Source organism: Ovis canadensis, chromosome 1 (assembly GCF_042477335.2).
Source record: "Ovis canadensis isolate MfBH-ARS-UI-01 breed Bighorn chromosome 1, ARS-UI_OviCan_v2, whole genome shotgun sequence".
Classification (NCBI taxonomy): domain Eukaryota; kingdom Metazoa; phylum Chordata; class Mammalia; order Artiodactyla; family Bovidae; genus Ovis; species Ovis canadensis.
This window is the reverse complement of record NC_091245.1, coordinates 244,972,389-245,044,477: the sequence shown is the minus strand read 5'-3', so window position 1 is coordinate 245,044,477 and position 72,089 is coordinate 244,972,389. Positions and strand designations below refer to the sequence as shown.

The following is a 72,089-nucleotide window of genomic DNA, read 5'->3' as shown; positions in this document are numbered from 1 at the left end:
ACACAATATAGTACTACTTTCAGTGAATTGTTAAATATATACTACAGTATTATTTACTATAGACATTATATTTTACAGTAGACCTCTAGGACTTAATTCATCTTACATAACTGAAACTTGTACTCCTTGACTAATACCTCCCTATTTCCCCCTCTACGCCAGCACCTACTCTGCATTTATTGGTTTGACTATTTAGATTTCTCATGTAAGTGGTATCACCTAGTGTTTATCTATCTGTGTCTGGCTAATTTCACTTAGCATATGTCCTCTAGTTTCATCCATAGTGTTGCAAATGGCAAAACATCCTTCTTTTTTAAAGGTGAATAATATTCCATATATTTATATGTCACGTTTTCTCTGTCAGCTTGTTCATCAAGAAACATTAGGCTGAATCCATCTCTTGGCCATTGGGAGTAATGCTGCAATGAACATGGCGGTGCAGATATCTTTTAGAGATCCTTATTTCACTCCTTTTGGTATACACTTGGAAGTAGAATTGCTGGATCATATGACACTTCTATTTTTAATTTTTCTGAGGAGTCTTCATGTTTTTCATAGTGGTTGCATTAATTTACATTTCAACTGACAGTGTACAAGTGTTCCCTTTTCTTCACAACCTGCCAAACTTGTTCTCTTTTGTCTTTTTCATATTAGCCATTCTAACAGATGTAAGGTGAGATACCTCATTGCATTTCCCTGATGTTAGTAACACTGGGCATCTTTTTGTATGCCTGTTAATTGTATGCTTTCTTTGTAGAAATAGCTATTCATTTCCTGTGCCCATTTTAAAACTGGATTATTTTTAATTGAGTTATATAATTTAAAAATATATTTTGAATATTAATTAACCATTATGAGACATATATTTTGCAAATATTTTCTCTCATTCTGTAGGTTTCCATTTCATTTTGTTACTTCTTTGCTTTGCAGAAGTTTTTAGTGTGATACAAGTCCCACTTTTTTATTTTTCCTGCTGTTTCCTATACTTTTGGTGACATAGCCAAGAAATGAATTCCAAGACCAGCCTCAAGAAGCTTGCCTTTGTTTTTTTCTGTTAGTTTTCTGATTACAGATCTTTTGTTCAACTCTTTAGTCCATTTTATATTGATTTTTGTGAACAGTATCAGGGTCCATGTGGAGATCCAATTTTTATAGCATCATTTATTGAAGAGATTATACCTTCCCTTGATGCCAAAGTCCATGACCATGCCTAAAATATCTTAAGATCTTTTAAAGTCATAAATTAATGTTTATATTTTAACATTTTCCCACTTATGTTATCATGTATGCTATATTTGTTTATATTGTTTAAAATTCTAAAATGGTTGTATACATGTATGTATGTATAATTTATCTTCTGCTGAAGTTAAATTTTCTTTGAAAAAAATCAAAAGTGTTATTTGAGTATTGAAAATTCCTAGTCCCTGACATTTTTAAAGCCAAGTGAGGAAAATGATTTTTACTGATTTTTTAAAAAAATATTAAAAATCAATGCTTCCTTAAAAAAATCAAAGGTAATCTATATAATATTCTTTCCAGCAGGTTTCAAAAATATTGCTCTAGATAGATCATCTTAAGTCTGTAATTTTTAATAGACATAATATCTGATATCTTCTCACAGGTGTTCCTCAATAAATGCTGAACCATTTGTCTTTTCCCAAACAGCCATTTCATAACAAGAAATTTAACAGACAAGTTTTCTCTTTGAAACTCTGGAAAACTTAAGACTGTTCAAGGATATTTGAATACTGATTTTAGTCATCTCTACCATCTGAGACATGACCCTGTTAGTATTGAATTTGGTCCCTTAATTAGGGGAGCCTGATGTAGAATTTTTTATATATAAACAACCTAACTGATTAAAGTGAGTTGTTTCTCAATGGCAATGTAATCCCAATTGTAAAAGGGTTTGATATCTTCCTTAACTTTACCATGATCCTCTGTAAATGGACAGCCTTAGAAAGGAATGCTGGGAACCAGAACTGGGGAAAAGACATCAAATGACATGTGTCTGTATTACTTAGAAATGTCATTTTTTAAGCATTTTTTTTTAGCTTTTACATAGAGTATTCTTTTTTAATTTTTAGTATGAAATTAGTGTTTAAAATATGTGTGAATCTTTGTTTCACAAGATGAATACTGTATGTATGTATCAAAATAATATGTATTCTTTATCCATTGCATGCAAGAGAGCAGTTCTCAAAGTGTGGTGAAAATAGTTTCCTGTATCATTAAGATGTTACCTGCACTTTTCACTCTTTTTCATATGAATGCACAGTGAACATTTCCAGAAGCTTGTGATATGTGGTGTTGACATAACTAATCTGATAGCTATGGAATATTAGCTATATTCCATAGTTCTGATGGAATATAACTTGTGTTTTAACAATTTCTTAGTTTTAAATTCTAATACAGTAAGTATCAGGAGATAAAAACCTGCATAAATGAAAGCTCTTTGAGGTCTTCACTTAATCTGCAACTTACTATTAAATTTTTGGAGTCCTTAAATAGCAGATCTCTTGCCAACCCGGGCTTTATAGCTGTGTTAAGCACAGGGAGCAGTGTGCTCCCTGCATCTCATCTGGATTTAGAATTGTTAGATATTTTTTGAATTCTCTTATTCTTTTGTGTTATACTGCATATTGCGTATATATGTTTATACATGTATGAACATTATGAACTGTGCATCATGTGAGATACTTAATCAGGATTACAATTACAGCTATGTTAAATGTTTGATATTTGTGTGGAATTTAATAATCATTTTTGGTATGCAAATTGCATATGAAGAGAGAAGAGATATAGGGAACCTACTGGATTAATTTTACAATCTTTCAAATCTGTTTCCCAATAGGCAGTATTTCTGAAGAGCTCTTTGATGTAAATATCTATTAAAATTCATAGATGAAGATATCCTTTCTATAAGCCCCCAAATGGAAAAAAACACAGTACCATTGTGTTAGTAAAAATTAAATTGTAGATATATGATATTCAATCTTAGATATCAAACTAGATATCAAATTATATAAATTCAATTTCTCTTTTAAGATGAAACTTTAATTACTTCAGGATATACTTGAAATGTTAATAAAAAACACATATAGAGATAATATGCCACTTCATATTTTTCTACTAATGTTTTACTCTTGTCAGTTTCCAGATATGTAGTAGGTGATTGGATCTGGAACAATCAGAGCCCTCACAAACGTTAAGAGATTTAAAATGTCATAAATGGACAAATCTACATATTTTTATAAATAAAACAGCAATGAGCACTTATTATGTAGCAGGCTTTGGTTTGAGTACTATATTGTGAATTAAGTTTAATATATATATACTTATTTAATTCTCTAAGGTTAAACATATATGCTTATTTAATTTGCTATAATTAAGATTTAATTCTCTATACTTAAGCGTAAACTTTCCCCAAGTTTACAGATGATGGATATTTGTAGAGAGTTAAGAAATGTGACCACAGTTGATAGGATTGAAGTTAGTCACTCTATCTCCAGTGTCAGTATTTTAAACATTCTATGTTGCTTCTTCATTCAAATGGCATCAAATATATCTATTTATGAGACTTACCAGTTGAACTTTCCCCTTCTTTTATTAAGGACTGTAGTCATGATTGCACATATAAATTTTTGGATTTAACTGGGTTCAGGATGTGCTCCTTTGAAAGGCTCATTCTGAAACAAAATAGAAGTCCTTTTCCATCATGCCACTCAGAGAAAATGATTTCTACATGAGATAAATGTCCACCATCTCAGCACAGCTACTTTGCCCTTTCCTTTACTACATGGGGCATGTGACACAGGCAAAGGAAAGGAAAAGCTGAGAGCAGATCAGTCAGTGGATGCCTTAATCTTTGTTGTGATCCCAGCAACTAGATGACATCATTAGTGCTTCTCATTTTCTAAAAGAAAAATTTAAGTTGACAACCTTATGTGTATATAGGTATACACACACACATTCATACACACACATGTAAAATATATGTGAGGATATATGTATATTTGCAACTACATTCACTGAGCTAATTGTCCTATGGGCCATGACAAAATTTCAAAAAAAAACTTTCAAAATTTCCTTAGTGTTCACTACTAGTTGTTGTGTTGTTGTCATTTAGTTGCTAAGTCATGTCCAACTCTTTTACAACCCCTAGAATCCTCCAGATTGCCTCTTTATATTCAACTGAGTTCTGGAGAATTAGTTTGATATATATCCACAGTGTTTAATAGGTGCAGCTTTGTTAAATCACAATATCAGAATTTATTTTTTATTTTTTAATATAAATTTATTTATTTTAATTGAAGGCTAATTACTTTACAATATTGTATTGGTTTTGCCATACATTGACATGAATCCACCACGGGTGTACCTGCGTTCCCCATCCTGAACGCTCCTCCCACCTCCCTCCCCATACCATCCCTCTGGGTCATCCCAGTGCACCAGCCCTGAGCATCCTGTATCATGCATCGAACCTGGACTGGCGATTCGTTTCACATATGATAATATATATATCAGAATTTATAAGTATTCAGAAGCAGATGAAGACTGAGCTTGCTTGAAAGTACGCAGAATTTAGGGGCAGGGACACACAGGTTTCATACTTATGCTGACAATCTGTATATCAACATTTTTAACTTATAACAACTTAAAAACTGTGAATAAGTTAATTCATTTTGTTTCTTGTGTTTTAAACATGAGAAATTTAGCTATATCTTTAGAGGTTTAAAATTGTGTAAAGGTATTGTGACTTAATTGAGTTTTAAGGTTATCTAATCTTTTTTTCAAAGATGATTGCATTTTTGCAAAAGTGGAGAGTTAAGACTTTTGAATAAGTATATAAAACTTTCATTTCTGAAACTTCTCAAAGAAATAACCTCTTTTAACACATCGTTTGAAATAATGAATATGTATTAATGTTGACTTCAAGGTGACAAAATTCATAATCTATATGATTTTGATTGCTATTGAGAACAAATATATATTTATAGATACCTTGGATGCTCATATTGTATATGATTTCCATCAATTTATGGAATTTAATTTTTATAGATTTCTAGAAACTTATAGCCCACTGATATTAATATTTTCTTTGAGACTTTTAATTTTTAAGACATTTACCCCCAACAATATGAGGATTCTAAATTTTGAGCTGGTTAAAGTTTGAAAATATTTTCCTGATTTTTTTCTCTGGAACACCATCCTCAAATCATGATTTTGAAAGTAATCTCTTCTGGTTATTCTAATCTTTTTATATTTTTGTTTTTTGCATTTTATTTTTCATCTGATAATGGCTTTTATATATATCAGATAAACTGATCCTTTTTTCCCTAAATATTCTCAAATTATTCTAACACCATTTTAAAAATAGCTAATTCGTCTCCACTGCTTTAAGGTGCTGTTGGCTAAAAAAGATTCACAATGTGAGGGTTGCAAGTTGTTTTCTTTGGGGCAAAATGAGGACTGCAGCCCTGGAGATAGCACCTCAGATAGCTCTGAGAAACTGTTCCAAAGAGGTAGTGAATGTGATAGTCACTCATTCGTGTCTGACTCTTTGAGACCCCATGGACTATGCAGTCCATGGAATTCTCCAGGCCCAGAATACTGGAGTGGGTAGCTGTCCCTTCTCCAGGGGATCTTCCCAACCCAGGAATTGAACCCAGGCCTCCTGCATTGCAAGCAGATTCTCTACCAGCTGAGCCACTAGGGAAGCCCAAGAATACTGGAATGGGTAGCCTATCCCTTCTCCAGCAGATCTTCCCTACCCAGGAATTGAACCAGGTTCTCCTGCATTGCAGGTGGATTCTTTACCGGCTGAGCCACCAGGGAATCAAAGAGGTGGTGGTGGGGGACGGTCATATATGTGGTTTTGGTGAAGAGGAGTTCAGTGCAAACAAGCACTCATTTTGCAAAAGGTTTTCTGTTAGTCTCAAGGAGCTGATGTCACCATGAAGGGATTTAGTGCTTTTCTAGATACGAGGAGATACAAGGATTAAGATCATGAAATAAGTTCTTGAAAATATCTATTCAAAGACCATTCCACCAATTTCCCTGAAGTACAAAGTGCCTCATTCTCCACACTGAGCTCCATTCAGGGTGTGGTGAAGGGCAGCAGCTGCGGCAGCACTGAATTCAATTCCAACAGAGCCAGATGGCAAATGCCCTTAGCAAATGCCAATTTGTATTTGACAATGCCAGTTTTATTGTATGTGTAATTTCATATGTACATGGCTTCTCTAGTTTGAGCCATTGGTTTTTATTTACCATTTTCCTCAAGTACCATGTGCAGTAGTACTCTGTTTAAATGATTTAACTTTACAGTATATTTTGATATCTATAATAGTATTCCCTCACTATTCTTTCTTTTTTAAAATTAATTAATTTATTTTAATTGGAGGCTAATTACTTTGCCATATTGTAGTGGTTTTGGCCATACATTGACATGAATCAGCCATGGGTATACATGTGTTCCCCATCCTGAACCCCCCTCCCACCTCCCTCCCATCCCATCCCTCAGGGTCATCCCAGTGCTTCGGTCCTGAGCACCCTGTCTCATGCATCAAACGTGGGCTGGCGATCTATTTCACATATGGTAATATATGTGTTTCAATGCTATTCTCTCGAATCATCCCACCCTCACCTTCTCCCACAGAGTCCAAAAGTCTGTTCTTTACATTTGTGTATCTTTTGCTGTCTTGCCATGTCGGGTCATTATTACCATCTTTCTAAATTCCATATATATGCGTTATTATACTGTATTGGTGTTTTTCTTTCTGACTTACTTCACTCTGTGTAATAGGTTCCAGTTTCATCCACCTCATTAGAACTGGTTCAAATGCATTTTTAATAGAGTAATATTCCATTGTGTATATGTACCACAGCTTTCTTATCTATTCATCTGCCAATGGACATCTAGGTTGCTTCCATGTCCTAGCTATTATATTTTATATATGTATATGTATACAATTATATTCACACTGTATATATGAATATGTACTTCATATATATATACCTATATATAAACTTTAGAGTGTATTACCGGGGTCTGGCCCCTGCAGGATCCAGGGAAACTCGAAGGAGAAACAGTGTCAGTGATTGATTTAGAGAGAGAGAAGGAAAGAATGTTGTAGATAAGAAAATAGAGGAGAGAAAGAGGCTGATATTCTTTGGTTTACATAGAAAACCAATAAAAAGCTGAGACAAGGAGAGTGCCCTGTTCATGGAGGCCACAGGTGCCCTCCTGGTCTCCTGAGGGAGTGAAGATGCAGAACGTCTTCCCGTTCAGGTCTTAGAAACCCGGGCAGATAAGTGAACGCAGGGAGCCTCCATGCTCCAAGGGATCAGCCTGAAAAAGAGAGGGAGAGAGAGAGAGAGAGAGAGAGAGGGAGAATGATTGATGGGGGGTGACCAAGCTTCTTTGAGTGAGGCCCATTTGTTATTTTTTAAAAAGGATCTTTTATACCTTTACTTATACATAGAGGGAAATGAAAGATGCAAGGTCATACAGAGTCAGCCAAAACATTCCAGCAGTTTTGCCCTTATCAAAACCAGGATTTTTTTCTGCATACATTTCCCACAAATGATGTTTATGTACATTATCTTCTGGCCTTGGAGGCCTGTGAACATCTTATGACCTTCTTTTGATAAAGGCTGCTCAACCAGAAAACTTATTTTCCCTCAAAGTGTTTTTTCTTTATATTTCTAATCTACGTCAGCCTCAGAAAATGTTAAACAGAGTTACATTTCACAGAGTAAAGTTTCAGTGAGTTATAAGAAAGAACCAATTAGCTCAAAAGTATGATGTGGTTAATTTCAAGGCTACACTTGTTTTTCTTACATTCCAACTATGTTAACTAATGCACTCCCAGGTGCACAGTGGACAAGAGATATGGGAACTTAGCAACAAGCATTGGCTCAAAAGTGAAATCGTACACCAGCAGTATTCTAATAACTTTTAACTCTTTGAAAGGCTCTATGTTTTAGGCTTCCCGTGCCTCTCACAGTTGGGAGGCTGTGAATAATCACATGCGTAGCTGCAAGAGTCTGGATAGACCTGCCAAGCAAGCTAGAATGTTAACAGAGGGGGTTTGAGCTGAGACACTCCTTTTATATGCAGGAGACTGTAAACTGGAGCTCTAAGTTAACTTTTTCCAGAGAAAGGTGGTCAGGGATAGCCTCTGTTAATGTCACAAGAGTGAGTGATAAGTATAATGCAGTAAGACAGGCAGACTCTGTTTTTTGGGGGTAGATGCTCAAGAAAGTCCAAGGGGGACCCCTGAGTGTTGGGGGCCAGCTTGAGGAATCCCACCCGTGACAATGTCATGTGGAAGGAAGCCTGACAAAATGCAAGAACGTGATCAGACTTCAGGGGTTCCCCCTGGAATTTCCTGAGCATCCACCTCCCAAGACCAGAGTCTGCCTGCTTTACTGTGTTATGCTTTCCACCTACTCTTCTGTCATTAACAGGGGGCTGTCCCCCCACCACCTTTTTCTGGAAAAAAATTAGAGCTTTTAGATAATATATCTCCTGGGCATAATACGAGTGTTTCAATCCAAAAACCCCTCTGATGGCTTTCTAGCCTGCCTGCAGGACTCGTACAGCTGTACATGTGATTGTTTGAGGCCTCCTGACCGCAGGAGGCACAGGAAGCTGAAAATATCCTAGGAATGTAGGGACTTCCGAGGAGTCAAAATCATTACAATAGGACTGATTAAAGGTTTCATTTGTTGAGCCAATACTTGCTGCCAAATCTTCATATCCTTTATTTTTAGATATAGTTGGTATATAGAAAAACAAGTAGTAGACCTAGTATTAGCAACATTAGATCTTTGAGTTAAGTACCTTCTTTGTTATAACCCACTGCACCTTTGTTCTGTAGAGATGTAACTTTAGTCCTTTAAGGAGATGCAGATTAAAGAAAAACACTTCAGGGGAAACGAGATTAACATTCATTAAGAAAGAGAGCCAAAAAGTGTTAGCAAGCCTCTGGGCCAGAAGATAATGTAAATCACCTGAGACCTTTTTTTTTTTTTTAATTTTATTTTTTATTTTTATTTTTAAATTTTAAAATCTTTAATTCTTACATGCGTTCCCAAACATGAACCCCCCTCCCACCTCCCTCCCCATAACATCTCTCTGGGTCATCCCCATGCACCAGCCCCAAGCATGCTGTATCCTGCGTCAGACATAGACTGGCGATTCGATTCTTACATGATAGTATACATGTTAGAATGCCATTCTCCCAAATCATCCCCCCCTCCCCCCCCGAGTCCAAAAGTCCGTTATACACATCTGTGTCTTTTTTGCTGTCTTGCATACAGGGTCGTCATTGCCATCTTTCTGAATTCCATATATATGTGTTAGTATACTGCATTGGTGTTTTTCTTTCTGGCTTACTTCACTCTGTATAATCGGCTCCAGTTTCATCCATCTCTATACAAAAATATATACAGAAAGGGTCAGGACTGCTGCCCCTGTGTGACTCTGTATCTTCCATTATGTAAAATTTAGGGTATATAAACACCTTTTGAATAATAAAGTTGGAGGGGGTTTTTGCACAAACCTGGCCTCCCCGTGTCGATTCTTTCTCTTGCTCCCTCCCTCTCCTTTTCAGGCTGATCCCTTGGAATGTGGAGGCTCACCGAGTCTACTTACTTGCCTGGGCTTCTGAGACCCACGCGAGAGGGAGCCCAAGGCGGGGCACCCTCTGATATTCAAGTGGGTGCCTGTGGCCCAGCATAGACGGTGCAAGTTCCTTGTCTGGAACTTTATTGGTTTTCCACGTAAACCAAGTTAATCAGCCTCTTTTCTCCACTAAATTTTTCTACTACACTATTTCTTCCTAATCTAATCTTTTTTTTTTTTTTTAGTTTTTTATTTTTTAAATTTTAAAATCTTTAATTCTTACATGCATTCCCAAACATGAACCCCCCTCCCACCTCCCTCCCCATAACATCTCTCTGGGTCATCCCCATGCACCAGCCCCAAGCATGCTGCATCCTGCGTCAGACATAGACTGGCCATTCAATTCTTACATGATAGTAGACAGTATGGTACTGGCACAAAGACAGACATATAGATCAATGGAACAAAATAGAAAGCCCAGAGATAAATCCATACACATATGGACACCTTATCTTTGACAAAGGAGGCAAGAATATACAATGGAGGAAAGACAGTCTCTTTAACAAGTGGTGCTGGGAAAACTGGTCAACCACTTGTAAAAGAATGAAACTAGATCACTTTCTAACACCGCACACAAAAATAAACTCAAAATGGATTAAAGATCTAAATGTAAGATCAGAAACTATAAAACTCCTAGAGGAGAACATAGGCAAAACACTCTCAGACATAAATCACAGCAGGATCCTCTATGATCCACCTCCCAGAATTCTGGAAATAAAAGCAAAAATAAACAAATGGGATCTAATTAAAATTAAAAGCTTCTGCACAACAAAGGAAAATATAAGCAAGGTGAAAAGACAGCCTTCTGAATGGGAGAAAATAATAGCAAATGAAGCAACTGACAAACAACTAATCTCAAAAATATACAAGCAACTTATGCAGCTCAACTCCAGAAAAATAAACGACCCAATCAAAAAATGGGCCAAAGAGCTAAATAGACATTTCTCCAAAGAAGACATACGGATGGCTAACAAACACATGAAAAGATGCTCAACATCACTCATTATTAGAGAAATGCAAATCAAAACCACAGTGAGGTACCACTTCACACCAGTCAGAATGGTTGCGATCCAAAAATCTGCAAGCAATAAATGTTGGAGAGGGTGTGGAGAAAAGGGAACCCTCCTACACTGTTGGTGGGAATGCAAACTAGTACAGCCAGTATGGAGAACAGTGTGGAGATTCCTTAAAAAATTGCAAATAGAACTACCTTATGACCCAGCAATCCCACTTCTGGGCATACACACTGAGGAAACCAGAATGGAAAGAGACACATGTACCCCAATGTTCATCGCAACACTGTTTATAATAGCCAGGACATGGAAACAACCTAGATGTCCATCAGCAGATGAATGGATAAGAAAGCTGTGGTACATATACATAATGGAGTATTACTCAGCCGTAAAAAAGAATTCATTTGAATCAGTTCTGATGAGATGGATGAAACTGGAGCCGATTATACAGAGTGAAGTAAGACAGAAAGAAAAACACCAATACAGTATACTAACACATATATATGGAATTTAGGAAGATGGCAATGATGACCCTGTATGCAAGACAGGGAAAGAGACACAGATGTGTATAACGGACTTTTGGACTCAGAGGGAGAGGGAGAGGGTGGGATGATTTGGGAGAATGGCATTCTAATCTAATCTTATATTAATGAATAAATAAGTTTTTCCCCTCACCAACGCTGTCCCCACTTCGAATTCCCTGGATCCACTGGGGCTGGACCCCGGCACCTGACGCCTGATCCTGCCTTTGTTTATCAGGCCCTTCCTCATGACCTTTGCCACGGGCAGGGTTCCCCACGTAGGCTCCCGGCAGTGTATCAAATAAACAATACGTTATGTGGAGGGAGGGACTATGTTGTGACTTGTTTCAAAGCTGCCCTGCCAGACATGCACTCTGCTTTCCTTCACAACAGCTTTGTTAAGGGAGATGAGGGTGCTGCTACTCTGTTTAAGGCAGTGGTCCCTAACCTTTTAGGCACCAAGGACTGGTTTCATGGAAAACCATTTTTTTTTTTCACTGACTGAGAGTTGGGGGCTGGTTTTAGGATGATTAATGCACATTAAATTTATGTGTACTTTATATCTATTATTATTACATTGTGATATATAAAGAATTTACACAACTCACCATAATGCAGAATCAGTGGGAGCCCGGAGCTTGTTTTCCTGCAACTAGAATGTCCCATCTGGGGAGCAGTTATAAAAACAGCTGAAGGTTTGTTCACCTGCCAATCTATCGCTCACTTCCAGCTGCACTTCGAGGTTCCCAGGTTCCTAACAAGCCATAGACTGGTACTGGTCCATGATGGCAGGTGGGGGTGGGGGAGTTGAGGACCCCTGCTTTAAGGGATACACAGTCCTGGAAGTTGAGGCTTGTACTGCAACAAAAAAGGGTGGTAGATACTCCTTTCTGCTTACTAATGAAGAAATACACTCAGCAGCCAAAATGGGTGAGTGGAGCTGTGCCTTTGTTGCCTGCCATTAACAGTAGCTGCCACAGCCCATTCCTCATCAACAAAAATCTTCTTAGCACTTCCGATTCCACCGAGATATTGCAGCTCCAGAGGGCTTGGGCCACTACTTCCTCAACTTGACCAAGGAGAAGCTCAGGGCGCCCAGTATCTCCTGAAGACGCAAAACCAATGCAAAGGCCACAGCTACTTTTTAGGACAGGCAGAAGCCACCCCCATAATAAGTGAGGTAAAGCCCTGGACATGATGGAAGCCACAGTGGCCCTGGAAAAGAACTTGAACCAGGCAGTTTGGGATGTGCATGCCCTGGGTTCCTCCTGCATAGACCCTTATTTCTGTGACTTATTGGCAAGCCCTGTCCTAGATGAGCAGGTGAAGCTCACCAAGAAGATGGTGATCCCATGACTGCCCTGCCCAGGCTGGCAGCCCCAGTTGGGGCGGAGCGAGGATCTCTTCCAAAGGCTCACCCTCAAGTAAGGCTAGAGCCTCCAGAACCTAAGCAGCTTTGAGGGGCTGCTCTGCATGCCTTATAACCAGGGATTTCTGCCTGAAACTCTCTCTGCAGCCTCTAGGCAGCTTTTCTAACACCCAGGAGCCCTGCCTAAGCTGTGGACCAAAGGGAAGCAATGAAGCTTTTTGCAGAAAAAAGAAAAAGGTAAGAATAGGGCTCTCTACAATTGGCATGCTTCACAGGTGAGGCTCTTTGAAAGAGCTCCCGAGTATGGTTATTATAATATTCTTCTGTTTTGTGTTCTTTGTGGTTAGGATTAAACTACAGAGTTAATAACTTTGTGTTATGAAGGGTGTTGGGTGGACATAAGGACAGAGATTTATTTTGGGACATTAAAAAGTTTATTTGGCATTTCCAGCTTTCTTCCAAATTAAAGTGCAAATCATGTTCTGATTTATTCTTTCTCTCTCTCAGTCTCTGCCTAATCTCCTCAAGGTTTTGAGAGTTAGTGTTGTTTTTTGAAAGATGTTGTTTTCTCTCTATAAAAAGGAATTTATCCAAATTTTTAGCAAATATCATGTAGCAAATAAGAGTTTCTAGTGGAACAAAACAAAAAGCTAGGATTTTAACTTTACCCTCAAATTGATTTATCTTTAAAATAGATTCTGGAGAAAACTGGGAAACTGATAATGAAAGGTAATCATGATATAATTTCCCTTGTCTTTGTTGTTATGTGACAACATTTATATTATTTATCATCTGTATCACTAAGGCATTTACTCAGCGTGATTCTAAGCATCTCAAACCCCGTGCCCTGAGTACTTGTTCTCAGTAGGCTGCATCAGTCTCTCAGTCACAATGACAGCAATTCTCCAGTCTCTGTGTAACTTGGATCATTTGAACTCCTATAACAAGCATAATTTGTTTCATGGGCCCTGTGTTCATAGCCATTTCTAATTCACTTTATTGAATTAAAACTTGAAGTCTTCAGATACTCTCACAGTTTAGCTGTATCTGCATTATTGGAGCTGTGACTTCTCTTCACATTTTGCTTTAACTGTTGAATGCTCACATTTTATTTTCAAATTAATGATTCTCCAAAGTTCCAGCCCTGGTGGTTGAGGTTTATGAATGAAAAATATGGAAGAAGAAAATATTGTGAGAGTTTGCATTTTCCATATGTTGATGCCAGAGTGTCCTCTCTAACAAATCTGCTACACTTTTTCATCTTCTTCATGAATTTCTAATTTCTCCATTCCTGATTTTCTTCTACAACTCCTGTGGAGTTGTTCCTGCATTCTGGAGAATTCCTTGAAGGATTAGGGCATTGTTTCTTTCTGGTTGCCAGACACGCTAGCCACCCCCAAGACCCTGCAAACTAATACCCTTTAATACATTAATTTCATGCTTTAACTATCCAGAGTGGATTTTCTTTTTTTCTTATTTGCTATCAAGAATTCTACTACATCATTTAATATACAGTAGATATTGCTTAATTAGGTGAAAATTTAAACTAATTAGGTGAAAATTTAGGTGTTACACGTAGAGACTAAAATTGGGTTAAGTATGACATTTGTCAAATATAGGATGGAAAATAACTTATTTGAAATCTTTCATCCATAAGTGATTTATTTGTTTGAGACAGAATTTATGAAAAGTTAAGTTCAAATGAATAGTTTTAGTATAATGACTGAGCCTATGACATGGGCTTTACCTTTATTAAGAATTATTTGAGCTCACTTTCTTTCTGCTGTGTAGAATCCTGCTGTCTCTGATGTCATTTCTTTGTGTTGGGCTCAGTCATATTCAACTCTTTGCAACCCCAAGGACTATATCCCACCAGGCTCCTCTGTCCATAGAATTTTCTAGGCAAAAGTGCTGAAGTAGGTTGCCATTTCCTACTCAAGCGGATCTTCCTGACCCAGGGATCCACCCTGCATCTCTTGCATCTCCTGAATTGGCAGGCAGATTTTCTTTTTTTTTCTTTTTTCTTTTTCTTTTTTTTTTTTTTTTTTTTACCACTAGTGCCACCTAGGAAGCCCTACTTCTTCTAATAAAATTATTTTAATATAAAAATCGACTTGTTCTCTGCATAGTTCTTCTTACTAACCCAAATATATAAGCACACAAAGTAGAACAGCACATAGCCAGTCCTGTATAAGACTTTGTGGATTTTCTAGGTGAAAATAACACATCATTAGGTTAATTTATAGGCTTCCAAGGAGGCTCAGTTGTAAAGCATCTGCCTGCCAATGCGGGCTGGCAAAGTAATGCTCAAAATTCTCCAAGCCATGCTTCAGCAGTACGTGAAACATAAACTTCCACATGTTCAAACTGGTTTTAGAAAAGGCAGAGGAACCAGAGATCAAATTGCCAACATCCGCTGGATCATGAAAAAAGCAAGAGAGTTCCAGAAAAAACATTTATTTCTGCTTTATTGACTATGCCAAAGCCTTAGACTGTGTGGATCACAATAAACTGTGGAAAATTCTGAAACAGATGGGAATACCAGACCACCTGACCTGCCTCTTGAGAAACCTGTATGCAGGTCAGGAAGCAACAGGTAGAACTGGACATGGAACAACAGACTGGCTCCAAATAGGAAAAGGAGTACATCAAGGCTGTGTATTGTCACCATGCTTATTTAACTCATATGCAGTGTACATCATGAGAAATGCTTGGCTGGGTGAAGGGCAAGCTGGAATCAAGATTGCCAGGAGATATATCAATAACCTCAGATATGCAGATGACACCACCCTTATGGCAGAAAGTGAAGAGGAGCTAAAAAGCCTCTTAATGAAAGTGAAGGAGAAGAGTGAAAAAGTTGGCTTAAAGTTCAACATTCAGAAAACAAAGATCATGGCATCTGGTCCCATCACTTCATGGCAGATACAGTAGGGAAAGAGTAGCAGACTTTATTTTGGGGGGTTCCAAAATCACTGCAGATGGTGATTGCAGCCATGAAATTAAAAGACGCTTACTCCTTGGAAGGAAAGTTATGACCAACCTAGATAGCATATTCAAAAGCAGAGACATTACTTTGCCAGCAAAGATCTGTCTAGTCAAGGCTATGTTTTTTCCAGTGGTCATGTATGGATATGAGAGTTGGACTATAAAGAAAGCTGAGTGCTGAGGACTTCAAAGTCCTCAATCCCTTGGACTGCAAAGAGATCCAACCAGTCCAGCCTAAAGGAAATCAGTCCTGAATATTCATTGGTAGGACTGATACTGAAGCTGAAACTCCAATACTTTGGCCACCTGATGCGAAGAGCTGACTCATTTGAAAAGACCCTGATGCTGGGAAAGATTGAGGTCAGTAGGAGAAGGGGATGATAGAGGATGAGATGGTTGGATGGCATCACCGACTCAATGGACATGAGTTTGAGTAAACTCTGGGAGTTGGTGATGGACAAGGAGGCCTGGCGTGCAGCAGTTCATGGAGTTGCAAAGACTTGGACACGACTGAGCGACTGAACTGAACTGATATAATTTTTTTGGCATATATGTGTTCATAGTATTTTCTTATGAGTTCTAATTTTGTTTGAGATCTCTCTTGTGTTTTTTGGTAAGTCTAGACAAAGTTTTGTTTCCCTTGTATTTTGTTTCAAAAATCAGCTGTTCAATTGATCATTTTTATTTTATTTTTTTAGTCTCTATCATTTATTTCCACTCTGATTTTTTTTATTTTCTTCCTTTTACTAACTTTTTACTTAGTTTGTGCCACTTTTTCTAGTTTCTCGAGGTGTACAGTTGTGTTATTTATTCCAGATATTTCTCGTTTCTTAATGTAGGTTAAACTTTCCTTTTAGAGCTGCTTTTGCTGAACACAATAAGTTTCAGAATGCTGTCGTTCCTTTTTTATTTGTCTCAAGATATTCTTTGATTTCTCACTTGATTTCTTGTTTAACACGTTGGTTGTTTAGTAGCATGTTGTTTAATCTTCACATAGTTGTGAGTTTTCTTCTTGTAATTTATTTCTAGCTTCATAACACTGGAGAACATTGGTCTCTGGAGAGTCTTGCAATCAGCTTGTTTCTGTGTGTTAAAATAGAAGCCTGTTCCTTGGGATACAGCTATTAGCATATGAAAATAGGCCTCTTTTCTGAAAAGAGTGATTGTGTTTTTATTGCTGCTTCTGCTCCAAGGGTATAACCGCTGTGAGTACACACTAACTTTTTATCTTTCTCTGAGTTTGCAATAGCCTTGTGGATATTAGGAAAACTCAGCAGTGGCCACAGGACTGGAAAAGGTCAGTTTTCATTCTAATCCCAAAAAAGGCAATGCAAAAGAATGCTCAAACTACCGTACATTTGCACTCATCTCACATGCTAGTAAAGTAATGCTCAAAATTCTCTAAGCCAGGCTTCAGTAATATGTGAACCGTGAACTCCCTGATGTTCAAGCTGGTTTTAGAAAATGCAAAGGAACCAGAGATCAAATTGCCAACATCCTCTGAATCATGGAAAAAGCAAGAGAGTTCCAGAAAAACATCTATTTCTGCTTTATTGACTATGCCAAAGCCTTTCACTGTGTGGATCACAATAAACTGTGGAAAATTCTGAAACAGATGGGAATACCAGACCACCTAAACTGCCTCTTGAGAAACCTGTATGCAGGTCAGGAAGCAACAGGTAGAACTGGACATGGAACAACAGACTGGTTCCAAATAGGAAAAGGAGTACGTCAAGGCTGTGTATTGTCACCCTGCTTATTTAACTTCTATGCAGAGTACATCATGAGAAACTCTGGGCTGGAAGAAACACAAGCTGGAATCAAGATTGCCGGGAGAAATATCAATAACCTCAGATATGCAGATGACATCACCCTTATGGCAGAAAGTGAAGAGGAGCTAAAAAGCCTCTTGATGAAAGTGAAAGAGTAGAGCGAAAAAGTTGGCTTAAAGCTCAACATTCAGAAAATGAAGATCATGGCATCTGGTCCCATCATTTCATGGGAAATAGATGGGGAAACAGTGTCAGACTTTATTTTCTGGGGCTCCAAAATCACTGAAGATGGTGACTGCAGCCATGAAATTAAAAGACGCTTACTCCTTGGAAGAAAAGTTATGACCAACCTAGATAGCATATTCAAAAGCAGAGACATTACCTTGCCAACAAAGGTCCGTCTAGTCAAGGCTATGGTTTTACCTGTGGTCATGTATGGATGTGAGAGTTGGACTGTGAAGAAGGCTGAGCACCAAAGAATTGATGCTTTTGAACTGTGGTGTTGGAGAAGACTCTTGAGAGTCCCTTGGAATGCAAGGAGATTCAACCAGTCCTCTCTGAAGGTGATCAGTCCTGGGTGTTCTTTGGAAGGAATGATGCTAAAGCTGAAACTCCAGTACTTTGGCCACCTCATGTGAAGAGTTGACTCATTGGAAAATACTCTGATACTGGGAAGGATTGGGAGCAGGAGGAGAAGGGGACGACAGAGGATGAGATGGCTGGATGGCATCACGGACTAGATGGACGTGAGTCTGGGTGAACTCCAGGAGTTGCTGATGAATAGGGAGGCCTGGTGTGCTGTGATTCATGGGGTTTTTGCAAAGAGTTAGACACGACTATTCCAGCTAACATGTGTCTTTTAATTTTGTGGCTATAGTTGCTGTCTGCAGTGATTTGGGAGTCAAGGAAAATAAAATCTGTCACTGTTTTAATTGTTTCCTCATCTATTTGCCATGAACTTATGGGACCAAATACCATGCTCTTAGTTTTTTAATGTTGTGTTTTAAACCAGATTTTTCACTCTCCTCTTTCGCTTTCATCAAGAGGCTCTTTAGTTCCCCTTTGCTTTCTGCCATCAGGGTGGTCTCATCTGCTTATCTGAGGTTGTTGATGCTTCTCCTAGCAATCTTGATTCCAGCTGTGCTTCCTCCAGACCAGTGTTTCTCATGATGTACTCTGCATATAAGTTAAATAAAATATAGAGCCTTGACATACTCATTTACCAATTTGGAACCTGTCCATTTTTTCCATGTCCGGTTCTGTTGCTCTTTGATCTGTATAGAGGTATCTCAGGAACCAGGTCAGGTGGTCTGGTATTCTCATCTCTTTAAGAATTTTCCACAATTTGTTGTGATCCACAGTCAAAGGCTTTAGTGTAGTCAGTGAACCGGAAGTAGATATTTTTCTGGAATTCTCTTGCTTTTCTATGATCCAACAGATGTGGCAATTTGATCTCTGGTTCCTCTGCCTTTTCTAAATCCAGCTTGCACATATGGAAGTTCTCAGTTTACATACTATTGAAGCCTGTCTTGGAGGATTTTGAGCATTACCTAGCTAGCATGTGAAATGAGTACAATTGTGAGGTCATTTCAACATTCTTTGGCATTGTCTTTCTTTGGGAGTGGAATAAAAACTGACATATTCCAGTCCTGTGTCTAATCATATATCTATGTATTCTCTCTATTTTTATCTAAATTACAATCTAATTTTAAGAAAAGAGAATACTATGTGATTGTGAAACATAATTAGTTTATTAATCATCATTGAACATTTCACATATTTATTAATAGTTTTTTGTGTCAACTATGATGAAAAGACTTGTTGACATGAAGTAGAAAAAAAGTCATTTTCCTACTCACTTTCTATAACTTCAACGTATGGAGGTTGTACCTGGTCATGTACAAATTACACAATTGAAACTCTTGGTTTTCTATTGAGGCTCTCTGTGGAAGTTCTTTAAAATGCTCTAAAGAATTCTACAACTGTATAGGTGTTATTGTTGTTTAGTCACTAAGTTGTGTCTGACTCTTTGTGACCCCATAGACGGTAGCCCGCTAGGCTCCTCTGTCCATGGGATTTCCCAGGCAAGAATACTGGAGTGGGTTGCCATTTACTCCTCCAATTTTCTTCCCAACCCGGGGTTCAAACATGCATCTGCTGCATTGGTAGGGTCAGTCTTTACCACTGAGCCACCAGGGATAGATGATACCACTATTGTCATTATGATTTTGCAGTCAGTTGGTACTTTGGAAACATGAGTTAAAGATAGTAGGCTGAGGGTCTGCATAAGGGACATGAGTGGGCTTGTGATATAAAGGGCTTAGACTGCCAGGAAGTTTATGAAGAAAATCAAAGCCAAATTACTGAAATTTTGAATGCTAAATTTGGGATCTGGACTTAAAAATAAATCTTTGTCAGCACTGAATATGAAATTGTTTACAGTAATAGGTGAGCATTTATATGACTGGATATATTGGTAACAAAGAATACAGTGGCCCAGGGACATTTCTAGGAATTTTGACTTCATAGATTATAAATGAGGCCTCTGCATTGGTACTTTAAAACATCTGTCCACACTGAACACTCAGCCTGAATTGAAAATGACCGATAGAGGATACAGTTGGTTCTCTATATTTTACATTTTATTTCCCTTACTTTTGTTCTTCTTCCTGTCACCATTCTTTATAAAATATTAATTACAGTTTTTGAATTCCTGTCATTTTATCATCTTAAACCCTATTTTAAATGGTGGGATGTTCTTCTCCATGATCAGAACTGCTCACCCTTGCTTGATGACCTGGAATCAGCAATTCTGGAAGTGTTTGACTCCATGTATGTGCCGTGGCTTTGCCTATATATTATCTGTGAAGATGATCAAGGTGCAACATACGAATGACCACAGGGAAGAGATTTCTTGAATGGTTCTGAATAATTTTAGTTCTCTTAAGTGAGAAATAGCAAATCAGATTTGAGGATCTATTTTAAATTATATGCTTAATCTTTAGGGATGCCTATAATTTATTTGATAATGCACTGTTACTCAGTTTTCTTGAGAAAATAGGATTATGTACATTCACAGAATTGGTCGAAATTGTGAAATTGTATTTGGTCTGGTGATCAAAAATAGTAATTACTGAATGTTTATGTTGTGTATACTGCACCCCTAATAGTCTGTTTCTTGTTTAATTGGAAGAATAACATCAAATTTCACCCTCCTACATACAAAAGCAGCACATTTTCTTTTCCAGATCACAGGATGAAGAGAGGGAATGTTCAGTAGATATTTGTGCTTCTATAAATCTGGTGTAGCTTAGCAGAGCTGAAAATGTGAAGTGTTGCTGCCACCTGCAGCTTGAAAGACATTAAAGTGTGTATTGCTGCTACTGCTGCTGCTAAGTCGCTTTAGTAGTGTCGGACTCTGTGCGACCCCATAGACGGCAGCCCACTAGGCTCCTGTGTCCCTGGGATTCTCCAGGAAGAATACTGGAGTGGGTTGCCATTTCCTTTTCCAATGCATGAAAGTGAAAAGTGAAAGTGAAGTCGCTCAGTTGTGTCCGATTCTTAGTGACCCCATGGACTGCAGCCTACCAGGCTCCTCCATCCATGGGATTTTCCAGGCAAGAGTACTGGAGTGAGGTGCCATTGCCTTCTCCGAAAAGTGTGTATTACCTGTGTGTATATAATTGGATTTTGAAGAACTTGCTTACTTAAGTAAGAATTGTTTAATTTCTCCATTAGTCTTTCTATGTATTTTCAATGCTAGCTTTCACCATTACTTAAAAATGTAGTATATTTTACATTACAAAGTTGAATACAGTATAGGTGCCAGAATGATTCCTGAGATTTATTTATTATTTGATTATGCTAAAATTAATTTTTAAAAAGCAATTAAATGGCAGATTAAAATAGCCTTTATGACATATTGGGGCTTTATAATGCAAGAGATCTGGGTTTGATTTCTGGGTCAGGAAGACTCCCTAGAGAAGGAAATGGAAACCCACTCCAGTATTCTTGCCTGGAGAATTCCATAGAATGGGAGCCTGGCAGACTACAGTCCATGGGGTCACAAAGAATCGGACTCAAGTGAGTGACTTTCACTTCACTTCATTGTGATGTATTGATGCTAGGAAATATTTTCTGATTCTTATGTTTGACAAAGTTTGTTTTGAAAATTCCTCCATAGAACTTAAACATTTTTTCAAGAGATTTTTTTTTTCAGGTTTACCCGTTACCCCCTTAAGCTATCACTTAGAATAGTAACCAGAGGCATCCACAAAAACAACGTCAGAGATATGTTGTCAATGGATAAAAGATTTTAAGTTGTTGTTTATATGTTGTTTTCCAAATAGAGATAGTGTGTGTTGTTGATGAGAATATTATTTGTTCAGGTCCTAATGGGATGAGAATACTTCTGTCCTAGGTTTCTGAATCTTCATCCTGTGTATTTTAAAATTTCTCCTCTTGTCTTTTCTTGTCCATTCATATTCTCATCATAGAAGGTAGAGAGAAGGCTAAGAAATCTGTAAAATTTGGCCAGTTACTTAAATTTCCTGAGCATTGTTCTCTTCCTCTGTGCTTTTGAGTTTATAATAATCACTTTCTGCATTGCACTGAAATTAGGTGAGACTCATAAGTGACAAATCTAGCACAATGTGTGAAAGAAACATGCCTTTTAATATTAGCTTTTACATATTTATAAGACAAATTGTTTCATCATGTTTTGTGTTAGGCAAAATGCCATACTTTCATATTTGAAATCTCTTATTTCTATTGTAACTGAACTTTGAAACCAAATATTTATAATTAAATGGAAAATGAATTTTCAATTATTTTGATAATAATATATATTAGCAGATGGTCATAAAATAGTGGCTCAGTCAGCAAGACATAATCTGATTTTGCTCCTTTTCTTAATGAGATTTTAATTATTTTTTTCTCAAAAACAAGTCATGGATTCCTTAAGCTATTTAAATCTGTGACATCTATATTTAACACCTGGTAGCTGGATGAACTATCACACATGTCACCATGGACAATGTTCACTTGTTTTCATGGCAAAAGTATGAGAAATAGGCAAAATCCATTTGCATTTAGAAAATTTTTATTTAAAAAAAGAGCCTTTTTCTTTTTAAGTTAATCTGCAGATTCCAAAACAAAATCTTAGGATAAAGGACAGGATCATCACTTATATAAAGGAAAAATTGCTGAACTTGAGAACTCAAATTATTGTAAATAAGAATTTCTTCCCTCTAATTTTAATAATTCAAAATCATGACAGAACTGAAGAATATGAGTAAATTATGAAGTATTAAAATATTATGTTGTTTCCTAGGTTATTCTTATTCTGATTTAAAAAATACACCAAATCTAAAATAAAAATATATGAGCTTCTAATTAAGGTTCCAGTGAATCGGAATTTCAGTGAACTACTGCATGCTGTCTGGGCTACACTCTCATTCTTCAAATTATCTATCAAAATCTTGTAGGGAAATAGAGATGATTTGTCTGATGAGTTTTACTTTCTTTCCTGCAGGATATTATGAGTAGGGAAGAATATTCAAGGGTTCTATTTGTTTTGCTTTTCCTCATATCTGTTGGTTCACTCAGACTCAGTTTCTGAGTTCAATCTAGCATCTAGATAATTCTTCACAGCCCTTAGACGGTGCTTTAGTCAAGAATAGAGATAGAACATATATCTAGGAGAAGAAGCTATTCTTTAAATGATGAGCTAGTGCTACAGTTTGGAGGAGAGCTGAGTGGCGAAGTGTGGCCTGATCATCCAAGAAAGCTCTGAACTTACGAGGTGCATGCTGAACTGCTGGGTGCTTTTCAATTTTTACTCTCCGTGCTGAGAATGTCATTTCTCATTTCTGTGCCTCTGTGCTGTGTTCTTGGCTTGGAATGTTCTCCCAGCCAATACACTTCCTGGCTTTTAGCACACCTGCCTGGAGGACACACACTCATCTTAGGTGTTGTAATGTAGTCTCTAGGGGTTCTGACCTCCCACCCTAAATGTATTTAATTATTTGTATTTTTGCATTTTCAGGTATATTCTTTGAGCATAGTGCTTGTGAAACTGGAGGAGGAAATGGCTACCCACTCCAGTATTCTTGCCTGGAAAATTCCACAGACAGTGGAGCCCAGTGGGCTATAGTCTATGGGGTTGCAAGAGTCAGATGCAGCTGAGCACATGAAACTAAATTGTACCTGTTTTGATGAGTGGTATGGCCACAATAAAAACTGGGACTTTACACTTGAGTTCTTAGTATTCCTTACATCCCACATGCAACCAAATTCCAGGGTTTATCAATTTCTCTTCCATATCTTGCTTAACAAGACTCTGTGTGATCCACCCTTGGCCACTTTTCCTACTGCAGCTCAAATCCTCCCCTGCCCCTCACCACCTTTACTTTACTATACTTCAGCTGTTCTGACTTCCTATGTTTCTCAACTTGTCCAGCAGCCTCTTGACTCAGAACTCTTGCACTTGCTTTTCCATCTACCTGGAACTCTTTCCCCAAATATTCATATGAATTTCTTCCTTATTTCCTTTCCCTGTTCAAATGTAACAGTGGTTTCATTTCTATTTTTTTATCTTGAATTATTTTCATGGTTTTGGAAATATGAATTTTTCACCCTCTTAGGAAATAACTGATGTTCATTATAGCAAAAGATGATAATCAGAACTAGGGCAGGAATACCTCAAAGATATTTTGGATTCAGTCACAACCACTGCAATAAAGCAGTAAAGTGTGTCACACAAATTTTTTGTTTTCCCAGTTCATATAAAATACATGTTTATACTGTATTGCAGCCTAATAAATAAGCAACAGCATTATGTCTAATACAACAATGTATATACCTTGATATAAAAATGCATTATTGCTTAATAAAAAAGGCTAACCATCATGTGAGCCTTCAGTGAGCAGTAATCTTTTGCTGGTGGAGGGTCTTGCCTCAATGTCAAATGTTATGGATTGATCAGGGTGGTGGTTGCTGAAGGCTGGGGTGTCTGCGACAATTTCTTAAAATAAGGCAACAATGAAGTTTGCCACATCAATTGGCTTTTCCTATTACAAATGATTTCTTTGTAGCACACCATGTTATCTGATAACATTTTACCCAGAGTAGAACTGCTTTCAACATTGGAGTCAGTCTTCTCAAACTCTACTGCTGCTGCTCCTTTATCGACTAAGTTGGTGTAATATTCTAAACACCTTACTGTCATTTCAACAGTCTTCACAGCATCTTCACCAATAGTAGATTCCATCTCAAGAAGCCATTTTCTTTGCTCATCCATGAGAAGCATCATTATGCTTCTCATCTCTTAAAGTCTGATTATGATATTGGATCAGTGCAATCACGTCTCAAGCTCTATCTACTTCTATTTCTGGTTCTCTTGCTATTTCCACTACATCTGTAGTTAATCGTTCCACTGAAATCTTGAACCTCTCCAAGTCATCCATGAGGGTGGGAATCAACTTCATCTAAATTCCTATTAATGTTGATATTTTGACCACTGCCCATGAATCATAAATGTCCTTAATGACTTCTAGACTGGTAAATGCTTTGCAGAAGATTTTCAAATTACTTTGCCCAGATCCTTACACCTTCTGTGGCAACTGTAGCCTTCTAACATGTGTTTCTTAGAGAATAGAATTTGAAAACTAAAATGCCTCCTTGATCCATTGGCTGCAGGATGGATGTTGTGTGTTAGTAGGCCTGAACACATTAGTGTCATTGTTCATCTCCATCAGAGCTCTTGGGTGAGGTGGATTGTCAGTAAGCAATAAAATGTATTGAAAAGAATCTTTTTTCTTCTTTCTGAGTAGTAGGTCTCAACACCAAGCTTAAAATATTTAGTAAACCATGTTGTAAACAGATGTTCTGTCATCCAGGCTTTGTTGTTCCATTCACAGAGCACAGGGTGAGTTGATTTAGCGTAAGTCTTAAGAGACATAGAAATTTTCAGAACGTTAACTGAGCATTGGCTTCAAATTAAAGTCACCAGTTGCTTTAGTGTCTAACAAGAGTCAGCCTGTCCCTTGAAGCTTTGGGCCAGGCATTGACTCCTACTCTCTAACTGTGAAAGTCCTTGATGGCATCTTCTTCCAATAGAAGGCTGTTCATCCAATAGAAGGTTTTCATCAACACTGAAAACCTATTGTTTAGTGTACCACCTTCATTAATGCTTGTAGCTAGATTTTCTGGATAATTTGTTGCACCTTCTACATCAGCACTTGCTGCTTTACCTTGCGAAGGAAGACAGTTTCTTCCTTTAAATTTCATGAACCAGCTTCTGCTAGCTTCAGACTTTTCTTCTGCATCTCTCTCACGTCTGTAAGCCTTCATAGAATTAAAAAAGAGCTAAGGCCTTTGCTTTGGCCTAAAGGAATGTTATGGGTGGTTTACTCTTTTAGCCAGAGCACTAAAACTTTCTCCATTGATATGGCTGTTTTGCTTTCTTATCATTCATGTGTTTACTGGAGCAGCACTTTTAATTCCCTTGAAGAACTTTTCCTTTGCATTCACAGCTTTACTAACTGGTGTCAGCTGCCTAGCTTTCAACCTACCTTGGCTTTCCACATGCTTTCCTCATTAAGCTTAACCACTTCTAGCTTTTGATTTAAAGTGAGAGACGTACAACTCTTCCTTTCATCAAACACTGAGATACCACTGAAGGGTAATTAATTAGCATAATTTCAATATTGTTGTGTCTCATGGTAAAGGGACACCTGAAGACAGTGAGAGAGATGGGAGAACAGTTTGTTGGCAGGTCAGTCAGAACACAATAACCTTTATCAGTTAAATTTGTCATCTTGTATGGACCCTGTTTGTGGTGCCCCAAACAACTACCAGAGTAACATCAAAGATCACTAGTCACAGATCATCACAGCAAATATAATAATAATGAAAAAGTTTGTAATATTATGAGAATGAGCAAATGTTGACACAGAGACATCAACTGAGCCAATGCTATTGGAAAAATGACACTAAGAGACTTGCTCAACATGAGGTCACCACTAACCTTCAATTTGTAAAATATGCAATAAAGTGAAGTGCAATAAAATGAGGTATGCTTGCACTAAACTTGTTTAGTCAATCAGGGATTGTGAAAGTGCACACATTTCTGAAAAGACGTCAGCAACATCCCCTGCAATCAAATGTTAAAATCAGGCTGAAAATCATATAATCAGTGGCAGCTTCGATCCAGTGAACAGATTTCTGAGAGTCAGCCAGTCAGTAACAGTCTGACTCTGGTAAACATGTTTCCATAACTGAAGTCAACAATTCCAGCTTATAAACACCACACTTTCCCAAACCTATAAGCTTTCTTCTTTGCTTATGAACTATCTTATAAGCTCAGTCCTCCCTTGCCTATTGAACATGCAACACATTCAGCTGTGATTACATGATATTTTTGTTATCCACTGGTTTATTTTCTATCTGTATTACTATATAAGCTCTAAGAAGGCACAAACGTTGTTGCTTTGTTTGCTGCTGCAACTTATTGCTGACATAGGTGCCTAGCACACAGTATGAACTTCACAAATATTTGTTGACTACATCTTTACAGTTGACATGATGGCCACTTAGCATAATATTCCCACTGCCTAATATAGTACCTAGTACACAGAAGTAATCCCATAAAATATTATTTAGATGATTGAATGAATGAATTCATTGTCCATGTAAGTTTTAAAATATTGTTAGGGATATCTTTGAAGTAAACTAGAGGTTACTCAGATCTCTGTGGGTCCCTTTAGTTCTCATAAATTCATCTCTCTCTTCAAAAATATTCCAGATGAAAAGATGCTCACCTGCCTATTTGACATTGCCTTTTAGAAGACTTAGAGATATTAAAGGTTTAATGTGCTTAAAACTAAACCCATGTACTTCTTCTACCACCAAACCAATTCTTCTTCTAATGTTCTCTCTGTTACTATAAGCCAGAAATTCCCCTCTCTCCCTTGAACCTCTATTTTTCAATCCAGCATCAAGTAAGGGTGATTTTACTTTCCAGATATATCCTGAATCTGCTGACTTCTCTCCCTTTACATGAGCGCCACCTTAGTCCAAGCTACCATTAGCTGTCATCTGAACTACTTTAGTAACACTGATTGGTCCATGAGTGTCTTCTCCAGGCCTCTCACCATTCTAATCTTTCATCACTCTACTCTCTCCTTATAAACCCTCATCAGTTGCTTTGCTAATAGGACACAGTCTAAAATTTTCAACATATCCTCCGGACCCCATTTGTTCTCTGCTTTAACCACCTTTCTCTTCACTGTGTGAACTTTAGTCACTGGCTTTTTTCAAGTCATTTGATATTATCATGCCCTTCACCTCATCCATAAGAGAACTTTTGCAATTTTTGCAACATTCTTCCTCTTGTTCAGACTTATCCTTCACATATTAAATCCACCATCATTCCCTGACCAAGTCATTTACCTCTACCTTACTTAGAACCTTGTCTGTCTCCTATGAACTCTTCTCATGTTGGAAATCTAAGTTTTGTTTGTGTCATTGTTGGATTAATAGCCATATCTTTAAACTATAATCTTCCTAAGAAGGGGACTTTATTTTTGGCATATAGGAGGCAGTAAATAAGTCTTTATTAAATTAATGAAAGAACAGACGAATGAATCAGTGAATGAATCAATCAATGAATGGGGGCACTTTGAACTTGGTCAAGACTTTCCAAGTATATTTCAGAGTAAACAGAGTTGGAACCTGCATTCTGAAGCTTAATGGGCCAATAAAAGGCAATGATGTACGAAGCAAAAACCTTATTTTAGAGCTTCATTCTTTTCATTTAAATTTTCATAGCAAAACAAGAGTCTCCTTGGTCTTTCATGGGCTGAAGTTTGGTGGCAAAGGGAAAGGTGGTACATAGAAGACATTTAAAGATCAATTTAATCTTTAATCTTTAATGAAGGAGAGAAAGGATGGGTCCTAATTTGTTGGAGTACGCCAAATCCAGGTAAATACTATAGCAGGTTTTTATTTAATAGGGTCAGCTTTTTTATCATTGGGAAGTCTCCCTTAGATGTAAGTATTGTGTCTCTTTTCACTAGTTTTAGGGTTCATTTAAATATTTTTTGAAAAAAAAACTAAAACAATTTGTTATATTAAAAAGCAGTATTTACAGATTGTGTTTTCTTTTTCCCATTCATTTTTCTCTCCTGTGAAAGTCTCAACCACTACTGTGGTGACATCAATTACAAATGTCTTTCACTTTGGAAATCAGAGTAAAGGACAAGAAGAAGCTATGAAAGCATCATCATCTTTCTGGAGAACTTTTGAGACACGGAGGGCAGGGTAGAGAGCAGGGAATATAGGTTCGCAGGCAGTCTTCCACATACTGCCTGATTTCCCTTCGTTTCACTTTGTTTTGTTACCTACCCCACCAGTAATTCGGAGCAAGCATAGTGTCTGGCATGAATAAACCAACAGAAAATGGTAGCCATCTTCTCCATTTTACTGGTTACTAAGCATCAGCTTGAAGGCTGCCATTTCCATTGTTGTTTAGTCACTAAGTTGTGTCCAAATCTTTTTGCGACCCCTTGGACTGTAGCCTGTCAGGCTCCTCTGTCCAATGGATTCTCCAAGCAAGAATATTGGGGTGGGTTGCCATGCCCTCCTCCAGGTGATCTTCCCAACCCAGAGACTGAACCCATGTCTCTTATGTCTCCTGCACTAGCAGATGGGTTCTTTACCATTGGTGCCACCTCGGAAAGGGAGTGGATCCCATTTCCTTCTCCAGAGGATCTTCCTGACCCAAGGATCAAACCCATGTCTCCTGCTTGGCTGGCCGACTCTTTACCACTGAGACACCAGGGAAAACTATTAGTTAAAATAGATAAAGGATAATTGGAGAAAATGCCATGCTTCTCTACCATCACCAGAGCTCTGCAAGGTAGCAGAACGGAAATCTGAGGAGGTTCAGAAAGACTGCATGCCAGGTTCACAGATGTGTGGCTAGCACACAGCAGAGCTAGACACAGGTGACATCTATCATAGCTCACAGGACTTCTGTTCCCTCCATAACCATGACCACACTGCTCCCAACATGAAGGTGACACCAGTTCTGCTGAAGGAGTGAATGAGACGACTGGCAGAAGGCTGGGTGTGATTTGAAGCATGCTTATTCTTTGATTCAGTTCAGTCACTCAGTTGTGTCCGACTCTTTGCGACCCCATGAACCACAGCACGCCAGGCCTCCCTGTCCATCACCAACTCCCAGAGTCCACACAAACCCATGTCCATCAAGTTGATGATGCCATCCAACCATCTCATCCTCTGTCGTATCCTTCTCCTCCTTCCCTCAACCTTTCCCATCATCAGGGTCTTTTCCAATGAGTCAGCTCTTTGCATGAGGTGGCCAAAGTATTGGAGTTTCAGCTTCAGCATCAGTCCTTCCAATGAACACCCAGGACTGATCTCCTTTAGGATGGACTGGTTGTATCTCTTTGCAGTCCAAGGGACTCTCAAGAGTCTTCTCCAACACCACCATTCAAAAGCATCAATTCTTCTGCGATCAGCTTTCTTTACAGTCCAACTCTCACATTCATACATGACCACTGTAAAAACTATAGCCTTGACTAGACAGACCTTTGTTGGCAAAGTAATGTCTCTGCTTTTTAATATGTTGTCTAGGTTGGTCATAACTTTTATTTACAAGGAGCAAGCATGAAAATGAAAGATTTTCATGGCTGCAGTCACCATCAACAATGATTTTGGAGCCCCCCAAAATTAAGTCTCTCACTGTTTCCCCATCTATTTGCCATGAAGTGATGGGACCAGATGCCGTGATCCTAGTTTTCTGAATGTTGAGCTTTAAGCCAACTTTTTCACTCTCCTCTTTCACTTTCATTGAGTAGCTCTTTAATTCTTCTTCACTTTCTGCCATAAGGGTGGTGTCATCTGCATGTCTGAGGTTACTGATATTTTTCCCGGCAATCTTGATTTCAGCTTGTGCTTCCTCTAGCCCAGCGTTTCTCATGATGTACTCTGCGTATACGTTAAATAAGCAGGATGATCTTCCTCACAAGTTGGTCACTGGTGCTTGCTTGAGGCAATTACATAGTTCCTGTATGCCCTTTGGGTTTGGGAGGGAGACTCAGGTAAGGTGCAAAGTAGCATGGGGTCACAAAGCGTTGGACATGACTGAACGACTGAACAACAACAAGAATGAAGAATGCTAAAGGAAACTGAACCAGGAAATGGGAGAGACTCTTTTTCTTTCCATCTTACATAATCTAAAGCTCTTAATCCAGAACCCAGAACTAAATAGATAATGTGTGGGCTATTTAGGGAACTTAGCTACCATATACAATTTTATAGCTAGATGACAGATTCCAAACAACTAACTTAGTAACAGATGCTTGGAACACATCTCTTTACGAAGTGGGGTGTTATCTAGAGTTTCCCTAAACATCTTTATATGTAGACAGAAATTTGGATCATATTTGTGTAATTCTAAAGTAGAGTTTACATGATGTTTTGCTTAGAACAAAATTGTTCCTCATTTTGAGAAAGGGAGAAGAACTGTTACATTCGTAAAAAGAAAATTTCTCTTTTTTATGGGCTTTGGAAATTTATGAACAACTAGACTAGAAGTCTGGAAGACTCTGAAAACATTAAAATGGAAGGTATTAATTGAATTGGCTGTGTTTCCTGACTTCTGTATTTGCCTCATGTAGTAAGGCTTTGTTAGTTTTTGTCTGCTTGTTCTTGAGGCCTGAGGCTGTTTATTTTTCAGAGCCTTAGATTCCTTTTTTGACTGAGCTTTTACTGCAAATAGATAAAGTTCCTGCTCTGTACCATTGCTTTTACTAGCTTAGAAGTTTATTAATATGCTTATTTATATCCCTAGCATGTACATGTATGTAAAGCATACTTTGATTTGTAAATATTACCTTTTTTATGGAATGTAACTGTGCCTTTTGCCACTAGAACAAATTGATTTCATCTGCTGTCTCATCTTTAAACCTATTATTTACCCAACTTTTAGCTTTTTCAGTATAATGTAAAAATGTCTCACTACTATAAGAAGATTAATAAACAAAGCAGAAAAGACTGCTTATAAAAAAATACTTTAGAAACCCTGTCCTTTTGATTAGTAACCAGTCCTTCTATCAGAAAAACTTCAAAGTGCTCTCTAAACATTGAATTTTCATCAGTGATGCTGCAACCCTTAGCTCTCATCTTTCATGCTTACCATGCAATAACTTCAAAAGGATAAAAAGAAAGAATGGTAATCTCTCAAAGCACCACTGTGCTAGGGTCAGTCATCTTGTCTTTAGTTATCATGCATTCACAAGCAGATAATTGCTTCATTACATTATGCTTTAATAAATATAGTAATTAACATTTTGTTACAAAAAGAGAAAAAAGCCAATAGTCAAACCATTCAGAAATGAAATCCAGAGCCCAGGGGATTTCTAAAAGAAAATGAAAAAGAATTAGACAGCGTCAAATATAGACCTCTTCAAAGGGAAAGAGATCATTTAAACTTGCCTTTTACTTACTGAAATACATTCTGCATATTTTATTGTTTTTGTCATCTTGCTTGTTATAATCCAGCCAGTGAATGTTCAAAGAACATAAAATCCTACAAATAAATAAATGGAATATGAGTGAATTGACAAAAAACCAACAATTAAGATCAAGAGTCTTACATGGAAGCTTTGATTATATAAGGCAATTATGTTTCCCAGTGGTGTTCCAGGAACATGTGATTTATCAGGAGGAGAAAAATCAGAAAGTTTAAGTTTCATGACACTCACATATCTAATTAGCAGAGTTTAAGTAACCTGGAATGGAGAAGGCAATGGCAACCCACTCCAGTACTCTTGCCTGGAAAATCCCATGGATGGAGGAGCCTGGTGGGCTGCAGTCCATGGGGGCGCTAAGAGTCAGACACAACTGAGCGACTTCACTTTCACTTTTCACTTTCATGCATTGGAAAAGGAAATGGCAACCCACTCCAGTGTTCTTGCCTGGAGAATCCCAGGGACAGCGGAGCCTGGTGGGCTGCCGTCTATGTGGTTGCACAGAGTTGGACATGACCTAAGCGACTTAGCAGCAGCAGCAACAGCAGCAGCAGCAGTCTCAAACAAAAGACCAAATTACTTGTGAATACTTGTGAATTTTGCTGTTTGGATCAGGGAATATCCTCCCACCAGCAACTTTCTAAAGATTTCTGACCACAAGGTAATAAAATGGAGACAGCATTTACAAATTAAAAACATAATTCTTGGTGACAAATTGTTTTAAAAGCTATGTTGGCCAAGGGTGAGTGATAGTCACTCAGTTATGTCTGACTCTTTGTGACCCCATGGACTGTAGCTTGCCAGGCTCCTTTGTCCATGGAATTCAGGCAAGAATACTGGAGCGGATTGCCATTTTCTTCTTCAATATTGGCCAAGAGCAAAGTGCAAATATTTTATAATATTATGGTAAAAAGGAAAAGAAAAGCAATGGATGGAATGCTGTCTGATAGTCTCAGTGAGTACGTTTCTCTCTCAGACCCTGGAGTGAAAAAGTTATCTTTTCAGATAATTGGGGTGTTACTTCAATCAGTGCTACAGTGATAAGGAATTGTTGGCATTTTTGCCATCAGCTTGTTATTAATACATAAAATATATATGTAGGGCAGATTAAAGGCTTCCCTGGTGGGTCAGTGTGATAAAGAACCCACCTGCCAAGCAGGAGACACAAGTTTGATTCTTTGGTCAGGAAGATCCCCTGGAGAGGAAAATGGCAACCCACTCCAGTATTCTTGCCTGGGAATCCCATGGACAGAGAAGCCTGGCAGGCTACAGCCCAGGTGGATACAAAAGAATTGGACATAATTTAGCAACTAAATAGCAGCAGCAGCAGGGCAGATTAAAGGTAATATATTTTTAATATAAACATTAAATAAGGAGACTAACCAGAAGGCCAAATTAAGGCTTTGGGAAAAGGGTGGGAGTATGTTTATGTGCATGGTACACTGCCGCTGCTGCTGCTAAGTCGCTTCAGTTGTGTCCGACTCTGTGTGACCCCAGAGACAGCAGCCCACCTGGCTCCTCAGTCCCTGGGATTCTCCAGGCAAGAACACTGGGGTGGGTTGCCATTTCCTTCTCTAATGCGTGAAAGTGAAAAGTGAAAGTGAAGTTGCTCAGTCGTATCCGACTCTTAGCAACCCCATGGACTGCAGCCTACCAGACTCCTCCCTCCATGGGATTTTCCAGGCAAGAGTACTTACTGGAGTGGGTTGCCATTGGTATGTTTGGTGTCAAAATACAGAATGGTCAAACAATAGAAGGGAGTAGGAAGTGACAAATTAAAAGCCTTGGAGAAGGCAATGGCACCCCACTCCAGTACTCTTGCCTGGAAAATCCCATGGACGGAGGAGCCTGGTAGGGTGCAGTCCATGGGGTTGCTAAGAGTCAAACACGACTGAGTGACTTCACTTTCACTTTTCACTTTCACGCATTGGAGAAGGAAATGGCAATCCACTCCAGTGTTCTTGCCTGGAGAATCCCAGGGACTGGGGAGCCTGGTGGGCTGCCGTCTATGGTATCGCACAGAGTCGGACATGACTGAAGTGACTTAGCAGCAAACAGATAAGGAGAATGGAAAAATGAAAATTGTATGTGGTGACAGGAAAGATCGACTGAACTTGGTTACATTTACAGATGAAAATGGAAATTAAGAGTAAGAGACAGCTTAGTATAAAAGCCTTGTACTCTGTGTATTGATATTCACTCTGCCTCTACTCATGATAGGGAATCAATAAGTTAAAATAATTTCTCTAAAGCTGCTGTCAGAAAAATGCTACTATATTTATTTTTGATTAAACTCTAAGTATCTATGAGTGCCATCAGCAAAGAATTATTTTTCGTTAATATAACTCTCAAATGTCTCTAGAAGAGCCTAAGTAAATAGGACTACATTTTTTGCCCACAGTAGCACATATTAACATAACTGTAAGATTTAGGATCCTAAAGCCTTCAAGAATAACATGAGAGGAAGAATGAAGGTTTACTTTAAAATTCCATGAACTTTTTCAAGTGCAAAACCTGAAAAATGTAAGCAATGAGGGAAAAGTTAGAAGGAAAGTGGGGAACAGAGAAAATCAGGTCAGGGTTTCGCACAAGTATTACTTGACTTCTATTCTTTCCTCACCAATCTAGAAGAAAATGTTTTTGATGAAATTGTTAAATTGAGAAGAAAAGACAAAGACATCATATCTTTGTGATAATAGAAACTGCTATTATTAACATATTAACTCATCTCTGTTTACTCATGTACCTGTGTACTTATTAGAAGGGCAAGAAAATTGTACTTTTCACATTTTGAATATCACCTGACTCCTTGGTAAGCAATTAAACAACCTTGAACCTTACCCAGGATAAATAATGTGATTATTTGTGTTTACATAGTTTTCACTGAAAGTGAAAATAAGAAAAAGTTGAAAGTCGAAAGAGAAGGCTAACTCAAATATTGAGAAATGATGAGTAGGATGTAGATAGGGAACCCATCCTTGAGAAGAGGGAGTTTGAGGGCCCCTGGAGGAAGGCTACTCAGTATGAATGCAAGCTGTTACATTCTGACTTCTAAACACTGTTGGCCACAAACTAGCCTTCCGTGTGTAAAACTGACTCTGTGGGGTAAAAACCATGTGAAACAGGATGGCTCTATAATAACTGACAAGCGAAAAGGAAAGAAATAAACCACCTCAGTCTTTACGACCACACTTACAAAGAGAAAGCAAGCACCGATCATGGCTGCTTTGACTGTCACATCGAGGTCCGCAGGAACATGAATCCCAAAGTTGTCAGCATTGGTGAAAACATCGTTCACGAAGCCTGACCAGTACTTGGAAATCTTTCCAATTGTAAGTTTTTCATTAATGGTCTTCACCTTTGAAAAGAAAATAAGAGGCTGTAAACGTGTATGTGAAACCTATGATTTTACATTTCTCCATGTTTACTTCATGAGATATAAGAATAATTTTATTCATCATCTTTAAATGGCAATTCAATGGCAATCATCCCTTTATATAATCTTAAGTGTGTAAATTTAACTTTCAAGTTTATTATTCAGGAATTTTGCTTTTCTGACATTTTTTTAACCATCATAATCTCTTTTATTCTCCTTTCTGTATGCAGATTGAGAATTTAACTTCAATAAGTAATTAAGGCCGGACTGCCACAAGATGGCAGCAGGTACATAGTTTCAATTACATAGTCTAACCATGATGATAATCCTTCTACCTGAGGTCCGCATTTTAAATCTGAATTCTTCATGCAAAAAAGGAAAAAAAATATTTTTGAGAAAGATTTTAGAGGAAATTTTTTAGATAAAATAAATTTCCAAGTATAATTTATTTTTTATTGCTAAAATTTTATAATTGCTAATTTGCTTAAATATTATCAGTTCATTTCAGTCACTCAGTTGTGTCTGACTCTTTGCAACTCCATGGACTGCAGCATGCTAGGTCTCCCTGTCCATCACTAACTCCCAGAGTTTACTCAGACTCTCGTCCATTGAGTTAGTGATGCCATTCAACCATCTCATCCTCTGTCATCCCCTTCTCCTCCCGCCTTCAAGTCTTTCCCAGCATCAGGATCTTTTCCAATGAATCAGTTCTTCGCATGAGGTGGCCAAAATATTGGAGTTTCAGCTTCAGCATCAGTCCTTCCAGTGAATAGTTCAGGACTGATTTGACTGGTTGGATCTCCTTGCAGTCCAAGGGATTCTCAAGAGTCTTCTCCAACACCGCAGTTCAAAAGCATCAATTCTTTGGTGCTTAGCTTTCTTTATAGTCCAACTCTCACATCCATACATGACTACTAGAAAAGCCATAGCGTTGACCAGATGGACCTTTGTTGGCCAAGTAATGTCTCTGCTTTTTAATATGCTGTCTAGGTTGGTCATAACTTTTATTTCCTAGGAGCAAGCATCTTTTAATTTCATGGCTGCAATCACCATCTGCAGTGATTTTGGAGTCCCAAAAAATAAAGTCTGCCACTGTTTCCATTGTTTCCCCATCTATTTGCCATGAAGTGATGGGACCAGATGCCATGATCTTCGTTTTCTGAATGTTGAGTTTTAAGCCAACTTTTTCACTCCTCTTTCACTTTCATTAAGAGGCTCTAGTTCTTCTTCACTTTCTGCCATAAGTGTGGTGTCATCTGTGTATCTGGGGTTATTGATATTTCTCCCAGCAATCTGGATTCCAGCTTGTGCTTCATCCATTCCAGCATTTCTCATGATGTACTCTGCATAGAAGTTAAATAAGCAGGGCAACAATATATAGCCTTGAGATGCTCCTTTCCTGATTTGGAACCAATCTGTTGTTCCATGTTCAGTTCTAACTGTTGCTTCTTGACCTGCACACAGATTTCTCAGGAGGCAGGTCAGGGGGTCTGGCATTCCCATCTCTTGAAGGTATTATCAGTTATTGCTTAATTTTATTTTTATGTTATACTCAGACATTTACAAGGTCATTCCTTTATAACTAACCTAAGTCCTATTTTTCATTTGAAAAACTTCTCTTGACTAATGTACCACATAAATTCAGACTAATAATTTGACATGAAAAAGTCTATAGTTCTTTTCAACTAGAAGGAATCTAGAATTAAACTATCCAGTAGTCATTTGCTTGCCCTGTTTCTCATTCAAAGGTTTAAAGTGATATAAACTTTTCACTTTCTGTGTGGAAGTAGAAGATAGAAAATAAAGGAAGTTACTTAGGTCATCTCTATACCATAAATGGGATTTATGGTGGCTCAGTGGTAAAGAATTCACCTGCCAATGCAGGAGATGTGGTTTGATCCCTGGATCGGAAAGATCCCCTGGAAAAGGAAATGGCAACCCACTCTAGTATTCTTGAGTGTAGAATCCCATGGACAGAGGAGTCTCTTTGCCAAAGAGTAGGACACGACTTAGCAACTACAAAACAATACCGTAAATATTAAAACTCTTAAGTACTCCTCAATTATAGGGCTTATTTTTATTCTTTACTCTTAGGAAAGTTATGCCAAGAATTTTTGGAGTTATGACAGCCCATTTTGTAAAATGTACATTGTATTCTAGGTGAGTTGTGTTCCCTGAAATCCTGTAAACTTAATGTCCTAAATGAGATATACATGAATGACTAGAGTGAATAAACAAAAAAGAAATATATACTTTATTCCTCTAAGACTTATTTCTAGGAAAAACCGTTAAGGAAAAAGGAAAAGAGGGCAGCAGAGGATGAGATGGTTAGATAGCATTACAGACTCAATGGATGTGAATTTGAGCAAACACAAGCTGGAATCAAGATCGCCGGGAGAAATATCAATAACATCAGATATGCAGATGACACCACCCTTATGGCAGAAAGTGAAAGAGGAGAGTGAAAAAGTTGGCTTAAAGCTCAACATTCAGAAAACAAAGATCATGGCATCTGGTCCAGTCACTTCATGGGAAATAGATAGGGAAACAGTAGAAACAGTGTCAGACTAATTTTTTGGGGCTCCAAAATTACTGCAGATGGTGACTGCAGCCATGAAATTAAAAGACACTCCTTGGAAAAAAATTTATGACCAACCTAGATAATATATTCAAAAGCAGAGACATTACTTTACCGACTAAGGTCCGTCTAGTCAAGGCTATGGTTTTTCCTGTGGTCATGTATGGATGTGAGAGTTGGACGGTGAAGAAGGCTGAGCTCCGAAGAATTGATGCTTTCGAACTGTGGTGTTGGAGAAGACTCTTGAGGGTCCCTTGGACTGCAAGGAGATCCAACCAGTCCATTCTGAAGGAGATCAACCCTGGGATTTCTTTGGAAGGAATGATGCTAAAGCTGAAGCTCCAGTACTTTGGGCACCTCATGCGAAGAGTTGACTCCTTGGAAAAGACTCTGATGCTGGGAGGGATTGGGGGCAGGAGGAGAAGGGGACGACAGAGGATGAGATGGCTGGATGGCATCACGGACTCGATGGGCGTGAGTCTGAGTGAACTCCGGGAGTGGGTGATGGACAGGGAGGCCTGGCGTGCTGCGATTCATGGGGTGGCAAAGAGTCGGACACGACTGAGCGACTGAACCGAACTGAACTGAACTGGGAGATCGTGAAGGTGATACGGAAGCCTGGCATGCTGCAGTTCATGGTGTCGCAAAGCGTCAGACACCACCTAGAGACTGAAGAAAGCTGTTAAGATATTTCATATTCTTGCACACTGAATTTGCAAGTACTTACTGTTTTCTGATTTACACACATATGTTTATATGAGAATAGATTGTTTTACAAAATGAAGTTAGCAAGTCTTATTTACATAGCTTTTAAATTAATGATATTTTAATGGAGTGTGCTCTTGAGATCAGAATTGGGATATGTTACCACCAGGGATATAGGAAAGAAGATGTAATTTCAGTGATTCTAACTAAATATATTTGCTTTATACCATAGGTGCTGTAATTCCACATACATCAAATTTTTGTAGTATGTTCCAAAAAAATATTCTTGAACTTATGTCTCTGGATTTATGAGTTATTTTTGGCATGTACAATATTACTTATTCCATTATTTCACCAATATATTATTTTCTGAATTTATTTCAGAAATATTTCATGATTTGTACATTTAAAAAATTGAATTATGTTGCAAAAAATCAGGACCTAAGTGAAATAGTCCTTCATTTGTCAATCGTACCTCAAAATCCACATCGCCAAAACAGCCACATGTTGCATAAGGACCAACAATTTTCAAAATATCTTCTTTGTTTGCATTTTGGATTGTGAATTTAGGCAGAAAGGGGTCCCACTTCTGTGCAACATAACCAACTATAGAACCAGGAGGGGCTTGGATTTCTAACTGTAGGAAGAGATAATAATAAAATAAAATTTCCTAAGGTTATTGTATTTTAATTTTATCATAATGTCTGCTTACTTCTAAACAGTATATAAAAGATTCTAAATATCTGCTTCTATGCTATACTGGATTTTTAAAATAATTTTTAGAAACAACGAAATTCACTGTATAGATATGTGTTCCTCATGATCCACTAAAAGTCCATGTCTTTGATCTTCATTCCCTAAGGAAAACCTACCCCAGGCCTGTCTTCTGACCCTGGGATACTGGCTTCTTTGCCATATTTTTGTTCCAAGTACAATAGTTGGCCAAGCATTGAAGTTGTTTCTTATGATATACTTCATATTTATCCCCTCTTGGTTGTTGTCACAGCACACATCTATTTTTAAGCCTCGCTTCTCGATTCTTATAATTTTTTTTCCTCTTCTATTTGTCAACTTCAGCCTCTCTGTGCTAACAAATGCTTCTTGCAGAGTTACAATTGTTACACACTAATGTGATTTCTGTTTCATTTTGTCCAAAGCATTAAAAGAATATCATTTGCATTTTCAGAGCTGACTAGCATTTTGCCCCATTATCATTCATCCCCCTAATTTCTTAATTATCCATAATGCTGTATTTCAACATATTTATTTAGCCAATTCAAATACTTTGTATTAATAAAATATGCTGGAAGTGGGTGAAAATGATGAATACTGTTTGCTTTTAAATCAAGCCAACTCTCCATCATCTGATTTCCTTTTGTCTTTTCTTATTTGTTAGGTTCATAGTTTTATGTGCATGTCTGTAGTGTTTTTGGATAGACAAAGGTATTTTCAACAAGACTTCTTAGAATTACATAGATTTGTTCTAGGATCACTTCTAAAGTAATTGATTTGATTTCAACCAAATTAAAAATATACTAATCAGTATTAGGATGCATCTTATGTTTAATTTATGTGATGGGATTAACTGTCAGAAATGTTATAATGGGTGTATATTCTGGGTTATACTGACTTTAGCATCTTGGGGCATATTAGATATTGAATATCCCCAGTAGAAGAATAAAAATTCTTGGGCTGCAAGAATTTGAGTACCTTAGCAATCCTATCACTTGACCAGATAATTGCCTGTAAAGAGTTGCAGAATTAGCTTCAACATATATTGTTAGAAACTTCTCTACTTAAGGAGAGTTCCATATTAATATTTACTTTCCATTGTGCTAAGTAGAGTATTTATACACTGGTCCTCAATAAAGAAATGGGTTTGAAAACAGATACCTGGATCAAATCCCTCTTATGATATATTCCAGATGTGAGATCATAGGTGAGGCACCTCTAAGCCTCAGTTTCCTCCACTGCAAAATGTAGAAAGTAAAATCTATTTCTTCTCACTTAGAGGTTCCTGGTATCAAAGAGATCAAAGTATATATTCCACATAAACTTAACTGCATCATGTCCATAAAAGTTATTACTATAGATTTACTAAAAGGTATGAAAATCTATTATATATTAAAATATAATAATCAAATGATTCCCTCTAGAAGACTAACATAGTCTTTGCTGAACCTTGAAGTTTGTCATAAATGGGTAAATGGAACATGAGATTCTGTTCTAAAAATATTACTGACCCAAGAGATTCCTTTAGGAGAGTTTAGTATCACTCAGCACTCCCTGAACTTTGTACCAATGAGAAGATGAAGAATAGATCTGCTTAGTGGTGGAACTTACAGATATTACATAGCCAATACAGAGATTCAGGAGGATGTGTCTCATTTACGTGATGCATGAGCTGTCTTTCCAAATTAACACCACAGAAGCCACTATAGTTTTTCATTGGAAATGGAAAAAAAAAATATTAGTGGATCACCAAATCCTTAAACTGTTCTGATCTTAAAGGAGCAGCATTCTAATCCAACCAATTGAAAGGTTAATGGCCTTTTATTACCAGCTGAATGTCGTTTATTAAAGAAATAATTGCTAACCTTTCCAACTGTGGAAAATAAAAGCACACCCAGGTAAGTGACTAACCTCTTGTAGGTAGCAAGGGCACCAGCAGCTGTTACACCTCAAGGGCCTGTTGACTGTAATCACCTCTTGACCTGAGTTATCGGTGATCTTCAGAATGCATGATCGCAGAGTGGAACAGAAAGTACGGTTGAAGCAGATGCTTTCCTCTGCTGCAAAGTATATTCTTTGTCCCAAGCTGTTTTTAATCTCATATTTGTTGGCGGTCTCAGTGCCTAGTATCACTGATGGAGCAAAAATAAAAATTATCAAAATCATGCTACTGCTTATTATCAAACCTTTATATGAGTAAAAATGGTAGTGTTATTAGAAGAAAGCAGCATGACTGATTAGTTATTAAGTACATGGTATCTTCTTCAGACAAATCTATTTCTGTACTCTAAATTTTGAGGATTTAGCCATAGAAATCAAAGTAGACTCTGTGAACAGAGCTGTGCAATTGATAAATTTTGATTCCAGTTATATGACCTAGTTGGACACTTGTAGTACTTTTCAACTAGGGAAGCAATGCTCTAAAGAAGGATAGTTCTCAAATTATTCTTTCATTGTTATAGAATTTACTGGGACAACTCACAGTGATACTAATGATTCTGTCTAAAAATCTATCTGGTACTATATCTACAGCTTCATGCTATCTATTTATTTCAATTTTGACATACTTTAGGCATTATCTAGAATATTAAGGACAAACATACTCAAGTAATTTGAGTATTCATCAGTATAAATTTGTGCCCTGTTAAATGATTTGGTTTTTGATGAATCACTGACAGTATGATAAAAAAATAGAACTTTATTTTGATGGTTTTTTGTTGGTCTCAGCCTCAATTTCCATGTCTGAAATTGTTAAGAAAATTTAAATTATTAGCAGCCATGGAAATGACCAAATAGTGTTTATTACTTTAAGATTAAAAATAATGTTACATTCCTAATGACAATATCATCAAAGATTTGGGGAGTTTTATGCTTTTAGGCTTATCTATATCAGACTAATAATTTTACTTTCAGTGGGAGAGAGGTCCAAGAGGGAGGGGACCTATGTATACCTATGGCTGATTCATGTTGGTGTTTGATAAAAAAACAACACAATTCTGTAAAGCAATTATCCTTCAATTAAAAAATAAATTTAAAAAAGAGAAACCTTTCCCAGAAAAAAAAATAGACCTAGTGCTCTTTTTTATTTAATTCTATCCTAAACATTTAATTTTATAAATTACTTAGTTTAACAATTTTAATAATCACAGAATGTACTTACTTCCAAGAAGCTCCACCTGCTGGTGTATAATTATCAGGTCTAACTGTTAAAAGATGACATGAAGGAAATAAAAAGTATTACATCACAGGTCTTTGAAAACCTTTGCAGCTATTACTATTAACCTGTTTACTGGACTACATGAAATTAGGTGTTTTTCATGTTCTCTGCGCGGAAAATGGTGGAAAACAACTCACATTTTATAATGAAGGGAAAAATAAAAGCTAACTTGGTTTTTACTCAAATAAAAATTACAAGAACCTTGAAAATTTCAAAGCAAAATTGCTCTGAATAAGAATAGGAACTGTGGTTAGCTCTGTGTTTTTCCTGTGGTAATAAGATAGCTCTTGAAAATTATACCAATACCCTTGAGAATATTTTTAAACAGTTGTTGAATAAGAATGCCTATAAGGTTTTAAACTTCTTATTCTCTCTTTCTTTAAAAGAAATGAACCCAGAGGATACAAACAGTAATGGTCTGCACGCTTGGCCTCTCCTCTCAGTCCTAGCTCTACTTTCACCCTGTTGTGTAGTAACTCACTCCTGATTGGGATGAAAAGTCTGTTAAAGCTGAGAAAGGCTATTCTTTAATTTCTTTTTTCAGTCACACTTTTATTTGAACTAAGGGAAAAAAATCCATCAATCCTGTCAGCAAAATACCAGTTTAAGCAGGAAAGAGTTAGCTTCTAAATGCATGACATATTAAAACTTGCCTATGCAATTAGAAATGAAGTTAATTTACAGAGATAAATTAGTCGCAGGTAGCTGAGACATGACTGTGTTAAATAGAATATAATACAAATGGCTTTTTAAAGGAAATATTTAAAATATGTTCTTAGAATAAATTTTATCTGTGTATATTTTAATTTTCACATTCAGCACTTAAAGATTCACTAAGGTAAAATCATGAACACTGAATACAGTGCTGATTATTGCCTTTTTGAATGCTTCATTTTCTATTTTGCCTTAAAATTTTAGCTTTATTTTCCTTTCACATTAACAAACTCACTGATAACTTTCAAATAAATGTAGTAATTGTTAACATTTGGAATTGATTGGGCAATCACAAACCCTGAAAATATTATCTTATTTCCTTCATTCTTCTTGTATATCCTGAGGTAGAGGTAAAAACTAGTATCATTTCTTCTTATTATTGATAAGAGTGTACATATGCCCTCCTTTCCAAGATTCACATATTTTTTACAAAAATAATTTATGATATAAGATATTCTAGAACATATTTAAACAACTACGACTAAAGCTTTAAGAAATAGGAGTTTGTCTTTGTTATGTAGTGTTGTTAGTTCTATTTTCCTCTTTGGAAGAAAAAGGCGAGTTGACAGAAGAGAAAGGACATGCACGGTTATTTAGCAGTGGATTTCTGTGGGCTCAGATGGTAAAGTATCTGCCTGTAATGAGGGACACCCAGGTTTGATCCCTGGGTGGGAATGATCCCCTGGAGAAGGGAATGGCTACCCATTTCAGTATTCTTACCTGGAGAATTCCATGGACTGTAGCCTGGTGGGCTATAGTTCATGGGGTATTGAAGAGTTGGACACGACTAAGTGACTAACACTTTCTTTTCCCCCATTATGTAGGCATAACTTAGAGATGGAGAAGAAGTTTTGGGGTGTGAAAGTAAGGTTTGAGTTTAGGAACTTTGACTATTTATGTCATGGATCAAGTTTCAGCGCTGAACTTTAGAGACTATTGGTTGAAAAGGATCAATGTACATCTCTAACATCTAATAATAGTGGTTGTTTATTTAATGACTACCTTGAGGTAGTCACTGTGCTAGAGATTTGACATAGTGTCTGACTTAGTCCTCACACACATCAGAGAACAGGTTATCATTACATGTAACATGTGAGGAAACAATCCCAGAGAAAGAAAGTGGTTTTGCTCAAGATCATAGAGCTTGTAAGTGGTTAGACTGGGATATGAACCCAGGCAGTGATACCATGGATTTCAGCTTGCTCTCTACTCTGCTGTACCAGCATAACTTAACTAATCTTGGGGACTGGAAGAAACAATTCTTAAGTGACACTGTGGAACTTCTGAGTACCTTTCCTCCCTATTTACTCTTATACTCACCCATTCTCTCTAATAACCTTGAATGTGATCTCTCTCTGTGGACAAACCTCCTGGATATGAGGGTCCTGGTTTTGGTTGTTCTTCTAGTTTCCTGTAAGTGCCCTGGGCCACTTATAAACTGTGATCCAAAAGAGCCGTTTTCATCTTTTGCTATTAATTGATGGACCAGGAATTGGTGGAAACCTTAAACAGATTACATCCTGTATTCAGGTGTTAGACAAGCAGAGCACTCCTACAGTAAGAAAGCTTCAGAATGGACACCGAATGACAGCCTTGGAAATGTATGTATAATCCATATGTATAATTTATCAGGTTGACAGGTATCAGTGATTCCATCTAATGTATGTATTGGGTTGGCTGAAAAGTTCCTTTGGATTTTTCCATAAGATGTTACAGAAAAACCCATAAGAAACTTTTGGTCAACCCAGTACTTCAAAATAAATGGAATCTTACATGTGCCTTTATAAATTTTAACTGAGTACTCTCATCTGTAGGTGACTAAATAAAAGTCATCCTTTGATGCTTATAGGATAAAATATTATTGACTATTATGAATATGTTAATTTAACTTAGAATGAATATAGTTTGATCCCTGGGTTGGGAAGATTCCCTGAAGAAGGAAATGGCAACCCACTCCAGTATTCTTGCCTGGAGAATTCCATGGACAGAGGAACCTGGCGGGCTACTTTCCATGTGGTCAAAAAGAGTCAGACATGACTGATATGACTTAAGACAATCTATAATACATGAACAACATATATGTATACACATACATATGTAAATATATACATTATACAAATATTTTTATATGTATGTGTATATAAACACATACACAGACACACATATCCCCTTCCACCTGGGAGTTTATTTTCAATTTGTTAGTGAAAACATGATTATCAATAGTTACTGGATAATCATGATTAAAAGAGTACGTGATTTTTAAAATATTTACATTGAGATTTTAATTTGGAAGCATTTTTATTGAATATTTTCCTGTTTGTTTATTGAAGCATGCACTATTTTCAAATATTCATAATTTTATTGTGGTTTTTAGATAAAAGCTCACAAAATTCTTCATATATCTATGTTTCTCAAACTGGAAGTATTAAACTTTTTAAGTGCTTATTCATCCTGTTCTGTATGCACTGCTTTAAAGCAAATGTGTTCTTTTAGTATAAAGACTATAAAATCCATTCCCTTTGAAGGAAAATACCCACCAATTTGTGAAATATTTTTGTTTTCTGAAAAAGAGTACCAAAGGTATACATTTGGAAAATTGACTTTGTTTTAGAACTGAAGCCAGTGGGCTCATATCTCTATCAAATATGAAAAAAAAAAGTGTGTTCATGTCAAGCATCTGGCTCTGGGTATGTCATCGTTCATGGATGGAAGAAGAATATGTGATGGCCATATGTGATCATCAAACCCCAGCCCTCTGGCACTGGTATATCACTTTTATACTTGGCAAAACCTTGTCTGACAACATTCCCAAGCAGCTTGCAGCAGTTAATCAACTCTAGTCAGCTATTACAGCTGATCCTTTCTGCAGATGGAAGATGGTAGGTTAGCTTTTCCAGCTCTTTTACATATCTCCCTGAGCTCTCCAGTCTCTAAAGTACATTTGTCTGCCAGTGGGTTTCTGGAGAAGGCATCTGCAATTATAAACATTTTCCCAGGAACATATGCTGTGTGCAGCTTAAACCCTATCAGGCATAACAGAAATCTCTTGCACCTTAAGGGAATTAACACAGAGATTTGATTTTGATAAAGGAGAAAGACTTTATAGTTAGAAAGAGTGCCAAACAAGCTGAAAATTGCAGCAGATGTGCTGACATCTCAATATTAGTGTAAGTATATTTCTAATCGTGTGTAGGATAAATATAAAAGCATCAATAATATATACAAGTATCAATTGCAACTTATGTGCCATAAAATTCAGATGATATTTCTTGACTGATTTATTATAAGGCTTGAATCACTGCTTACCCTCCAATGACTAGAACAGTGACTATAGTAATATGATCTTTCAAGGAAATTGGCTCAGAAATGGCAACAGTATCAGAAGACAGTAATGCTAAGTTGATAGCTTGATTTCTCTTGGATTTCCATCCACTTTTTGAGATTCAGTTGATGATGTTACGCTCTCAACTCATTGAGAAAGTCTCTCCTGAGTACTTTGATCTTTAGCAATCTTTCTCTTCTCTTTTATTGTTTAGTTACTAAGTCTTGTCCAACTGTTTGCGACCCCATGGACTGTAGCACAGGCAGCTCCTCTGTCCATGGGATTTCCCAGGCAAGAATACTGGAGTGGGTTGCCATTTCCTTCCACAGGGGATCTTCCTGATCCAGGGATTGAACCTGTGTCTCCTGCATTACAGGTGGATTCTTTACCCTTGAGCCACCAAGGAAAGCCTCTCTTCTCTGTACACCTGTCCAAATTAAAAGTATGTGTTTCTCTGGCTCTATTACCCAGCCTTGCATTTTTTGTCAACATTTTTTGTCTTTGCCAAAGAGGTTGCAGAATGTTTGGGTGAGAGGGACTAGGTTTTATACCATTAAGTGCCTCGATTATAAGGCACTTAATTAATTATAAGGTACTCAATTAATATCCTTTAATTAAATAACTGTAGGTGACTAGAAGTATTAGACAATTCCTCTAGGATTTAAATTTGCTGACACCTTGAGCAATGAGGAGAAGAAGGATAAGATGCTAAACAACTCAATCGAAAATGTTTAGTCTTCTCTCAGTGTCAGGTAAATAAGGAAAATAGAAGTGGTTATAAAAGAAGGCAAAAGTTTCTTGCCAAGTAATAGAAATAAGTAAAAGACAGATTGTATAATGCTTTTCTCACTTCAATAAGTTATTTGCTGAAGTTTTTAGTCTTGATTGGAGGGGAAGAAACCAAGTTTGTATTTGTCTTAAAGGGAAAAAAAACTTTGTAGAAATATAGAGATAAAAGCACCTGGCTTAAATATTCTAGACCAGGAGGGAGATTCCCTGGTGGAGGGGGACCCCGCTGCCATACTCGGTCCCCTGGATTGGAAGGTAAGATGTGAAGACCATGATCTGGGTCTGAAGCTCCCGGAAGAAAGCCAGGCGGACCTCTGCTTCTTTGGTTCTGTGCATCTGCAAGAGAATGACAGTTCCAGCCGATATGTAAATGTAGGCCATTTTATTTAGTCTGTCTTATAATATTTCCTCCTGCCTAATTCACAAGGTAGAGTACCTCCCACCTAGCCTCTCACCTCAGTATCTCCCAGCCTCTCCCTTCAGTGCCCCTTCCTTCATTTTCTATATTCACTGTCACCACCACTTCATCTTGAAGCCAGAGAAAAAGGAATGTAGTTGTGAGAAAAAGTTGGATAATTTGGGCAAAATAAATCATTTTAGAAAACATGTATTTTGAAAGCAAGTGAAACTTCTATTCAAAGAACTGAAAGATTATAAACTACAAATGGAAAATCAATGACCAAAGAAACTAGGCATTCTCTACTCATAAAAGGATGACCTTAGACATAGGTTTTGAATCATACTTATTGATTTTTGAGTATATTCTCCCTTCCTCAAATATTATGAAGTTACCTCATAATATCCAAGATTATTTCATCTCTTTTCATCAGTCATTCCACTATGCATAGATTTAATTCAGTGGTTCTTGTACTTTAGCCTGCAGCAGAACCACCTGGCCTGCCTCTAAGTTGTTAGTCGTGTCTAGCTCTTTGTGACCCCATGGACTATAGACCACCAGTCTCCTCTGTCCATGGGTTTTGCCAGTTAAGGGAGTGGGTTGCCATTTCCTTATCCAGGGGACCTTCCCAACCCAGGGATTGAACCTGCATCTCTTATGTCTTCTGCATTCTTCTTTACCTCTAGCGTAACCTGGGAAGACCAATAAACCATGTTGGAGGGCTTAGTAAAACACACATTGCTGGGCTCACTCCAGACTTTCTGATTCAGTGGATGGAGTGGGGATGGAGCTTGAGAATTTGCGGTTCTAGTAAGTTCTCAGGTAAACTAATGCTGCGGGACTGACAATATATACATTGAGAACTAATGAGAATGTTTGAAATAAATTTATGAGATTCTTAAGGGCAATGTAATATCTAAATTTAGCTGTGATTTCTCAATATGCATCCAAAATCTTTTTTGACGGTGTAAATCCCTTTGTAGCTCATCCAACATTATAAAAGATAAAATAATTAGAAAATTCTAAAATGTTTGGCTTTGATTTTTCAAATAATCACCTGTTTTCTATATTATTGCCAGGTGAAATTGTTACTATTTTCATTGTCTCTTAGGTAGATATCTATTAGATTGAAATTTGGAAATTTACTATTTATCCTGCATTAGTCTGGAGCCCATGTGACATTATGTATATGACCTATAAGTGGTACATGCAAAATGCTTCTTTTTCATTAAAAATATACTTTATTACCTTTCTACTATTATTTTTTCCCTTTTCTTCTCACATGACCACTTTGACTATCCTCATTAGATACCATTAATTTTTTCAAGACTTTCTGTGTTCTCATTTCTCATCTTTATCAAGTCAAATTGTCAGATATCTCACATGCGCATTCATTTCATTTACATGTTGCTATTTTAGATTGAGTGTATGTATGTGTAGAGCAAGGTTCATGATAGGTGTTTTCAAATATAAGAGGAGCCATTATGAAGAAAAGTAACTTAGTGGATGAGATGATGGGATGCATCATCAACACAATGAACATGAGTTTGAGCAAATTCTGGGAGATAGTGAGGGCAGGGAAGCCTGGCATGCTGCAGTTCACGGGGTCGTAAAGACTCAGACAAGACTCAGTGACTGAACAACAATGAACAACAAACATAGACCGTTTTGAAGACCTATGAATGGGAAGGACAAGGAAAACTGGTTCTGGATTAATAGGAGGAAGATATTTATGACAGCTGCACAAGGATTTGAATGAGCATTCATTGTACTTATACTAAAATCGGAGAAACAGCTTTATAATTCACAGTAGATTTAAATGGTCTCTCTTAAGCACTGACACCCAAGTCCATGTAATTTGTGTGCGTGTCTATTGAGGGGCAGTATTATTCTGAATCTTTTAAACCTCTAAAGAGTAAATTTGAAGAAAGGACTGATTTTCTTTTGAATAGTATTCATTCCTCTTCATTCATTGTTTCCCAAACATATCCTGTATGAGCACTTGAGAGAGATTTAAAAAAAAATGGTGAATGAATATAGGCTCCAAGGTGTGGTCCTTTGGAAACTAACATAAACTGTTACTAGGAACAATTGGCTCATTAAAGTCATGTGTACATTTGATGTTAATGAGGGACATTAATTGCCAGATGGTCCAATTATTTATTTAACCAGAAGGTTGTGAGAGTAGACAAAATGGATCTCTAAGATTATGCTAGTTTGTAACATTTAGAATTTGGACATGCTTTAGGGGTGTGACTGAATGGAAACAAACTTGTCATTTGGCCCCATGAAAATAGACCCCCATACTGACAGTATTAGAGCAATTTGCTTCCCTAACGTCCCCCATCCTGAACTTCTCTCAGATTTGGGATAGACACCAAGGATATAGGCTTCAGAATTCCTCTTGCTCTAGGGAAAGGGGCCTGAATGGGAACCTCTCCTCAAGAGTGAGTAGCTGAGAAGACTGAGAGGGAGACTATGTAACCCTGTGTCAGTGGGAGAAGAGCGAATGCCACACTAGCAATAGCACCTGGAAAATAATAAAAGGGTACACACATCCTTTCATTGGCAGTAGTGCCCAAAGCACTGTTGTTATTGACTTTCAGAGGAACAGAGACAAAATTGTGATCTGGGGAACACTAGTTTAAAATAATAAAATTCAGAATAGTGTTTCATCTCAGAAATGGAAGTGTATGGCTATTGAATAGTAAGGGACCTTTATGAGCTGCCAGAAATATTTTATATTTTGATCTTGGGTAGTGGCTACACAAGTGCATCCTGATTTTAAAAATCACAGAGCTTAAGTATGGTGCCTTTTATGTACTTAACTGTACACACATTATCCTTCAACTGGTAATATATATATATATATATATATATATATATATATATATATATATATGTGCACGTAGGGATTAATTTCTAATAACAACTGATAAAAGTTTACTAGATTATCTTTTGTCAATTTTACTGTTAAAAAGATTAGCAAATTACTCCAGTTTTATCTTATAAATTATTTTGCTGTGACAGAATGTGGTGGGTTACTGAATGTCTGGCAACTGGTTCTACATTCCTCACATAGGTCTTTAGATTTCAAGGCGTTAATGCACCATGGCCCAGATCACGTCCAAAGTCTTTATTAGCAAGTAGAGGCTCAGTCAGACACTGCTGAGAACACCATTCTGAGATCACTTGCTTGCTCTCCTGGGATTTCGGCTTACATTGGATCAGCAGAGCCTTTGAAGATCTAAACTGAAGCTTCTGTTCAGTTTAGATCATCCTGGGAATGCCTGTTTTTCTCAAACTTTAAGTTTGAGACAAACGTGTTCATAAATTGTGTTTGTTTATGCTAGACTAGGGGACTTCAGACCACAGAAATATTTCTTCAGTTCTAATGACATCCAATGCCCAGACTATCCTTTGATTTAGTGGTGCTGATGGAACTGCCTGTGAATGCCTGTATTCCCTGGGAAAATGCTAACTGCCAATACAGATTAATATGCCAGAGGACATCATGACAGTATAAATAATGTCTTTAAATCTATTTGAATAAAACTCCACAAAAATATGATGAAGTGACTTGCCCCCTGAAATAAGATTCCTAATTCAAAAGGAAATTTCATTTTTCACTTCTTTTAAGTTCTATAGGGTCTTCTCATAAATATTTTACCCACTTTATCTGTTAAATATTTTGACTGGGTTGCAGACACAGTGTTAGTTTTCTACTTAAAATTTTACCTCTAAAGTTTAGTCTTGAGCCCTTATCATTACTGAACATCACTGCTTTTTTTGGTAGATTAATCATATTTTGATCATAATATTGCTTTCTAGTCACAAGTTTCTTCAAAGACTACGACCACCAGTTGAAGAAGAAACTCCTTTGAATTTCTATCTGGCTTTGAATTTCTATCTACTCTTTTAAAAATGTATAACTAGCTTATAAATATTTCACATCCTCTGCAACTCTTTACCTTACAGGCTACAGTTGTTGCTGTAACTCTTACTTGATAAAGTGATGAAATGTTTCGGACTGAGTCTTAGTGTCTTAAATGAAGGAAAGAACGTGCCAAGATTTTGTCTTCAAATATAAAAATGAGACACATATATTAAAATTCATGATTTTGAAGTTTCATGTCTATATTTTACAATTTGCTTGAACTTTCCCAGTGATACTCAGAGACTAGTGTACAGTGACAAAAAGTGGAAAAAAAAATACTTCCTTTGTTTCAAGTTAAAAAGCAGCCTAAGTGTGTTTTGACAAAGGAAGCAAATAAGTGTACATATTTCTCTGATGTGGATCATTAATTTAATTTAGGATATTTTAAATTGGTGGACTCTGTTAATCCTATTTGTAATTAGGTTAAAAGGTTTCCACCAATTATACTGATCACAATTCTTCATGATAAAACTGTTCATTAGAGCCTAGAGTTTAATGGCTTCTTTTGATAATGGAATGAAAACACATTATAATTTCATTTTTATATCATTTCACAAGTGTTTTTAGTGAGATTGCAACTCATTACCCAAAAGCAGCATATCCCTTTTCTTCTGAAAAGTTCTTTAAGGGAGACAGCACTAATGAGATTTACATTTTCAAGGATGTGAGGAGAATTTACCAGTCCCCCCTCCCAAAGTCTTTAACTAATCTGTCTGCCTAAATTAGTTTCCGTTTAGTTTTTATATATAATTTACCATCAAGTAAATTTTCAAAGATTTTTGCCTCATTGTTCAGAAATATTTGCTTCTAGTCCATTAAATTTACTAGGATCTCCTGAGAACACACATTTAATTCTCTATAATAAATGGCCGTATCCACATATTTTCAATAGCAGATAGGAAATTTTAAAATATTGAACTATAACACTTTTAACTTATATGTGAAAAGTTTTCTACCAATCTCTTTTAACTGGAAATATCAACTTGTGTTTGGCATTAAATATTCCCATTCTAAATTTTTCTCTGCAACTTTTCTCATTAAGTCACTAGGTTTATATTTATGATAACAAAAATATTGTTTACATCTTAACTTTTGGATTCTTTTAGATAGAGTGTTTTTTTTTTTTAATTTATTTAATGCAACATGCTCTTTGGCATTGAAAGTTAAAAACTTTGAAGTTCCAAAGAACTAAATGACAGGTTTTAAAGTATCAATCTCACTGAGTGTAAAACCTTACAACCTATATTTTCAGTCATAAGGGAAATATTATTAGCTGCCTATATTTACTCTTACCTTTAGAGGCCATGAATATGTCTGAGTCACTGATCCAAAGGCAGCCGGGTTAAAAGAAAGGCTCTTCTTGTTGCAGCAAAGAGAAACACAGCAGGCATAGAACTTCAGAGGGTGTCTGCTTCTTGTCAGCTTATGAACACCAGAGGAAGGGAGAGCCTCGTAGCTTCTGGAGTGCTGTGTTTTATCATTTTGAACGACAGGGGGAGACAAAGCTATCATCAAAAATAAACACTACTCACAAACCATCATCCCACTTGGTGGCTGAAGGACTAATGGGAAAAGAATAAAAACCCAGGAAGGAAAATAATGCAATACTTATTTTTATGAGCCTTATTTCCACTTAATGTTTAAAAATTATTTCTTGAAATATGTATTTTTTCCCTCACTGCTATAGCAGAAATATTTTGTTTTTCTAATTTCTAGCAATCTCCTGTAACAGAATCTGTGATAAAACATTCTATCACATGTAGGTTTCTGACAGTTCTAAAGATATTTTTAAAATTTTGTAAATGTTTGGACAGTCATATTCTTATATTTTCTCAGGATTTCTTCCCACTCTGTCTCCCTGTAACAAACAAGAAAAGAATTATTTTATGCTATTTATATACATAAATATATGTGTAGCTTATTTTTATTTGAATTTTATTAATCAGAGGAATTTGAAAATGCAAACCTTTAATAATCTAAAGTTAAATGAAACATAGAGGTAATATTTAACTGCATTGCATTTAAATTTTTTTTCCCTTGGAAAAAAAATAACTGTAACCTTGGCTAACCAGCTCATATTTCTCAGTGCCCATGGAGATTTTGCTCACCAAGTCAGTGCCCTAGTTAATATAATTTGGAGAGGTTGAATTAGTTGGATTTACTACTTTATCAGCCATATTGTCTACTTCTAAAAATATTAAGTGGCCTGAGAAGGCATGGATAGTTATGAAAAATCATAAAGTCAGCTCACAGGTTGTAGAGCAACAAAAGTGTAGGATCTTCCTATTTGGCAAAGAGGTGGTTCTTTTTGCTGTTGTTTTGAAGTGTTCGAGGTTGAAATGAGCTACTTGAGTTATGAGTTATCATTTTGAATAAAAGGTATATAAATATGACTATTAATTTTAAATTACATTTTATGTTTACTAAATTTCTTAATGTTTCCCATGGGCATCTGAAAAAACTTTGATCAAAAGCAAGTAAGTAGTTATTAGAACTATCAAACATGATATTTTAAATTATAGTCATAAGGGACCAGCTAATTTTGACTTTGAACAGACCACCAATTTTAAAACAAAGTGGAAAAAATCTAGTGGAAATCTATTTCTTTAGAAATAGATTCAAAGGATTAGATCTGATATGATCTAATCCATAGTCTGACCAACTATGGGCGGAGGTTCGTGACATTGTACAGGAGACAGGGATCAAGACCATCCCCAAGAAAAAGAAATGCAAAAAGGCAAAATGGTTGTCTGAGCAGGCCTTACAAAGAGCTGTGAAAAGAAGAGAAGTGAAAGGCAAAGGAAAAAAGGAAAGATATACCCATTTGAATGGAGAGTTCCAAAGAATAGCAAGGAGAGATAAGAAGCCTTCCTCAGTGATCAATGCAAAGAAATAGAGGAAAACAATAAAATGGGAAAGACTGGAGATCTCTTCAAAAAAATTAGAGATACCAAGGGAACATTTCGTGCAAAGATGGACACAATAAAGGACAGAAATGGTATAGGCCTAACAGAAGCAGAGGATATTAAGAAGAGGTGGTAAGAATACATAGAAGAACTATACAGATGAGATCTTCATGACCAAGATAATCATAATGGTATGATCCCTCACCTAGAGCCAGACATCCTGGGATGCAAAGTCAAGTGGGCCTTAGCAAGCATCACTATAAAAAAGGCTAGTGGAGGTGATGGAATTCCAGTGCAGCTATTTCAAATCCTAACAGATGATGCTCTGAAATGCTGCACAGAATATGCCAGCAAATTAGGAAAACTCAGCAGTGGCCACAGGACTGGAAAAGGTCAGTTTTCATTCCAATCCCAAAGAAAGGCAATGCCAAAGAATGCTCAAACTACTGCAAAATTACACTCATCTCACACAATAGTAAAGTAATGTTCAAAATTCTCCAAGCCAGGCTTCAATAGTATGGAACCATGAAATTCCAGATGTTCAAGCTGGGTTTAGAAAAGGCGGAGGAACCAGAGATCAAATTCCCAATATTTGATGGATCATCGAAAAAGCAAGAGAGTTAAAGAAAAACATCTATTTCTGCTTTATTGACTATGCCAAAGCCTTTGACTGTGTGGATCACAATAAACTGTGGAAAATTCTTCAAGAGGTGGGAATACCAGACCACCTGACCTGCCTCTTGAGAAATCTGTATGCAAGTCAGGAAGCAACAGTTAGAACTGGACATGGAACAACAGACTAGTTCTAAATAAGGAAAAGAGTACGTCAAGGCTGTATATTGTCACCCTGCTTATTTAACTTATATGCAGAGTACATCATGAGAAAGTCTGGGCTGGAGGAAGCACAAGCTGGAATCAAGATTGCCTGGAGAAATATCAATAACCTCAGATATGCAGATAACACCACCCTTATGGCAGAAAGTGAAGAGGAACTCAAAGCCTCTTGATGAAAGTGAAAGAGGAGAGTGAAAAAGTTGGCTTAAAGCTCAACATTCAGAAAACAAAGATCATGGCATCTAGTCCCATCACTTCATGGGAAATAGATGGGGAAACAGTGGAAACAGTATCAGATTTTATTTTTTGGGGCTCCAAAATCACTGCAGGTGGTGACTGCAGCCATGAAATTAAAAGATGCTTACTCCTTGGAAGAAAAGTTATGACCAACCTAGATAGCATATTTAAAAGCAGAGACATTACTTTGCCAACAAAGGTCCATCTAGTCAAGGCTATGGTTTTTCCAGTGGTCAGGTATGGATGTGAGAGTTGGACTGTGAAAAAGCTGAGCACTGAAGAATTGATGCTTTTGAACTGTGGTGTTGGAGAAGACTCTTGAGAGTCCCTTGGACTGCAAGGAGATCCAACCAGTCCATTCTGAAGGAGATCAGCCCTGGGATTTCTTTGGAGGGAATGATGCTGAAGCTGAAACTCCAGCACTGTGGCCACCTCATGCAAAGAGTTGACTCCTTGGAAAAGACTCTGATGCTGGGAGGGATTGGGGGCAGGAGGAGAAGGGGATGACAGAGGATGAGATGGCTGGATGGCATCACCCACTCGATGGACGTGAATCTGAGTGAACTCCGGGAGTTGGTGAAGGACAGGGAGGCCTGGCGTGCTGTGATTCATGGGGTCACAAAGAGTCGGACACAACTGAGAGACTGAACTGAACTGAACTGACTGTTAACTAAATATACATATATTTGAAATGAAAGAGAATTACTGTTTTTATATGAATGTTATTTTAGGTATAATTCTAAAACACATTTTGGTCACCTGAAATTATGTTTTTAATACTTAATTATAATGCATAGCTTCACATTGTTTCAGCCTCTGCATATCATTACATTTTATGAGCATAATTAATATAATATCTGCTCATTGCCATTTTAATAGACATTTAGTTGTTTCCATTATATAAGACAGTGGTTCTTAGATACACATACAGCAGTTCTTTTGAAGACACATGTATCCAGAAGTGAAAATGCTGGCTAATGGGATATGCAGATCTTCATCTTTACTAAGTATCACTGAATTGATCTCCAATAGTCCTGTACAAATTTACATTCCCAACAGTGAAGGATAAGAGTTGCCCTATCCACATGTCCCTGCCAACAGAGCTTGGTCATCATAGCAGGGAATATCCAGGGGACTCCTAAGTATTAATGATTCCTGAAAAGGAATCATCTATACACGTTAATTACTTTATACATAAGAAATATAAACATGATTGTGTATATTTGTTTCCAGCTATTCTTATCATCCTATATCATACAAGAATAAGAGCAAATTTTATGAATAGCTGGTCATAAAAGTAACTGCTGCAGGTGGGGAATGGTGTGTATATGGACTGTAATTTAGTGATAAATAACTCCTTTCATTCAGTGAGGCTCATGTTATCATCTGCTAAACTGTGAATCCACTTTTAACAACCTTGCAGCACTTAAGGCATGCATGATCTATGCATTAATCTTATCTCTGGCTTTGTAATTTCCCATACTAAAGGTCATTGTGAAATAATGCAGGGTGTATATTAATTAGTTAAAAGCAAATATGGGAGGAAATATCATGAGTATAAAAGTTTTTTTTTTCCAGAGTTATTTGATTGGAAACTACACTGCTAAATGTAAGCTGTCCAAACTCTTAATGTAAATTAGATGTTTCTTCTCTAGGAATGTGCAACTCCTATTTCAGCAGTAAATTATTCGCACTTTCCAAATTCCTCTCAAAGTGCATTTCTTTACTATCTTATTTCAATCTGCCCTTTTGAAACAGTGCTTCATTCATTCTTTTAATAATCATTCATTGACTTTTTACTATGTGCATAGCATTATGGAGCCCACTGAGATGCACTGATATGGCCTTTATTTTAGTGGAGGATCACAACATAGAGATGCAATATTCCTTTTACTTTTCAAAAGAATCAGTTACTACCTCTTGAGAATAAAATGATGCAACTCATCTGCTCTCTGAAAAGCAAAGCTCTTCAGAATCAGTAATGTGTCATTCAAATGAGCAATTCGTTGTTTCACAGGTACATGTCTAATTTTACTTTCCTCTGATGCTTAAAACAGAAAAATAATAACTATTCTTTCTTAAATAATGAAAGAATAGTATCCTGGATCATGCTTCTCGGTTGCCAATAAGAGGTTTCTTACTCTCTTTTTGCCTACTTAAAAAGATACTGATTTAAAGGACTAGAGAAAAATGGAAAAGAATCCTAGATACAGGGAAGAATCTATGTGAAACTAAGATAAGCTGGTTCTGACACAAATATATCTAGAGAGGACCTGGTGCACCAAGATGACATAACAAAGACTCCTAATTTAGAGTCCTGTACACAGATTCCCTAGAACAAGGCATATCCCATAATCAGTAGATTGTAAAGTCCAAGGCAGAAACAAAAGTTTAGTTTGTGTATAGAAGTTCTTTTTTAATTTTTAGCCTTATACATTTTCTTCAGGTTAGATGAAGTTAGGTCAAATGGAATTCCCTAGTAACCCATCTTTGTTGTGCTTTGTCTTCTGGCATTTGACTGATTTGTTGTGTACAATGCAAACTTTTAACAGTTAATAATAAATCCTTTAAAGAGTCTAAAAGTAATGGGAGTATTTTGAAAGGTTCTGGCTCATTCCAGGCTACCTTAGTAGAAAAAAGAGCATTATAATCAGAAAACTATACTCTGTAGACATATGACAAATCAGCAATTATTTATTGAGATGTCTTTCAGGGTGTATGTCTATGTATGTCTCTTAGAGAGAAGAGAGAGAGAGAGAAGAAATTGGAGCTACCAAGTAGATTGACAGGGAGAGTTAAGAAGACATTAAAAATTTTCATAAACCCCAGTGCTCCCACCAAAAACTGCTTTACCATTTTGAAAATCTCTTTATTTCTCCCATTATTTTAAATATACTTACTGAGTGCCTGGGTCCTTGTGCCTTGCTCAGTGTGGTTGTTCTGCCCTCCCAGTATCTGCCTTCGTCTTCAGACATCACCCAAATACTGCGGCAAGCCCTTCTGTAGCTGCAGCCGACAGCCCAGCAGTGCTCTGCATACAACTGCCTTCATTGACAGCAGCCATATCACGCACAGCCCGTGCAGCTGCGACTCAGTGCCAGCCAGAGGAGACAATTGTTTTCTGCAGCACCTTGCCTTCACATCTCCAGCCTGGAAAATCACCTTCCCCAAGCTTGGACCATCCCCTCCCCCAAGAACTACTTTCCCAAGAAATTGAGATAATTGTTACAACAAATCTACATTAAACATATAAACAACACAAATGTTAGAGTTAATTTATTTCAAACAGTGCATGTTTAGTATTTTCGTCTGGTGCTATTTATAGGCTAGATCACCCTGAAAATGTTACTGCATTTAAATGCATGCTTTGCAAAATGGTAATGAAAAGAGTGGCACGTATCCTATAAGCCATGGAGAATGTTGCTTCACTGAATGGGGGTGGAAAAGGAAGGCCTGTGTTTGTTATTGCTGTACATCCTTGATCTTGTTGTTGTCTCATGCAGGTCCTGACGCATCGTAGGCATTTGTGAAATATTGACTCCAAGAATGACTGAATAGATGTTACCAAAAACATTGTTTCTGCTTTGGGACTTCTCTCTTTCTTTATTTTGTCTACAAGAAAATGTATGAACTGTGACAACTGATGAGAATTATCATCTTGCTCCTGACTTCAAATTATAGTCAGTCGTGATTTGAGTAAGATGTGTACAAGTATGCTTTGTGTTTCTGGCATAACAAGAAATAACTGCGTTGGCTTAAACTGAAGTGTATGTATGCTTTGTATAGATGATTATTTTTCTTTGGAAATCTCCTTAGTCATGTTTTTCTCTAGCAATAGATTCTAGTACAATATCGTCAATAGGAATATATTTTAAGACACATACTTAATTTAAAATTTTCTAGGTGTGTGTGTGCTCAGTCATGTTTGACTCTTTGTGACCCATGGACTGTAGCCCACCAGGCTTCTCTCCATGGGATTCTCCAGGCTAGAATACTGAGTGTGTTGCCATTTCCTCCTCCAGAGGGTCTTAACCCAGAGATCAAACTTACATCTCTTGCATCTCCTGTATTAGCAGGCGGACTCTTTACTGCTGAGCCACCTGGGAAGCCACTTAAAAATTTTAAAAGAAACAGGTAAAATTAATTTAGATAATATATTTTACTTAACTATTTCAAACATATTATACTTCCAACATGTGGCATTAGTCAACTTTCAAGTCCTCCATAACCACATGTAGATAGTGGCTACTATGTTGGACATAGAAATTCTAGAATATTTATCCAGAAAAAGGGTTAACTGGTGACATATTAAAAGTTGTATGTTAATCTTACATGTTTGTTTAAGAATATACGCTTTAAAATAATTTTGAACTTCAATTTTTAATTTATATTTTTAAAATAGAAGTGTGGAAGGCAAAAGGATAAGGGGGCAACAGAGGATGAGATGGTTGGATGGCATCATCAACTCAATGGACATGAGTTTGAGTAAATTCCAGGCATGCTGCAGTCCATGGGGTCACAAAGAGTCGGACATGACTTAGTGACTGAACAATAACAACACATTGATAGGGCAAACAGATCGAAATTATACTGAAAATCATAAATGAAAAGATTATATTTTCCCCCTGCACCAGTTCCTCACCCTCTACCACCAAGTCATTACTGTTAACTCTTATATGTATGTTTTTAGGTTAAAAAAAAATGCTTGTATGTATAACATGGGAATATATTAATATATTAAAAACTTCTAAACATACAAATCTTATACAAACAGACCTGTACTGTGCTCAACTTCAGTGAGAAAAAGAGAAAAATTAAATGAGATACTGTGATATACTTACTAACATGGCAGAAATTAAAAGGACTGACCGTACTAAGTGTGGAAAGGACATGGAGCAGTGGTAGCTCTTATGCACTGCTGGTGATCCTTTTTTAAATTTATTGAAGATTTATTGTTGATTTATGATGTTAATTTCTGCTGTACAGCAAAAATGATTCTGTTATACACATATATATATATTTTTTTATATTGTTTTCCATTATGGTTTATTTTAGGATATTGAATATAGTTCCCAGTGCTATGCAGTAGGATCTTACTGTTTTTCCATTGTATATTTAATAGTTTGCATCTGCTAACCCCAAACTCCCAATCCCTCACTTCCCCTCCTCCTTGGAAACCACAAGTCTTTTCTCTATGTCTGTGAGTCGGTTTTGTAGATAAGTTCATTTGCTCATACACTTTTCTTAATAAGTTTTAGCATATCCCCCTTTTTTTCTGGTTTTAACTCATCAGTCTTTCTCAGGCTGTTTTGCTGGTGACATTTCTTTCAAAGGTTTATTTTTGTAGTACTCCATTGCTCACTCTAGTCATTTTTTTTCCTTATACACGCACTTCTTTGGTGATCGTCTCTAGTCTTACAGCTTTAAATACAATAAAAATTTTGATTACTCCAAAATATACAGTATATCTAACTATTTATGTAATAACATCTCAAACTAAACATGTACAAACTGAACTCCTAATGTGCTTTACCTGTCTACTCTTTGGCAACCCTATCTTTCCAGTTAGGTCAAATCTTGTGGGTCATTCTTGACTCCTCTCTTTATCTCACACCTTGTATTTCACACAGGAAGTTTTTTGGTTCTTTCTTCAAAATACACCTAGAATCACACCAGTTATTTTCACTTTCACTGCTTCCATCATAGTCTGCTGCTGCTGCTGCTAAGTCACTTTAGTCGGGTCTGACTCTGTGCGACCCCATAGACGGCAGCCCACCAGGCTCCCCCATCCCTGGGATTCTACAGGCAAGAACACTGGAGTGGGTTGCCATTTCCCTCTCCAATGCATGAAAGTGAAAAGTGAAAGTGAAGTCGCTCAGTTGTGTCCGACTCTTCGCAACCCCATGGACTGCAGCCTACCAGGCTCCTCCGTCATAGTCTAGCCATGATAATCTCATGCCTGGATTGTTGCAATCATCTCATAAATAGACACCTTGTTTCTACCTTTAGCCCATAGAGTTAGTTCTTGATTCAACAGCAAGAATGACACTTTTTAAGTATAAGTTAGATCATATTATCCTGCTCTTCAATCTTTAGAATGAGCTCCATAGAAGCTGTAATATCTTATCACATCTTCTGATACTCTTCCCCATGATCTATTTTACTCACGCTGGTCTCCTTGCTGTACCTAGAACATGCCCAGGATCCTTACACCTAGGGCTTTTTCTAACTATTTCCTCTATGAAATAGCATCAGGATAAACTGTTTTTGCTTGTGTAAATAAGTTTTTGATTAACCAAATTGAAACAGTTCCATCTTAAACTGGTTTTGCTTCCTTAAATAGGTTGTTGATTAAACAAATCTTGAGTTATTTTACATAGGCAGTACTGCATAGGGACAGGATGGGAACTCCTGTTTCCAGGGTGACCCCAAAGCCAAGAATCTTCAGTCTGTGAAACTCAAAGAATATGAATGTTGCCACCAGAGCCCTTTTACAAAGTAAGAAGTCTTCATTAAGGAAAATCTAGCTTTCATTAGCACAAGTAGCTTATACGAACTAATTCAATGTTAGCCAATCAGCTTCCAAGTTTAAAATTCCCCCTAAGCTCTTAAATTGCATCCCTAACCTTGGATCGCCAGACAGATTTTAGAACCTTGCCTTCTGAGTCTTTGCTGGGCAAAGTTGAAATAAAGTTCTTTCTTTTCTCAAAAGCTGGCACCATATTACTGGCTCCTGTGGAAATCAGGCAGTAAGTCCTTGCTCAGTAACATCTCTCTGAAATTCTCTTCTGCAAGATATTTGCAGGTAAACCCCGTCATCTCACTTAACGTGTTTGCTTATATATTCCTATACAACCCCCCTTTCTTCTCCTCTCTTGACTTGGGATTTATAGATTATTTTTCTAGTCTATAAAGCCTAAACTTATATACTGATCATGTGTATGTAAGAAATTCTTAAGTTATATTCTATACTACACCTTAACATTTAGCCTCAGTTCTCTACATAAAGTTTTCAGTAATTACCTTAAGTTCTTTGCGGCAACTTTACTATGTTTGGGGGGCTCCATATGTTGTAAGGCCTCATGGATTCATTTTTCCTGCATTCATGTGTATCTGAAAAAAAAATCTTTTTTGTTGTTGTCTTTACACATGGTTGACAGATTGCAGATTGGCTGCATATAACTTTCCTGGATAATTCTTGATTTCCTCTTAAATCTTTGTAGACTGTGCTCCATTTTTTTTAAACATTTTGTTTTTTATTGGCGTATAGCTGATAACTATAACAATCTTGTAATAGTTTCAGGTGCACAGTGGAGCTACTTTGTCATACATATGCATGTATCCATTCTCCCCCCAAACTCCACTCCCATCCAGATCCCCACATAACACTGTCTGCTGCTAAGGTGTTTTTTTAATATTTGTGTGGTTGTCCTAAGACAGTAGGCATTTCCCACTGTATAAGTGACTTGCTTTCCTTGCCTAGATAACTGAAGAATACTTTTTTAGCCTTAAATTTCAAGAAGTTGGCTATCATGTTAGAAGCTAATTGTTTTTTAACACTTCTTTTAGAAGCACATAATCTTTTGATCCATGCATTCATTTATTCTTTTATATAAGGCAAATGTTATTTTAGAGGTATTTTTCTCTGTTCCATTAGTTGTGCTCTCTACTTTAGATTCAAGGGTTATCCTAGGCGTGATTGTTATTACCTGCTCTCTACTATCTTCTTTCTAATTATTTTTAATAATTTTATTCTATTTCTTTGCATTCACATTATTATCTCAAGACTTTCTATATTATCTTTCATGTTATCCATTTTACTATATTACGTGGTATAATCTAGTTATTGGAATTACCTATTACTTTCAAATTATTTCTTAGTTCTCTAATGCTGTTTTTGCTCCTCCAAGCTGGTCCTTAGCTTGGCATTTGCATTTTACTCAGCTATTTTATCATTATAAGCTTAGTATTTTGATACTTTGGACTTGTGTTTTCTCTCTTTAATTTCTTTTTTGGTTAGGAACAGTAGAGTTTTTTATTTATTTTCTTAGATAATTTTTCCTTCAAGAGTTAAGTTTTTATTCCCTTTTATATACCATCATTTATTTGAATATCCCTTTCAGCCAACTTCTTTTTTTCCTTATTCTCTTTTTTTTCATGTCTCAATTCTCTCATTTCTTCCTTCCTTTTTCCTTTCAATAGCATCTTTGCTGTGTTAAAATGCTTTTTTCTTTTATCCATCTCTAATAAGGTCTTCTAATCTATTTGATGTGGTATGGATAATTCCTCCATGATTTTCTTTTCTGACTTGATATAAAATTCACAGAGCTCTAGTTTAATATCTTATTTTTCCACAATCTATTATTATGTAGCCCAGGACTGTGAAGATCAAGAGTAGAATTCAGCATGGACTCTGTAATATCTTACTTAAAGGATTTGATTTCTGTACCCCCACCATTTTTAATTTTTGTGAAATACTTTGTATCCATTTCAATGTCCTAAGTTGGTTATATATCCTGTTCCTGTTTTATGATGGTTACCCTTGTATCCGAGGTCAAGTGAGATCATAGAGCCTTTGTCTGCTGCTGTGAAGGTTTGGCTGGGTTATTCTCTTGTCACTTCTTCCAGCTGCCATTTCCATATTCTCACCAAGCACAGGAACAGAAACACATTTGGACACTGTTACTTGGGCCCATAGAATTTCTAGAATGATTAGTCTATGCACTGGAGGGTTAGACTTTGAGGGGCTGGAGAATTGCAGGGTAAAGGGGACTAGGAGGCCATCGTCAAGGTGTCTAGACCCTTGGCCTGTAGTGTATCCATTTTGCTGGGCCTCACTCCTCTTGCTCAGAGAATCTGCCTTGCTTTTAAGTTGTTTGTCTTTGACTGCTTTGCCTTCTAGCTGGATAGAGTTAACTCTGGGAAAGACTGTTCATTTGGTCTTTCCTTTAAAAATCTTTCCTGCTGGGAAAATCTAAATGAAGTCTTAGATATTTTTCCTGCTTCTTATGAGGCTCTGACACAGTAGGAAGGGGCTAAGTGTCTAGAGCTTTTGTCCACGTTTTTCCTGGCCTGCCCACAGATCTCTTCAGTGTGCTTTTCAAATTGGGAGGAAATATGTTAAAATCAAAGGATTCAAGACACAGAAAGAGATGTTAAAATCATGTATTTTAGTATTTTCTAATAAGTAGCATAGGCAATTATTCAATTTCTGTGTCAGTTTTGATACTGAGTGCTGATAATTACAAATAAAATGATATGCCTACGTACATGCAACTAGCTACCAAGATATCCCTGACTCTGATTTCTTAATGCCCTTATCACTATACTTCCATTACACCATGTTATTTTTTCCTACTCAAACCCAGAAGACAATAAAGAGAAATTTACAATATTTGTTTTAGTCTGTTGAATCATTTTTAACTCAGTAAATTTTTAAACTAATTTTTCAAAAATGCTTCATAAACAATCTAACATATTTCGGTCAGTTAATCAGGAGCAGGAATTTTAGTTTGCAGATTAATGCTGCTATAAATTGAGATAGTCTGTCCAATTTTTTTTTTTTTTTGCCTTTTTATGAAGAGGCAGAGGGAGGTTTCATTACATTTCAAAGGCCTGTCTTGTGTCTGACCATCAGTGTGCTATTATTACACTTAATGTCTCTTTCCTCAAGAGGGAAATCTTTTTCTTTTTTTTTAATCCCCTGTCACTTTCCAAATCATCATTTTTGAGAATCTACCAATCAAAGGAAATTGTGATTCTTTGAGCCTCTCAGCTGTACTCTTTGTAACCATGGAAACCAAGCCAAACTGTTACCAAGGTAACCTTCCCAAAGCTATGATTTCAATCTCATTAACAAATTTTCTTAGGCTTAATAAATCCATTGAATGTTGAACGTAAATAATACTGTATCTGTACATATTTTATGGACTAGAGTATGATTATTTTTAAATTCTTATTTAAAATTTTTTATTACTGAATTTATGGTTCAAGATGGAAAAACAAGCATAATTATGTGGCAATGTTTTGAGCAATTTATTGAGTTTCTGAAAAGAAGATTAATTTGACCTTGATGCTGAGAACATTTTCCCTTTGGCACATGTTTAACAGCTTAAGGTCGCTTGTCTCCTTTTTCCCCTGTACAACTTGATTCTTTAGTATGGTATGCCCTATGCTAAATGTTAATAGTGGTCAGTTTGTATAATCAGCATTTGGATAAAACACAGAGAACATGGATATAAATAAATGACAGAAGATAAATTTTAGAAACCTTGAAAACACAAAAGAAATTGTGTGTATTTATCATATAATGTTTGGTGAAAGCAAGTGGGATTTTATTGGATGTGTACATACATGCTCAGTTGCCAAGCTGTGTCCAGTCCCATGGACTGTAGCCCACCAGGCTCCTCTCTCCATAGGATTTCTGAGGCAAGAATATTGGAGTGGACTGCCATTTCCTTCTCCAGGGAATCTTCCTGATCCAGAGATCGAACCCACATCTCCTGCTTGGCAGGTGAATTCTTTACCATTGAGCTACCAAGGAAGCCCTTTATTAAATAGCTAATCCGACATTGTTGATTCAAGAGGTACTATTTAAGTTGACAAATCAAGAGTCTAAAGCATAAGCATGTTTTAAAATAATCTTATAAATATTTTCATATATGAATGTTTAGATATTTGAATGTTTTTAGAATATTGTAAGCATATCTTCTGATATCCATCTTGAAAGAAAATGTAAATTATTACAAAGAAAATGGAACCAGTGGTACTAAGTTAGGATATAAGTTTCATATTTTAAAATGTTTGTATGCTTTGGCATTTTTCACTAAACATTTTAAATAAATAGCAAATTGAGATTTTTTTTTGTTGTTCTGAATTTTAGAATGGTATTTTTCACAGTAGAGAGAAATGTCTAAGAATTATTTCTCTCCAAATTGAATATGAACATAAGCACTTGTACTTTAGGAGGGTCATATACCCCACAAATGTTTCTCTTCTTTTCAGATTGTCTCTTTATTTCAAGAAAGAGAAAGTACACAGGCACATATCAGTGGACCCGAGGCCCTCAGGGTGGATCGTGAGCACGAAGAAGGGCCAACACATGCATTGCTTTGTATGAATGAGGAACTGACCCCCAGCGGTCAGAGTACCAAGAGGAAACAAGCATCTTCAAAACAGAACAAGGTCAGAAATCTTTATTTCTAAATTTTTTCTAAATAAGCCATTATTTCTAAATTTGTTAGAGCGGGTACCTAGGACAAATACCCTTCAGTCTCCTAGTCAGCCCCAAAGGGGCAAGTGTGTGACTTACAACAGGAACCCAGAAAGAGTGAGGCCAATGGGGTTAGCTGACACAAGGGGATGTAAAAGAGAAATATCTACTCTGACTCCTCTCTCCCCTGACCTTCCCATCTCCATGCTACTCTCTGGGTTAAACTCCAACAGGAAGATAGGGGGTTCTATTTTGTAGAACAGAGGAATCAGCTTTTCTGAGTAGAGAGCAAGGTAGGGAAAGGAGGGGATGGACAGAGAATGGATTTTTAGGTAGAAAAGGAAAATATCTGTCATGAAACCCCTACCTTGAGACCCTTTTGTGATTTTGTTAGAAATGGGATTTTACTCTCATCTGTCAGGAAAATTGTAATCAATATATGACTCAGCCTTGTCCATAGTATGTATGGCCTTTGTTAGATTTGGCAGCGTTGTACACTGTACCACTTGCAAAACCATGGGTTTCTGCCTTATGCTTGACTAAAGAGACTCCATTACCGGTATCTATTATTATTAATGCAATGCTGACCAGCAAAAAAGAGGCTACTATGAATTTAAATTTCATTGCATCACCAAGGTCACACTAATGGAATTCAGAAGGTGGGAACTGTCCCTATCAAGATGCTTCAGGTCCCAAAACTCCGCATCGGAGAATTCCTTTGAATTCCATTTTCTAGGACCCTTATTTATAATACTTATTTCCCTTGTTGGAGAAACACACACATAAAATGATTCCTACCCCATAAATCATATCTTTAAATAAAGATTTCTGCTTTTAAAAAATCTGGGGCACTGCTAGAGTCCTTGGTTCACTTGAGAAAAATAAAAATAAAAAAAGGAATACTTGAAGGAGGAAAAGGGGAAGGAAGAAAATTTGTATGTCTTGTTAACCTAAAGCAAACAGACCACCAGTTATTTTTCCAGCAAAAAATTTATTCAGGGTCAGCAGAGAATTGCAATTTGGGGTCTACAACCATGGTGAGACATGTGGATATCCCCAAAGAATGGAGAGGACCACTCTTTCATAGAGGGAAAAGAAAGTTGGGAGGCTGTAGAGCCCATGGCTTTCCATCCGCTGAGTTGCGACTTTCTCTCATCGGCTGAGTTTCTTGCCAGGCAAGAAGAGGGAGTCTATCTTCTTTCTGTTGGGCAGGGCAGGAAAACTCTGCCTGTATTTAAGTGATGTTTTGTTTATTAATTTTTTATACCCTTATCATCTTTTGTATTAGATGTTATGAGAGAAATTGAATGAATCTAATTTAATTAATCACCTTAAATTGACAAGGCATGTAATTTCCTATTTTACAAGTGCAGTGTGTATTTTCTACAAAATTTGGTTCTGTTCATGTTTTTTGATTGTTACACAGTTAAAGGTGATTATGAGTCAAAAAATAACCAATGTTAGGAGAGGAAAAGGATGTGAGAAAGTGATAGACTAGATCAATGAATTTCTAAATGTGTCTTGAGAAATCTTCATGTTCCAAAAGCAGGCCTCAGGGGCTTCTGAGTGTGAAGGACAGGATGAAAGGTGCAGAGTGTGGCTAGGTAGGGGGATTCAGAATGGGGCAGGGTAGGGTGAACAGAGTGGGGCTGGGAGGAGGTGCATAATGGGTCAGAGTGCAGGGTGCAGTGTGGGCTCCAGGGGTGTACGTGAGGCTGAGCAGAGAGACTTTGGATTCCTTCTCTCCTTTCAAATGGAGCAGCTTTGGTTGGATCTGCTTTCAAAATTTTCTTAAGAATAAGTGGTATTGAGATTCTAAAAATTATATCATCAGTTTCTTAATATTCTCTCAAAATCACCTCTAATTTATTAGTGACATAAAGCTTTCAAACAATATTACAATTAAGGAGAAATAAAGCAATGATCAGCTTGCCATTCACAGAAAAACCAGCATTGCCTATTTTGTTCCACAAAGGTTCATTAACTCATTTAAAGCCAGACACTTCATTAAACAAACATGTGATCAGATACAAGCAGTTCTTTCCAAAGGTGAAAGCGAGAAATGGTAGACCATGACCTCCCATGCTAAAGATTCTTTTCATGTTCCTTCTTAAGATCTAGCATTCATGGATTCTTTTGGGTCTCTCTTTTTGATTATCCTCTTACATTTACCAAGAGATTGGGTTTGAAGGATTTACCGAATTAATAAGCAATCATAACCCATCCAGTTATTGTATGAATATTGCCTTTCAGTGCCTCTGCTGAGTCCAGAAAGAAAGTGTAATATTGCCCAGGCAGGTAGAGGTGTGAACCCTGCCTATCCAGTTACACAGAAGGTCTTAAGTCACCCTGTCACCAAGATAGCTTGAAGGAAGAGTGAAGGAAAAAAGAATTCAGTGTTACTTCCTCATTTAGCTACCTTTATTAAATGTCTTTTAATTGAAATATAATTGGCATAAAACATCATGTTGGCTTAAGGTATAGAAAAGATAATGCAATCTGATTACCACCATAGCCTTAGCTAACATCTCTTTCATGTCACGTAATTATTTCTTTTTAGTGGTGGGGACAATTAAGATCTAGTCTCTAAGCACCTTTGGAGATTATAATACGGTACTGTTAACTATAATCACCATATGGTATATTAGCTCTCTAGGACTTATTTGTCCACTATTTCCAAGTCTGTGCCCTTACATAGCATCTCCCAGATCCCTCCTCACCCCATCCCTATCCCTTGGTACCCACCATGATACTTTCTGTTTTTATGTGTTCAGATTCCACATCTAAGTGGTGCCACACAGCATTTCTCTGTCTGACCTATTCCATTTAGCCAAATGCCCCCCAGCTCCATTCATGTTATCCCAAATGAGAGGATTTCCAAAACAGTGTTTTTTTGTGTTTGTAGCTAAAATGAGATTACAGAGTAGGAGCTCATAGGGGATCTCACAGAAACCTGTCTTGTCCCTTTCCTTAGCATGTCAGAGGAAAGGAGAAGATTAGACACTCTGCAAGTTTACTGTAAACAAAGGGGGGAAAGCTGAATTTGAGAGTTTTCAGTTTTAAAAATTGTTCTATTTAACCAAAAAAAGAAGGAGGAAGGAGTCACATGTTTTCATCTAATTTTATTCCTTGGCTGACTTAATTCATTAATATTTGCTTGCATTAGTGTACAAGAGAAATCACTGAACAAAAGTAGAAATAAAACAGTAGCAAGGAAGGAATGTGAATCTTGTATAGCATTTGATTACAAATATTTGTAGATGAGGAAACAAAGGCAAAGGCATCTATGTCATCTGTGTTTAATTTTCACCCTCATGTTTTATATTTTTCATAACCAGAAAGAATCTGAAAAATGTTACACTGGCCTTTAAGTTGCTTCTCAGAAAGCTAAGTAAAGTAAAAAACAAAAAATCAGCAACAGCAGCCACAAAAAAGTAAATGATGATGCTAAATGCAGAGTTGTCAAAGGTCTCCAGGGTTTAGGGGCTTCATCTCCTTACTCCCAGGCACATTTTACACATAATTTAGACAGATAAACCTGGAGGAAAGGTGATCTCAGAAACCATGTCTAGTAATTCACTGTAATGTTTATTTGAACTCCCCTTCCTCTCAGAGAGATCTTAAGTCTTTGTGAAATCCTTTGTGCTGGTATTTACATGTCACATGAAGGAAAATCTTGAGCAATATTTCTCTTATTGGTATCTGTGTCAGTTGCAGCACCAGAGGCTTTGTCTCCTTTGTTTGAACAGGAGCTTCCTAAAATATATGTCACTATTGCCTTCTCTGGATTTAGAAAAGGCAGAGGAACAAGAGATCAAATTGCAACATCCATTGGATCTTTGAAAAAAAGCAAGAGAGTTCCAGAAAAAATAATCTACTTCTGCTTTACTGACTATGCCAAAACCTTTGACTGTGTAGATCACAACAAACAGTGGAAAATTCTTAAAGAGATGGGAATACCAGACCACCTGACCTGCCTCCTGAAAAATCTATATGCAGGTCAAGAAGCAACATTTAGAACTGGACATGGAACAACAGACTGGTTCCAAATAGGGAAAGGAGTACGTCAAGGCTGTATATTGTCACCCTGCTTATTTAACTTGTATGCAGAGTACATCATGAGAAATGCTGGACTGGATGAAGCACGAGCTGGAATCAAGATAGCCAGGAGAAATATCAATAACCTCAGATATGCAGATAACACCACACTTATGGCAGAAAGTGAAGAACTGAAGAGCCTCTTAATGAAAGTGAAAGAGGAGAGTGAAAAAGTTGGCTTAAAGCTCAACATTCAGAAAACGAAGATCATGGCATCTGGTCCCACCACTTCATGGGAAATAGATGGGGCAGACTTTATTTTTTGTGCTCCAAAGTCACTGCAGATGGTGACTACAGCCATGAAATTAAAAGATGCTTGCTCCTTGGAAGAAAAGTTATGACCAACCTAGGTAGCATATTAAAAAGCAGAGACATTACTTTGCCAACAAAGGTCTGTCTAGACAAGGCTATGGTTTTTCCAGTGATCATGTATGGATGTGATAGTTGGACTATGAAGAAAGCTGAACGTCGAAGAATTGTTGCTTTTGAACTGTGGTGTTGGAGAAGACTCTTGCAAGTCCCCTGGACAGGAAGGCGATCCAACCAGTCCACCCAAAGGAAATTGGTTGGGAATATTCATTGGAAGGACTGATGCTGAAGCTGAAACTCCAGTACTTGGCCATCTGATGCAAAGAACTGACTTATTGGAAAAGACCCTGATTCTGGGAAAGATTGAATGTGGGAGGAGAAAGGGATGACAGAGGTGAGATGGTTGGATGGCATCACTGGCTCAATGAATATGACCTTCCCTGGTAGCTCGGAGGTTAAAGCATCTGCCTGCAATGTGGGAAATCTGAGTTCGATCCCTGGGTTGGGAAGATCCCCTGGAGAAGGAAATGGCAACCCACTCCAGTATTCTTGCCTGGAGAATCCCATGAGCATTCTCCTCCCCTGGAGGAGCCTGGTGAGCTACAGTCCATGGGGTCGCAAAGAGTCGGACATGACTGAGCAACTTTACTTTCACTTTCAAGCTCTGGGATTTGGTGATGGACAGGGAGGCCTGGTGTGCTGCAGTCCATGGGATGGCAAGAGATGGACATGACTGAGTGACTGAACTGAACTTAACAGATCTGCCTGCTCAACTTCCTCTCTCCACGTACTACCCGCCATTCTCTACTGAGAC

General features: G+C 37.2%; 1 protein-coding gene and 1 pseudogene across 1 annotated transcript; both read right to left on the bottom strand.

Annotated features, from left to right (window-relative positions):
• Positions 1–24,253: 24,253 nt before the first annotated feature.
• LOC138931547 (tigger transposable element-derived protein 1-like) lies at positions 24,254–28,825 on the bottom strand (annotated as a pseudogene).
• A 2,866-nt stretch (positions 28,826–31,691) lies between these two features.
• Positions 31,692–58,720, bottom strand: PLSCR5 (phospholipid scramblase family member 5). The gene is made up of 7 exons (XM_069572156.1): positions 58,643–58,720; positions 47,538–47,681; positions 42,464–42,506; positions 41,215–41,435; positions 39,047–39,208; positions 35,109–35,270; positions 31,692–31,971 (listed from the first exon to the last, which is right to left on the bottom strand). The coding sequence occupies exons 1-7, from the start codon at positions 58,718–58,720 to the stop codon at positions 31,933–31,935; spliced, it is 849 nt and encodes a 282-aa protein (XP_069428257.1). The 3' UTR covers positions 31,692–31,932.
• Between the last annotated feature and the right edge of the window lie 13,369 nt (positions 58,721–72,089).

Coding starts and splice junctions, on each gene's coding strand:
- PLSCR5 (XM_069572156.1), bottom strand. CDS start 58,720: ATGGCTGCTGTCAATGAAGGCAGTTGTATGCAGAGCACTGCTGGGCTG. Junction 41,436..42,463: donor GCAGGTGGAGCTTCTTGGAA/GTAAGTACATTC, acceptor TTGCTCCATCAG/TGATACTAGGCACTGAGACC. Junction 35,271..39,046: donor TTGGCGATGTGGATTTTGAG/GTACGATTGACA, acceptor TTCTTTTCAAAG/GTGAAGACCATTAATGAAAA.